General features: G+C 52.5%; 2 protein-coding genes across 2 annotated transcripts; both read right to left on the reverse strand.

Annotated features, from left to right (window-relative positions):
- Positions 1-2,319: 2,319 nt before the first annotated feature.
- On the reverse strand, positions 2,320-53,152 carry Timp2 (TIMP metallopeptidase inhibitor 2). The gene is made up of 5 exons (XM_051181584.1): positions 52,673-53,152; positions 18,904-19,004; positions 16,356-16,464; positions 6,818-6,942; positions 2,320-5,221 (listed from the first exon to the last, which is right to left on the reverse strand). Exons 1-5 carry the CDS (start codon positions 52,800-52,802, stop codon positions 5,024-5,026), a joined length of 663 nt encoding a protein of 220 aa, XP_051037541.1. The 5' UTR covers positions 52,803-53,152; the 3' UTR covers positions 2,320-5,023.
- Cep295nl (CEP295 N-terminal like) lies at positions 30,566-39,337 on the reverse strand. Its single transcript, XM_051181502.1, has 2 exons — positions 39,270-39,337; positions 30,566-32,416 (listed from the first exon to the last, which is right to left on the reverse strand). Exon 2 carries the CDS (start codon positions 32,269-32,271, stop codon positions 30,613-30,615), a length of 1,659 nt encoding a protein of 552 aa, XP_051037459.1. The 5' UTR covers positions 32,272-32,416; positions 39,270-39,337; the 3' UTR covers positions 30,566-30,612.
- Positions 53,153-70,936: the final 17,784 nt, after the last annotated feature.

Consider the following 70,936-nt stretch of genomic DNA (forward strand, 5'->3'; position numbering starts at 1 on the left):
TGATTTGTAGTCTGATTTGGATGCCTTGTGTGTAGTGTATTGCACATGTGTATGTGGGTGCTCAAACCTGTACACATGCAAAGCCAAAGGAGGGCATGAGGTCTCCTCTATTGCTCTCCACTGTCTTCCTTCAAAAAGGATCTTCTTTGTCATTATTTATTTTACTTATGTTTGTGTGTCTGTGGAACTGGAGTTATATGTGGGTGCTGGGAATTGAACCCAGGTCTTCTAGAAGAGCAGCCAGTGCTCTAACCCCTGAACCACCTCCCCAGCCACAGCATACACTGTATTTCTTTGAGGCAGGGTCTCCCCCTAAATCTGGAGCTAGACTTTTTTGGCTAGCTATGCAGTTGGCAAGTCCCTCCCCTGCATAGCCTGGCGGGGGTCACAGGAATGCACAAGACCCCATTAGGTTTGTTAGTGAGTGTTGGGATTTGAACTCATGTCCTTATGGTTACACAGTAAGCATTTTCAACCAGAGCCAAGCTCTGACTCTTCTGCTTTTGAGACAGGATCTCACTATGTAGTCTTGGCTCACCAGGAACTCCCTAACACACATGAGGCTCGCCTCAACGTCAGAAACACACCTGCTTCTGCCTCCTGAGTGCTGAGATTAAAGCATGGGCCACTACCAGCCAGTGGGCTTACTTTCTTAATATAACTTCAAGATGATATTATAAATGAATTTAGAAAATAGGAATTACTTGCTGGGCAGCGGAGAAGCTGTAAAGACTGGGCACCGCATTTCCCGGAAGATTTCTTGCCTGCCAGGGTTTTGCAGGGATGGGGTGGGACTGTATTTAAGAGCTCATTGCTGGGGAATTACGAATATCCCGATGAGTGCACAGCTATTTCCTCTGAGCTGACATGCTCCCTCCTGGAGCTAGGAAGAGGCTGGGCAGACTCAGTCATGAGACTGCTCCCTCGCTCCCTCAGGGTTATGTAAGCAAGAGCTGAGAGAATGGGGTGGCGCTGCCTTCAAGCTGAGCAGTAGTTTCTAGGGGTGCAGCATCAGCTTCGATAGGGCAGCCGTTTCTGGTGATGCAGCTTCCTTTGAGTCATCCCCGCCCCTGGAAATAACCCCAAAGCTCATTAGGTCATCGAGGAAGACTGCTGGGCGTTTGCTGGGTGTTTGTTGTTTGGAGACAGAGTCTTGAGTAGCCCAGTAAATCCTGGAACTCACTATGTAGCTGAGGATGGCTTTGAGCTCCTGGTCTTCATGCCTCTACCTCCTGAACACCAGTGTTACAGTCAGGTACGACCACAGACAGTGCATTCAATGCTGGAGATCCAAATTCACGGGATCATGTAAGCAGGGCAGGGCAAGCCACCCCCCCCCCCCCAGAGTCTATCATCGTGGATTTGGGTAGACTGTTTCTCTGGTTTGTCACTGTTTCCTACCCAGAGTGAATAAACATTTGTTCACATCAACCCAGAAAAATCCCACAACACACTGGCTTGGGACAGCACTTTTGGAACATTCTGTCTGGCTTCCCTGTGACTTCCCTTAAAAGGGGCAAAATGAGACACAGTGTGACTGACCTACAAACAATGTAGCAATCACTTTTATTCCCAGGCAATGCCTGAGGAAGTACTCCTGTACCCACAACCCAGACTCCACCTTTCTGCAGGCTCCGGTTTGAGTTTCCACTTTTGTTTTTGAGACAGTCTGGCTATGTAATCCAATTTACCCTCAAATTCATGATCCTCCTGCCGCTGCCTCTCAAGAGCCAGAATTCTATATGCATCTCACCATGCCTGGCTGCTTCACATATAAAAATTAAAGTCATGTCTATTTATTCGTGTGCATGTATACTCACTCGTGTGTACACGTGGACACGTGGAGGTCAGAGGACAACTTCTAGGCGTAGGTTTTTGTCTTCCACCACGTGGGTTCCAGCCACCTGACTTGGGTCACTGGGCTTGGCAGCAAATGCCTTACCTGCTGAGCCATTTCTTCAGCCCCTTGCTGAACATGTTTTGTCTTTGTTTCTGGTTTTTTTTTTTTTTTTTTTTTCTTTCTTTCTTTTGACCATTTTTTATCAGGCAGGAACGTTCCTCTTGGTTGTTAAAGAATGGACATGTAGAGGTTGGAGAGAAGGCTGGGCAGTTAAGAGCACTGCCTGTTCCTGCAGAGGACATAGGTCTGGTTCCCAGCACTCACATGGTGGCTCACAACTGTCCCTAATTCCAGCTCCAGGGCATTGGATGGCTTCTGTCCTCCATTTCCCTGTGACTCCCATTCCCTCTAGCTGGTAGAGGAGTGGCCCCCATCCTGCAGCTAAACAACAGCAGAAACAGACACACAGGGAGTCAACCTTCTCTTTGATAATATGGTTTATTGTCCATTGACAGAGCAATCACTCAAAAATAAAAATAAAAACCGGTACAAAGCATCAGAGACGCGTGCAGCTGGCTCCTTGCCTTTCAACAACTCTCAGGTGTTGCCAGCATGGCGTGCAGGGGGTTCGTCTCAGACTTCATATTGCATCATGAACACGGTTCTCCCCCCCCCCCAACAACCAAGAGTTTAAACGGAAACAAAATCAACAAAGCTTTAAATTACGCGGCAAGCTCACAGATATGCCTTAATATGCGTCAAGCGGAGATTTGGAAATACATACTGTGTAAACGTCATCTGAAATATTTCGAGTTGCTGGCATGATGGAGATAAGAGGGAGGAAAGCCCAGTGCTTAGAACACAACACTGCCAAATTAAACAATGCCAAGTGGACATACCCCTTAAACTATACATTGCAGTCGACTTGCTGCGAAGGCATTTGAGTGGCTGTTGCTCAGCTGCCATCTGTCTGGCACTTTGTCCCAATCGTTTGCGTGTTTGTCTCTTATCTGCCTGGTGTGGCTAGAAAAATCAAGGTGAGTAGGAAATAATAAAGGCCATCTTTTAGAACCAATCTACTCAGAGATTCCTTCCTTCATGATGATTTGAAGCAGGCACAGGAGTCAGGGGGCTGGGAAAACAGATATTCAAAGAACTCAAGGATATGAAGGGTTCCTCGGCCCCAGACAGCTGTCGTGCTATGTTTTCCACTCTGGGTCAAATGCTTCCTCGATGCCGAAACTTTTGTTTTTAAAAAGTGCAAAGTCTAATGCTACCAAGGGCATAAACACAGCACACGAATGCTCACAGCGAACATCAGGAACAAACCAGAACATGTCAAGAAGTCAGCAGAAATGGGCATTGTTACACATGATACCACTGCACAGGAAGCAAAGAGGCAGGCCAGGATAGACTGCAGGGTCTCGTGGGCTGGTCCATGACGGCATCCTGGGAAGAACATCACTGCAAACATGAAAATGTCCTCAGGCGCACAGGCTGAGTCCCGGGGAACCCCCCCACCCCAAGTCTGTCTGAAATGGGAAGTAATTGAGTTCTGAGCTGCCAGATCCGGGTGTGGGGGTGTGGCTAGTGGGGGGGGGGCAGATCTTAACAGCTGCTTTGGGGTTTCTGATGGTTAGGACATGGTAGGAGGATAGAGATCCTTGGAAGCATCTTACAAAAGGGCCACTCACAGGCTGCCAGACTTCTGAGTCTGTTTTTATGTGAGCATATGCGTGCATGTTTGGATAACTTACCTGTGTGTCCTCAGGACAACTTATTTTTAAGATTTGGGTAGGAGGAAGAGTGACTATCTCTGTTTTGTTAGTGACAAAGTTCTGCCTGTTTTAACCCCTACCCTACTGGCATCAGGAAGTCAATTTTTTAGGGAGCAGGTAGGCACCCCAGTTCCCTATAAGGGCCTTGAACAGGTAAAGTAGCCTCTGTGACATAAAGAGACAGAGGCAGAAGTGAGTGCACTTGGCCCTCAGCCTCATACGGTAGCTTAGGAGAATGAGACCTCTCTAAGAACAAGCCGCTTGGTAAGAGCTGCACTCAGGCTCTCGGTGTGCGGGTTCATGTGCTTGGTTAGTAACACTGCAGAAATCCACATGAAGTAATGATGGCCAGTGTAGCAGGGAGGTTCCACTAGAATTTTTCTGTTGGGGTCTTATAGGACTAGCCTCTTACACCTTCCATTTGTGCAAAAAAAAAAAAAAAGGGGGGGTGGGTGGGTGCTACCAGCATCCCAATGGCAGCAGGGTGTGATGCTGCAGAAAGCAGAGCTGTGCTGCTCAACCCAGACACCCAAAGCCACTCGGAAAGGGGTCAAAAATAGCTCAAGAGGCCCAGGAGCGACAGCAAGGACAGCCAAGCATCCCTCACACAGATTCTTGCCTCCAGCATGAGACCTCACAGACTCCCCAGTAGGGGATGAGTGGAGATGGGGAAGGGTAGGACAGAAATGACTTGGCTGCAGCCAGAAACATGGCTCAGGGAGGGCTCCCATTCCCACCAGCACAAGGGGCGCCACTGGAAGTGTGTGGGTTCACAGGCTCCACTGGGACTCCTGGACAAATGAATCACTGGTTGGAGGGCTACTCTTGGACTCGAGCGAGACCCTGGTGCCCAGAGTCCATATCAGGTGCAGAGGAGATGGGTGGGGGGGGGACTTGCAAGGGGCGAGAGACCTTGGGCCAGAGGGGTGGCCACTGCAGAAAGCGAGGGACATGTCCCTCTCAGGATGAAAAGGACCTGGTAGGCCGGCTACACAGTCTCACAACAACCGTCAAGCGTTTCTGCAAAATGCACATTCCCAGGCTCTGCTCCCAAAGGGCTAGGGGACCCTTAAATGTTGCCTGCCAGCCGTATGGGACAGTGTCAAGGAGACCTGGTAAAAAGTCTGTTTTCCACTCCTGCCGGTACCCAAGGATCAAAGACTGAGACACACAGTGCTCAGCCTGGCAGACAGAGGGAGTGTGGCAGGGACTCTGGCCCACCTGCCCCTCCAGACCCACAACCATGTTTAGGGAAAATTGGGGGGGGTTGCAGAATCACACTAGCGTGAACCCACTTGGATGATTGATGTTTTATTCATGCTGTTTCCAGGAAGGGATGTCAGAGCTGGACCAGTCTAAACCCTCAGAGGCTTTTCAATTGGCCGCAGGGGCTCTGTCAGCCTGTTTACGGGTCCTCAATGTCAAGAAACTCCTGCTTGGGGGGTGCCGCCCCGCGGTACCACGCGCAAGAGCCGTCACTTCTCTTGATGCAGGCAAAGAACTTGGCCTGGTGCCCATTGATGCTCTTTTCTGTGACCCAGTCCATCCAGAGGCACTCATCCGGGGAGGAGATGTAGCATGGGATCATGGGGCAGCGTGTGATCTGGGGAACACATGCAGGCAGATTTAGCTGGGACCAAGAACAGTTGGGGCCAAGGGCACTCGACGCATCTCCAGGACACAACCTGTTGAAGGTGTTCAAGGACAGCAGTCCTACTGTGTTCTGGGTCCCCGTACTGTAGCTGAGGACAGGCCTGGAGGAAACTTGTGCATACACTGACTTACTTCTGCACCCACCTATTTATGTAATCCTGGTATGTCATGTGCACTCTGCTTTGGGCCATCTGGTCTACCTTTTTCGAGGTATGGTTTCAGCTTAGGCCCTTCTGCAGCTACAGCTACTGCACAGGACTTACACTGGAGACAGATTAGAGCCAAATAAGAATTCCCATGCTTTGTTCTAAGTCACCTGCTTTGGCCAATGGGTTAATAACTTTTTAACAAAAGATTATGAAGCTACCGGAGTGTCTACCTCTGGCCACAAAGAGATGAAGAGAGCCCGGGGTTTTTGTTTGTTTGTTCTTGAGACAGAGTTTCATGTATCCCAGGCTGGCCTAGAAATTTCTATGTAGCATAGGACAACCTTGAACTTGTGATCACCTGCTCCCACCTCTTGAGTGCTGAGGTTACAGAAATGTGCCTCCACACCTGGTTTATGTGGTGCTAGAGATTAAACCCAGGGCTTCGTGTGTGCTACTTTCCAGCCTGATTTTCCTTGTTTTCTGAGACAGAATCTCACGCTGTGGCCCAGGCTGGCAAGGATTACACTCTACAGCATAGGTTGATTCCAAACCCAGCAATCCCCCAGTCTCACCCTTCCAAGTGTGGTGTATATGCATGCCCAACTAGAGTTTGCTTTAATGTGTGGAGCCATGCTTGGCCTGTATTTGGCTGGACACCTGGGCATGGGATGGCACCTTTGATAACCAAGTTAAGGCAAGCACCAGCCAGAAGGGGAGGGGCACTACGAAAAAGTGTCAGCTGGCACAGGCCCATAGGACAGGACTCTGCCGGCAACTCTCAGCCTTAGACTCACTCCTGCTAACACGATGGAATGCTGGCTACCCAGTACTGGTAAGGGAAAAATCATCAGGGCCATGGTCATGGTTAAGGTGACACAATCCCCAAACCTGGGGACAGACCTCACCCTTTCCTGTCACATCTAGGCAACGATGCATCTACAACTCTGCCTGGTGCCACCTCTGGACAGACTCACAGAAGTCTAGAATGTTGGGAGCAGTACCTAGGCTCTTGAACACACGATGCTCACATCTATACATGGGTAGGGAAATATTTCAAGGACCGTGTTCTCCCTACAAAATCTCCTTTCCTGGGAGCTTTTCTCCTTAGAGATCTGCCAGTCAGATCGATTGAGTTGTGTGCTTTGCCCCACCCCCAAATCCCCTTCTCTTTCAAATATCCCTTGCCAAGGACACCACTCAAGGTTCTCTGGGGACCTGGGACCAAAGGCTTTGTCTCTAGCTAGACAGAGTCACTCCCTTACTTCCCAGAGCTCATTCCAAAGTCAGGACTCACTGTCCTGAGGGTCTGGGAAGCCGAGGACACGTTCCCAGCTGTCTACCTGAAGACCTTGGGACGGCAAAGCCGGGGAGGGGATGAGGACACAGCTCTTGCTCACCTTGCATTCACAGCCCATCTGGTACCTGTGGTTCAGGCTCTTCTTCTGGGTGGTGCTCAGCGTGTCCCAGGGCACAATGAAGTCACAGAGGGTAATGTGCATCTTGCCATCTCCTTCTGCCTTTCCTGTGGGGAGACTCACCAGGCTCAGTGTGTGGGTCAAGTCTCCTCCTGCATCTGGGTACAGCTCTGGGTGCTGAGGGTCAGTTCTGACAGTACCATGGTTGGACTACTCTGAGTTTTACAATAACTCATGTTGGGGCTAGAGAAATGCCCAGTGGTTAAGAGTGCTTGCTGATCTTCCAGAGGACCAAAGTTCAGTTCCAAGCACCAAGCACCTACATTGGGCAGATTACAACCACCTATAACTCCAGCTCCTGGGGGAGAAGCCCTGTTCTAGCCTCTGTGGGCGCTGTACCCCTACCATAATTCTCCCCGTCATGTAAAATAAAACAAAACACGCTCCCAATAGTTTTGGTTATTTGAGACAGAGTTTCTCTGTGTAATAGCCCTTGATTGTCCTGGAACTTATTTTGTAGACCATACTGGTCTCAAATTCACTGAGATCCATCTGCCTCTGCCTCTCAAGTGGTGGGATTAAAGGTGTGCACCAATTTTTTAAAATGCATGTTTGATCCTGGTATGGTGGGGTACAAAGAGGTAAAGACAGAAGACTCATGAGATGAAGGGCAACCTTGGTTACATAGTGGGTTTGAGGACAGTCTTGGCTATATAAATCTCTATCTGGGGAAAAAAAATACCAAAGGGGAAAAATGCATGTGTATGACGGCTAGCTTCAATTGTAACTTGACATAACCTAGAATCTCTTGAGAAGACATTCTCGAAGAAGGATTGTTTGCCTTGGGTCGGCAGGCATGTAGATATGTCTGTGGGGAACTGTCTTACTTAATCCATGTTGAAAGACACAGGCCACTGTGGGTGGCAGCATTCCCTAGGCAGGGATTCTGACCTATGTAGGAGCGGAGAAGTTGAGCCAAACACAAGCAACCAAGCAGATGAGCATGCGTGCATTTTTGTCCTCTCTGCTCTTGACTAGCTGCTTCACGTTCCTGCCTTGACTTACCCATACTGAAAGACTACAACCTTGAACCATGGGTTCCAGTAAATCCTTTCTTCTCCAAGTTGCTTTTCCTCGGGGTATTTTTATCACAGAAACAGGTATGAAATTAATTCTCAGTGTAGAGAATTTAGGAGTGCAGCAACGAAGGAAAAGGGGTTGCCACACCCCTCCAAGCGTGAGACCATGATGGGAGATGCCATCCTGTAGATATGTTTCTCATACTGGTTAATGAATAAAGCACTGTTGGCCAAATAGGAAAGGAAGATAGGAGGGACTAGGAGATGAGGAGGAAAGAGGAAGTAGTAAGGAGGAGTCAAGATGGAGAGACTGAGGAGAGCAGGATGCCAGCCGGCTCTCTGAGGGTAAGAGGAGATCACGTGGAAATACATAGATTAGCAGAAACGGGTTAATAATTAAGACAGAGCTAGCCGGTAAGAAACAAGTAACTGGCCAACAGCATTATATCAAATACAGAGTCTCAGTGTGTTAATTGGGGCTGGAGCGGCGGCGGAACAAGACCTGCGGCGGGCGGAAAAACCATACTCCTTACAAGACCACGCCTGGCTGTTTACATGAGTGCTGGGATCTGAACTCGGGTCCTCATGGTTCACAGCAATCACTGTTAACCACTGAGCCATCTCTCTGGCCCCAGATCAAAGTACACTATATACATGTATCACAATGTCCCAATAATTCTTATCTAAATATTTATCGCATGTATGATGTTTATGTGTGTGAGAGTACCCTGACATATCACAGCGTGCATGTGGCAGTCAGGGGACAACTTTATATTGTGTTCTCTTTACTTCTACTTTTACGAAAGTTCATGGGTTGAGTAAATGTCAGCAAACTTCTTGAGCAAGTGCCCTTACTGGCTGAGCCATCTTGAAGGCCTGCTATTATTTGTATAGTTAGTGAACACTAATTTTAAAAAAAGAAGCCCCTTTAGTATAATCACACTTGGCTGGGCTCACGTGGCATAATCATCTGATACAGCACTTTAACTGGGAAAAAGCAAAGTATGAGTCTTGGGTACAGAGGAACAGGAATTGAGCAAAATGTGCAGCGAGGGCTTATATGTTTACTTTTCCTTTCAGGAGGGAGAAACTTAGAAAATTAGAGGCAACAGTCTGTACAAGCCCACATGTGACGCTGACTCATCAGCCTGGGAAGAAGAGGTATCCATCGCCAGCTGGCTGGGCAGTTGCTGGGCCATGTGACTTCTGGGGAGCCCCTGGCTAAGGGCCTATCCAGACTCTAAAGAACGGGAAACAGGTTCTGTGCCGTGGGCAGTAAAGGCTCGTCCAATCTGGAGTTACCCGACCAAGCCCCAAAAGAGAAAGGTTGAGGGGTTCTGTGGACAGTGTGCTTCATGCCTGGTTCCTCTTACAAGAGAAGAATAAGGTGTGTGCCCTGATTGACCGAGCAGCTGACTTACAGGCAGGCAAAGAATGTCCTGGTGGAGAGACCAAAAGAGGCATAGAAAAACACCTCTGGCTGTCCCAAGCAACACACAGGCATCGTTGGCATCATGAATATCCTGTGTGTATGTGGTATAATCATGCATACATGTTCTTACGTGTTTGTATATGTGGTATATGTATGTGTGTGTTATAAGCATGTATGCATGTTTTATGTGTTTGCATATGTAGTATATGTATGTGTGTGACATAAACATGTATACCTATTCATATGTGTTTGTGGATGTGTTATATGTCTGTGTGTCGTATAAGCATGTATATATGTTCATATGTGTTTGTACATGTGGTTTATGCATTGTGTGGTATAAACATATGTACATATTCGTGTGTGTGTGTGTGTGTGTGTGTAGGCTAGAGGTCCATGTTAGGTGTGCTCCCCAGCTGCTCACTATCTTATTTTTGAGCCAAGGCCTGTCACTGAACTTAGTTACCAATTCAGAGAGCTCCAGGGACCCCCGTCTCTAAGTCCAGTTAAGTTCAGTGCTGCCATGCCCAGCTTTCACGGGGGGCTTAAACACTTTACCCATCTACACAGTGCCCAGTCCCCTGAGGGTGGCTTTCTATCGGGGTCTCTGCAGACACCATGCTACTCACTGGCTCTCATTCTGTGTGTCACACAGGACCTGCCACCTGGCACTTATGAAACACAGTTATTTGTGAACATGGAGCAGGCCCTGGTAAAGGAGCCAGCGTCTCTCTGCCATCTCTCACTTACATATGACAACAGCTGCCGCACCACAGCATGCGGGAGGCTCTGACACTTCAGGCCACCAGGCCAAACCCAAACAGGTGTGTTTTCAGAGGCAATGCCTGGGCACGACACACATGGACCACTGGCCACCTTTTCACTCCACTAGTTTGTTCTCTTTGTACAAAACAGAGTGACGTCTCCGCATCTTCAATTGTCCTCCACAGAGCCAATGAGATAGCTCAGTGTATAAAGGCACTTGCTGGCCCAAACCTGTCAACCTGAGTTCAATCCCTGGGACCTCATTGTAGGAGAGTGCTGACTCCCTCTCTGACTTCTACTCATATGCCATATGTGTGCATGTGTGCATGTGCATATGTGTGTATAAAAATAGGAAATCACTTGTCAGATTCAATGGCAAAAAATATCACATTAAAAATTTACACATATCTGAACAGGGTGAGTATACAATTCAGTAGTACAGCCCTGACATAGCATTTCTAAGACCTTGGATTTCATCCCTAGCACCACCAAATGTGTGTATGTGTGCATGTGTATATTATGTGTGTGCATGTGTGTGTGTCTATGTATGTATGCATATATTTTATTATGTGTGTACGTGCATGTGTGTGTATGTATGTGTATGTATGCGTATATGCATGTGTATGTGTATGTATGTGATGTGTATGTGTCTATATGTATGCATGTGTATTTGTGTATGTGTATGTATGTGTACGTGCACGTGTATGTGTGTATATGTGTGCATGTATGTATGTACATGCATGTGTGTATGTATATGCATGTATTGTGTATCCATGTATGTGTCTATGTGTATATATGTGTATGTATGCACGTGTGTTATATATGTGTGTATGTATGTAAATGTATATGTGTGTATGTATATATATGTGTGTGCATGTATGAGTATGTGTATATATGTATGTGTGTATGCATGTGTGTGTGTATGTATGTATGTATGTATGTATGTGAGTTTGTGTTCACATACACACAAAAAGGGAGGCAAGTCTTATACCTGCTCTGACATGGATGGACCCTGACAGCATGCTCAGTAAAATCAGCCACCACAAAAGGATATCTACCTTGCTACAACCGTGAGCTCCCTAGAATGGACAAGGTCACAGAAACTAAAAGTAGAAGGTGGGGAACGGAGCCCAGGGCCCAGGGCGAGACAAGGAGTGAGATGCTCTAGGCCAGTGGACAGAGATGTGATGGGAGATGTCATTCTGTATATGTTTCTCATACTGGTTAATAATAAAGCACTGTTGGCCAATAGGAAAGGAAGATAGGAGGGACTAGGAGACAAGGAGGAAATAGGAAGTAGTAAGGAGAGTCAAGATGGAGAGTCTGAAGAAAGCAGTATGCCGCCGGCTCCCCGGTAAGAGAAATACATAGATCAGCAGAAATGGGTTAATAATTAAGATAAAGCTAGCCGATAAGAAACTAGTAACTGGCCAACAGGATAATATCAAATACAGAGTCTCTGTGTGTTATTTGGGGCTGGCGGCGCAGCGGCAGGACAAAACCAAGCGGCAGGCAGAAAAACCGTACACGTTACAAATGGCGCCCACGTGGCTAGTAAGAACTTCCACTTAAAATTTAACAAAAGGTTAAAAAAGGGTTGTAGAAACAAAAGAACAGAAATAAGCAAGGTTTCTTGGTAACAGCATTTTTCTCGGTTGGACTCTGACTTGCTAGAGACAAGCAGATATTCGCGCGGCTCCTTTAAGGGAAGGTTCCTGACTCAGCATAAACGGCAAAAAACCGCACAGCTTTTAAATAACTCTGCTAACAGTTTATTGATGTGTATGAGAGATGGCAATGGCAGTGACCACATCTCCAAGCAGGCAGCATGCTTTCTGGGTGGCAGCGCAGACCAAGGCGGTGAGCACAGCTTTCCGTGCTGGCGGTAAAATACCCGCCACCATCTTTGGTAAACCGCGGCTGACACAGCTATGACTTTCATTTTAGCAATGTTGTTGTTTATCAGATAAAAGACTTGTGGCCAGACGAAGATAAAGATTTACAGTAAAGACAGATTCATATTAAGAAAAACCTCTAAAGGTTTACAGTGTGTTTTAAAATATATGTAGACATGAAAAAAAAATGGTTTTAAAGAGACAAAGAGGAACTGGGTGTTGTAGCACACACCTTTAATCCCAGCACTTGAGAGACAGAGGCAAGCAGATCTCTGTGATTTGCAAAGTAAACCTGGTATGCAAAGTGAATTCCAGGGCAGATAAGAGTTACAAGGAAAAGCTCTGTCTCAAAAAATAAAAAGTAAAAGAAACAGAGTAATAAAGGCACGTAAAGATGAAAAGCTCAGAGAGAATCTGTTTATTGTATGCTATTGTGTTGTCTCTATATTGTTTGACTGCTGAGAAAATAACAACAACTGATAAAGGAAATGCTGCTGGATTAATTCAATTTATATATTTTAAAAATGCTTTGACTCAAAAATGTAAGTTCAAGGACAAGTTACTGGGGAAAAGGATTTCTATTTTTGTTTCCACAGAAAATGAAAAGCTGTGGATTCCTTGCAGACTAATGTGGTTTGAGCAAGCCAGACCCCCTGAAACAGAGTTCCTGATGATCCAACATTCAAAACAGCTTGAACAAGGCAGACTTGCAGACTACAGCCAGGATTTCTGCATCTTCTTAGGATCCCCATGACAACGCCCCCTATCAGCAGGAAGTAGTTTGGAAAGAACGACGCCCAAATTCCCAAATATTGTTTATAAATGTTTGGTTTCATTTAAATGGACCTGGTTATAAATGGGTAATGATCGCAGCCAATTATTTTTAAAGGTAAAAAGGGAATTATGGTATTGATATGATTACTTTGTTTTGGAATGGATTTTCATTTATTGATACAATTTAAGGTCAATTTTGTCATATGTATATTTCTCCTCTTGTTTGTATAGCTCATTTAGAAATGTAATGTATAATGTAGTACAGATTATAGATAATTACCTATGATAGTCAAAGCTTAGAGTTTAGTTAGGGTTTTCAAGACACACAGAGATGTATTTAAGATAGATAGGAATTCTTCAAACCTTTCAAAGACCTACAGAATATGGCATTTAAAATTATTTAGGGTTTTACTTGACAATGAGAAATAAATGCTCCTGGTAACACCACCTGCGTCAAAAAGAAAGATGGACATTAAAGAAACACGTTTTGGAGTTTACTTCCAATATGTCAAGACTAGCCATTTGGACAAGATACTCCTCTGGTCTGGACTGTTTGACTTTGTGATGTATAAACTGGACATGCAGGACCCACAGTAAAGTGACTTCTGATTCAAAATAGACATTGCTACAGAGATCCTGCTTCATGGAAGAGTCTGCAAGACATCATGCAGGACACAGACAAAAGTGACTGACAAACTGCCAATACAAGAATACAGTTTAAAGTTTCTTGCGTTACTGAAGAGTCTGCCAGACACACTATGGCCTATGGGCTGAAGATGGAAGATTACAGAAGAACTTCGGGTGACCAGGCAATGAGTTGTCTCTGTCATTTCTAGAGCTTATATATTATCCTTCTGTGGTCTTTGAAGGAGTTAAAGACAGATAGTTATGGTTATAGTTTTCATTAGTTAGGATTAAAGATAAGTTACTTAGACTTTAGACACACAAAGATAGAATAGATGATGAAATATTTTCTTCAAATCTTGTAAATGTTAATGGACTAAATATTGTTAACTGTGATTCTTATTTGATAACTGTTATGTAATATATTTTGCTATGCTAAGGTTAAAACCCTTCTTTTTATTTAGACAGAAAAGAGGAGATGATGGGAGATGTCATTCTGTATATGTTTCTCATACTGGTTAATAATAAAGCACTGTTGGCCAATAGGAAAGGAAGATAGGAGGGACTAGGAGACAAGGAGGAAATAGGAAGTAGTAAGGAGAGTCAAGATGGAGAGTCTGAAGAAAGCAGTATGCCGCCGGCTCCCCGGTAAGAGAAATACATAGATCAGCAGAAATGGGTTAATAATTAAGATAAAGCTAGCCGATAAGAAACTAGTAACTGGCCAACAGGATAATATCAAATACAGAGTCTCTGTGTGTTATTTGGGGCTGGCGGCGCAGCGGCAGGACAAAACCAAGCGGCAGGCAGAAAAACCGTACTCGTTACAGAGATGTAGTTTAGGAAGATGACATAGTCCTAGAATAGACAGTAACAGTTACATGCTATTGTATCCTATGCTCAGGCACAGATATGAAGGCAATTCTACAATATGTATTTTCTGCAGGTTTTGTTCCAATCATATATTTTGTGTGTGTGTAGGTGAGTGGGTCTATGTATGGGTGTGCATGTGTGGAGGCCAGAGGACAACTTAGTGTCACTTTTGTCTTCTTCTATCATGTAGAATCTGGGGACTGAACTCAGGTTGTCAGGGTTAGTGGCTAGTGCCTTTACCCACTGAGCTCTCCAGCTAGCCTAGAACTGCAGGAGGTTTCTGGGGTTTGTTTTTCAAGACAAGGTCTCACTATGTCGGCTCACAGAGATCCACCTGCCTCTGCCTCCCAACTGCTAGGATTAAAGACGTGTGCCACCGAGCCCAGCTACACTAATGTAGCTTTTAGAACCGCATGCTGCATTTTGAAAGGTGTTACGATGTTGTGATGTTATGCTCTGGGGCCGGTCACGGGATTTAAAAGTGCCCATGTGTCTGGGGCAGTGTGTGTGATGTAGTCTAAGTGACAGGCACACGGCACTTTCAATCTGCATTACTCCTGCAGCCACAGTGGAGGGAGGTCTTAGCAGGCCTAGGAAACTTGTGCAGTACTACTTGTGTGATTTTCTCTTTACTTAGACTGAGGAGGAGTGGCCGCATATGGGTGTGGTAGGGACAGCACAAAACAGATGGTTCATGTGGGAAACCTCTGATGGCCAGTGTGGAAGGCAGGGATCCCACATGACAGAAACCAATGTCCACATACACAGTCACTGAAGTAATGTGGCCTCCCGTGTGGACTGACTCCCCGGGCTTTGGGTGGACATAGAGCTTGTGCAGAAGACGGTCAGAGTCAGAGAGAATGTCCTAACATGCCCCCAAGTATACGAAACACAGCAGCCCCCAGCGATGCTCATCACATTGCTACCCTGTAGGACTCCACCCTCCCCTTTGCTCAGGCCTTCACAGCTTCCTCATGGTATCAGGGCACGAGGCACGGGGCAGGAGTTTGAGCCTGGCTGTAGCAGTCCCTGGGCGTCCGGGCTCCTGATAGCAAGGCATGGCTTACCTATTTGTAAACTGCCTGCCCAGAAGCCCCTTATTGGTCTGGTGGGCTGGCTTCCATCTCATGGAACGGAAAGCAGCGTGCATGCTTGGGATAACCAAGTGGTAAGCAGGGCTGACTGACAGGTCTGGCCCCAGGAGGTCAAAAATAGAGTTCATGTGCATGGCTACGGAGGCATGTCCCTCCCACGGGGCAACTTCTGGCCTTTGTCAGGGAAGGTTCTGGTTAGAAACTGGCCGTCAATCCCAGTCAGATGTGGACTCATCAGGGGACAGATTCCGGCCCTACGTTTTCCTTGACTTGCTGACTTGCACTAGATACGGCCTGGGCATCTGGTGTGTCACAGGCTACAGAGACTCCCAGTGGGTATCGACCTTGTAGAGCCAGCAGGGGTGCCCCAGGGCTCGGCTGGAGAGCCCCTGTCTACTGGCTCTCCGAGGAGGAAAAGCCGGCAGCAGTTGGTGATTTCTGTGCCAGAAATGCCCCCACTCTGGCTGACAATATGACACCAATCAGCTCACAAGAAACAGAACCAGCTCTTGCCAGGTGTTGCAAGCGGACCCCATGTTAATCACTGTGCCTGAGGCAAACCTTCGTCTGTACTGGGGGATCATGGGACGCCTTGATAACACGAAGGCAGAGGGTCTGTGCAATCTCCGTAGAAAGAAATGGGAAATCCCTACCTCCCAGCCAGTGCTCAGGGAAGGAGCCGATGCTGGACTTCCCAGGACTGTGGTCACTGGAGAGACCACTAATACAGACAGTATCTGTCTAGGCAAGGACCTGGGGGGGGGGGGGTCTCTGGAAGTAGGCGCTGGCCAGACAAACAAAGGCCGCTTTAGCTTCACCTTCTCCAGGACATGGGCTATCAGCAGTCCCTGTGCCAGTGCAGATGGGCTGGTTCGCCCCTAGAGGGCAGTGTGGGAAGCTTGTTCCTTAGGGAACAGATGACAGGAAGGCAGAGGAATTCTGCTAGGGTACCATGACCCCAGTACTCAAGGCTGAGCTCCTACATACCTGCAATTAGATACTCCTTCTTTCCTCCAACGTCCAGCGAGACCCCACACACTGCCGAGGAGGGGGCCGTGTAGATAAACTCGATGTCTTTGTCAGGTCCTTTGAACATCTGCAAAACACAGTAGAAGAGGGGTCAGCCGCCCTGGGTTTCCCAGCCAGAGCATGATGGCCCAGGTGTGCCCCACGCCCCGAGGTGCACAGAGGGTAAACAGGCATATCCGGGGACTCAAAAGCCACCACTGCTTTTGTTCAGGGTTACACATCTGCTTAGGGCTGTAGGCAGGTCTCAGTTGGCGGACACAGCCTGCTATCTGAAGGAGGCATTGTCCAAGGACATTTCTGAGCACAAAATCTCCATTTCCAAACCTCGGTATAAATTCTAGAGATTCTCACTTGACACAGAGGTTCGCATCTCTGTCTTCTGGACTCATTTGCTTGCTTTAAAAACAAAACAAACCAGGGATACACAGAGAACCCTGTTTTGAAAAACAAAACAAACCCAAACAAACCAAAGTGTTGGGAGGGGGCGGGGGTGTCTTTAATCCCAGCACTCAGGAAGCAGAGGCAATCAGAACCCTGTAAGTTCCAGGACAACCAAGACTGTCTCCAAAAACCGAAAAGCTAAAAACAGACAAACAAAACACCCCACATAACAACAACAAAAAAGATTTTTTTTCCTCCTTTTCTTTTGATCTTCTCTTTCCCCCTTAACCCTATCCCGGTCTTCTGGGTCAAACCTGGGACCTCCAGCCCAATAATCTACACCCCAGCCCCACTTCCAGAATTTTTCTGAGGCTGACGTCTCACTTTGTAGCCATGCCTGGACTCCGACTCTCCATTCTCTTTGCCTCAGCCAGGATGCTGGCTTTACGGGGTTGTAACACAACGGCGCTGGTTATTTCCAGGGATCTTGGTGAAGCACTGGCTGTCTGATCAGAGCAAGGGGAGAACCTCAGGGTGGGTGGTTCACCTTCAGCATCTGACTCACTTCAGCTCTTCAGGGCTAACCCTGCTGCCCCTCGGAGGGAGGAAGAAGCCTGTAGATGTGTGTGCACTCCAGAAGGGGCTTCTCATTTGTCTTTTTCTCACTTCCTCCTTCCTTGGAGATTTAAATACGTATCTTTATTTCTATTTCTGTTTGAGTCTGCCGTGTCTGCTACCATGTGCACGAGGTGCCCCCCGGAACCCAGGGACCCTCAAGCTGGAGCAGCAGGCGGTTGTGAGCTGCCTGGCGTGGGTGCTGGGACCCAAATCCTGGACGAGCAGCCAGTGCTCTTACCCACTGAGCCCTCAGGCTCCAGCCCCTCTCCAGGTCAAAATAGCTTTGGGGAGCTTAGTGCTCATCCTGTAGGAAGGAAGGTTGCCAGGGCAACAGTCTCCTTATGCATCTCAAATGACACCAAGGGGTCAGAGTCACTTCCTGGCATTCAACCCACCTGCTTCTCTGCCTCATAAAGAGACTTTGGTATTGAGAGGTCATTCATTCATTCATTCATTCATTCATTCATTCATTCAATTGAGGTGACACCTGTGATGAGGAAGTGCTCACTCCTCTGGCCTGTTGATGACATTTATCTTCAATTTTGGTAAGTAAGGGTGGCTACAACCGCTACTGTGAGACAGAGCTGTCCCGAACCCTGGAGGAGAGGGCTGTCTGTCTTTGAACACCAAGTTAGTAAACGGTCAAATGTCAGAGCAGGCATGCACAACCCTACCTAGTTTTGCAATGCCAGGGATCAAACTCAGGATTTCATGAGTGCTAGGCAAGCATGCTATCAATTGGGTCTCACCTCCAGCCTGTCCCTTAACATCTGTCTCTCTCTCTCCTCTCTGTTTCTGTCTCTGTCTCTCTCTCCCTCTCTCCTCTCTGTCTGTCTCTCTCTCCCTCCCTCCCTCCCTCTCTCTCTCCCTCTCTCCTCTCTGTTTCTGTTTCTCTCCCTCCCTCTCTCTCTCTCTTCCTCTCCTCTCTCTCTCTCTCTCTCTCTCTCTCTCTCTCTCTCTCTCTCTCTCTCTCTCTCTCTCTCGCTCTCTCGCTGATTTCCTCCCATTTGTCCCTGACATGGAAAGTACTCTGAAAACGCTAGCAGCCGCCACCAGGGCCACGGCCGCGGCCATGTGCGGTCCTCACACCACACCCTTGTCCCCTAGCGGCTACCTTCTCAGTAAATGGCCCATCACAGCCAGGGAGCTGCCCCTCAGTACAACTGACTGTGAGACTCATCCTCGTACGACATGCCACTCACAGGTTTATCACCCAGTAAAGTCAAGCTAGCCTGTCTGGAATCAGGGTGACTCGGTGGTTTAATTGAGAATGGGTCCGTGGGGTCAGATATGCAAAGGCTTGGTCCCCCAATAGGTGGGACTTCGTGGGAAAGGTTGGAGGTGTGGCTTTGTTAAAAGAGGTCTGTCACTGGGGGTGGCCCGTGCTAGGCCCAATGTGTCTGTCACTCCATCTGTCAGTGGCTGTCAGCCACTGCTCCAGCACCATGCCTGTCCGCTTCCCACCATGACGGCCCACCCCTGCTTCCCCCACCAGGCCAGGGGCTACCTTTATCTGCTTGATCTCATACTGAATCCTCTTGATGGGGTTGCCGTAGATGTCGTTCCCGGAATCCACCTCCTTCTCGCTCACTGCTTTGGCCCTGATCACTGCAAAATACAGAGACACAGATGAGGAGAGCCCTGGAGGGCTCGGCAGCCCAGGGGAGGAAGGCGTCCCTCCCTAGGGGACAGACTAGGGGAGTGGGCCTATTGCCCACCTGCTGTAACCGGAGGGGCCCGGGGAGTTTGATTGGCACAAGGAAGGAGAGGAGGAGGCTCTGAAGCGTCTTGTCCCAGGCTGGCCAGCAACAGGGTTTTGTTGTGGCCTGGATGCGGTTCAATTGGTCCAGTGCTTGACTAATATGCAGAGAGACCTGTGTGTTCAGTCTCACCCAGCACCATGTAAGAGCTGGCACAGGTACACACACCTTTAACCCCAGCCCTTAGAATCAGGAGGGTCGGAACTTCAAGGACAGCCTGGGCTACGGAACCCTGTTTCACCAGCTGGTCTCAGTATGTGTGGTGGGGGACACCACTCAGGTGGATCTCTGAGTTCGAAGCCAGGCTGGTCTAAGAGTGAGTGACTTTCAGGACACCCACAGCCTCACAGAGAAACCCTGTCTCAAAAAACAAAGCAACCACCACAAGCCTGGCTCCAAAGACAAAGTCAAAAGCCAAAAAGCTGGGTGTGATGACGCACATCTGTAACTCCAGCACTGGGAGCAGAGGGAGGCGGGTCCCTGTGAGTTCAAGGCCAGCCTGGTCTACATTGTGAATTCCAGGTCAGCATGGGCTAGAAAGTGAGACCCAAACAAAACAACCCAAACCAACCTATCCCAAATGAATGGTTTGCTGACTAGGGCCCCAGGTGGGCCTGTGCAGCGGCAGCAGGCTACGGCCAGGGGTCAGGTTCTTCCTACCCATTGCTGACTAGAGAAAAGGTAAACAGAATACAGCGTGCAGCCCTGCTCCTGCAGGTAGGACTGGTGGAGAGCCTGTGAGGTGACTCTGACATTCCAGCACCTCCTCCTCAAACAGGCTTTGGGGGCTGGAGCAGATGGGCAGCCATCCACCATAAAGGAGCCTGGTTATTCAGATTTGTGGTCTTCGCTGGGGGTTCCCGTGGACTGCTCAGAGCAGAGCACCGGCCTCGCATCCAAGAGGGCCAGAGTTCCCTCCCTAGAAGTTTCCATGTGAGATGTCCTACGGGACATTCATGTGAAGGTCAGAGTATCATGTGAAGATCGTGTACCATTTCTCAGGCGCCATCTGCCTTGGTAGTTTTTGTTTGTTTGTTTTTCCATTTTTACTTATTGGGGGTGGGCAGGGTTTGCGAGCTACCTGATATAGCCAACAAGTCAAAGTCAGAGGACAACTGTGGGCGTCGAGTTTCTCCACCGCGTGTGTTGCCAGGGATGGAACTCAGGTGGGCAGGCTCATCCTGGCAATGAATCTCCACTTTATTTATTGAAAGAAGGTCTCTCATTGGCCTTGAGCTGACGGGTGGCTTGCCAGCAAGCCTCTTTGTTCAACTGTGTCTTCCTTCCCAGTGCTGGGATTATAAACGCTGGCCACCACCCATGGCTCTGTGGGACATTCTTTACAGTAACATGTATTCTGTGAGGAATGTGACAGACGCTAAGCAGGCTACGGATCTGGTCAGTAAGGCTAGTGCGGCTCTCAAACCTCAGACGCAGACGGTAAGGAAGCAGGCCAATGTAGAAGTGTATCCAGGACAACAAACAAAAGAAGGGATGGGGAGGGATAGACCTGGAAAGTTCCAGAACGTTCTGGAGCCTGGTGGTGCCTAACATGGGTTTTCTATTAGGAACTAAGTCCCTGGAAGCCCTACCGTGAAGCTCAGCAGACCCTTCCACGGGCAGGCCCCTCCTTTCTTCACTTGGAGGTCATTAGATGGGTCAGGGTCTGTTTTGATGGCTTTAAAAGCATTGCCCTTTAAATGGCAGTAGCATAGGGTCACTCTGGGCACGCATTCTGTCACTGTGCACGTGAGCTAGACAGAGACAAGGGAGCAGACAGTGCCGGCTCATAGTCTCCAGCGGTCAGCTTGAGTCTTGGAAACTTCTGGCCAGGACCGTTTCCCACAGAGGCAGGGAGGTCCAGGCACGTGGAAGTGCCATCTGCTCCTCAGACCCCGGCAATGTACTCTGGATCCCTCCCCACGAGTCTCACACCGCAGCCCAGGCCCCACCCAGCTCCGAGGCCCATTTACTGAGTCACCACTGGCCTGGCCACAGGTTCCTGTTTCCCTGGCCTGGAGCAGGCCTCACTTCAAACAGCTACAACCTGGTAAAAGCTACCTGTCAGGCCACTCCAGAACAGAGGGCTCTTCTCCTGGCCTTCCCCATAAACATTTCTTGCAAAATGCTTTCACTTAAAATTTGAGCCAGGAGTGGTGGTGCACATCTTTAATCCAAGCACTGGGGAGGCAGAGGCAGTAGGAGCTCTGAGTTTGAGACCAGCCTGGGCTACAGAGAGAGCCAGGGCTACTCCTGCAAGCCCACCTGTCCCTTATCCTTTCCTAACCCATCCTGCTCCCTGTCCCCCACAAGCTGGGATACATTTCTGCCCGAAATGTCAGCCCCAGGTCCCTGACTGGAGAACTTCATTCAGCCTTGCGAAACAGCCCCCTTCCTGTTTCCTTCCTGTTGCTCATCACTCACACGCTCTGTGGGAAATGTCTGTCCACCTGTCTGCCGAGAGGTCGCGCCAGGTAGAGGCCGTGCTACAGGAGAGCTGGGGCTCAGAAAGCAGCTGCCGGATGGAACTGGGCTGACCGTGAGAACCCTGGGTTGGCAGCGCAGGCATGCCGATCTTGGTCCCTCCCGTGTAGTCTATACGGCTATCATTGCAATGTCTATACAAATGTAAGCATGCCAGGTAAACAGTGCCATGTGTTTGTTCTCTGAATAGCACCGTCACCTGCTCAGAAACAAGAGGGGACAGAGGATCCATCTCCCTCTACCGCCTAGAGAACTTGCTAGCCTTGCTTCTTAGTGGCCCTCCGTACTGCACAATGCTAACACCCCGATGTGTTCGTTAAGGGCTGGGACTACAGCTCAGTTGGTGGTGGGGGGCAGCCACAAAGTCCTTAGCTTAAGTCCCAACACATACAACTGGGCATGGCACACGTTTGGGAACTCAGCATTCCCTTGAACTATTATGGAGTTTGGGGCTAGCCCGAGCTACTTGAGACCATGTCCCTACACAAAACAGCGAAAAGTTCAATAAAATCAGCCGCCCACCCGGCAATCGGAAAATAAGCCCAGCTACTTCCAAATTCCCTCCCATGGCACCGAGGACCCAATACTGTCGTCTTATGGAAGCCCCCAAGTTCCCACACACACATCTATCTATGCCAAAAGGCTGGGAAGCAATTGGGTGAGAATGTGTGTCAAAGGTGTGGTCATCGGCGAGCACTTGAGTGCACATCAGGCAGATGTCACCACACAGTGTCATAAGGTGATGGGGAAGGTTAGCGAGGCCCTGGGAGGGGGCGCCCAGTGCAAGGCACACATCATGGAAGAGCGAACGGGCCAGATTTCTCCGCTCCTGCATGACAAGGATCCCGAGAGCCAGCCCTGGGCTGGTGACCTCAGGGCTGGGGGCCATATGCTTTCTTTTTGGAAATTTTCAGGAGAGAAGAGATAGTGGTTTTCAGGCTAGAAAGTTAACTAGGGGGAAGTATTCCTTACAGGGAAGGTCAGGGATGTTTCTAGGAGTGGGGGAGGGGCAGGGTGGTAGAATCTCCATTGACAACCAGGCTGCTTCTGGCCCTCACAGGGGCCCAGGCTACAGATCCTTTAGAGCAGAAGCCTGGATGGCTTCCTCTCTGCTAGATGGGGCTATCACTGATGGCTGCAGCAGATACCTGTCTTAGCTGTAGTTGTCACCTAGTGATCAGCGGGTGATGGGGAATGGGGAGGGAGGTCTTGCCAGCAAAAGCTTCCACATGAGGGGCAGGCCTTAGAGGGAGTCTAATCTCGGCAAGCAAGCAGACAGATGGACAGGAAATCCCAGGTGGGAGACAGGAAAGGAGAGGAACTAAAGAATTCTCTGGAAGCATAACCCCCACACAGCAATGGTCATCACTGTGACCTCTGGGGTGACCATGAAGGCTACAGAGGAAAATAGGCCGTATCACAGAACGGATAGCCTCCCTTTGCCCCAGACCACCCCAAGGACAGGGAAATCCACACTCAGAGAATTTGGGATGAACTAGAAGCAAGGCATGACTGGACACTTACATGCTAGGCTGGGGGCAGACACCAGGGTAGGGCCCGCCACATTGGGCACTGCCCCCACCCCCACCTATCCACACGGCGGCAGGGTAACACACACACACACTCACGCACATACACACTCACACACTCACACACACTCACACACGCACACTCACACACACTCATGCTCACACTCACACACTCACGCGCGCACACTCACACTCACACACTCACACTCACGCACACACACTCACACTCACACACACTCACACATGCACACACTCACACGTGCGCGCACACACTCACACACTCACATGCACACACTCACACACCCACACACTCACACACGCGTGCACACACTCACACACACGCTCACACACGCACACACACACTCACACACGCACGCACACTCACACACACACTCACATGCGCGCATGCGCACGCGCTGCTCAAAATTTGCGTTTTCCTCCTTTTGCTCACCCAACATCTGGCTTTGCCATCAAGAGTGCTACACTGGCTGATGAATCCACCGCTACTGGAATGCACAAGCCTTGAATTTAATTCAAAGCACACACAACCGCAGGGCCCCTACCCCCACCCCTCCGAGTGAGGACACCACATGATGTCACTTCCCCCTAGAGGAGCCTGCAAAAACAATCCCAGTGAGCCCAGCCACAAAGGGATGGAAGAGAGCTAGGTGGGTGGAAAGTCAAGGGTGCTGAGGATGAGCCAAAGATGACGGGCAGTGTTTGGGCCTTGAGAGGCACAACTGCCCAGGGACGCCAACAGAAGCTAGGCTGTCCTGCTATTACCCTAAGAGGGAACTTTCTAGAAACCCTGATGCCATGGCCACGGGTAAGGGAAGCTGGAGGATCCAACACACTCCACAGATCCCAACCACAGCAAGCACACCCATGGGAGCTCCTGTCTGTCCCCTGGCTCACCAGCACATGACCCACTGAGTCCTAAATACATGCTCATAAATCTAACAATTGTGTGTGTGTGGACAGAGGGAGAGGAGGAGGAGGGAAGGAGGAGAGGGCAGGAGAGGAGAGAGAGGAGAGAGGGGAGAGGGAGGGAGATCCACCCGCTTCTGCCTCCCAAGTGCTGGGATTAAATGTGTGCCTCACCACACCCAGCTCACCAACAAGGTTTTAATTTAATGGTATCCATAGTAACATCGTGGAAGTTTCTTGAGAATGTAAACACGAACCATGCCCATAGTCCACGGGTCATAACCTGAAGGACAGCTGCCTTGTTGTGGGCCAGCTGCTCATAGGACAATGCCACATGCCAAATGAATATTAATATACTACGGATGGATTCCACGTAGTTTCTTCTCTGAGGTGTGAACACAGTTGAGCCTAAAGGTGTCAACGCCTATTTTCTGAGGCTGTAAAATTTTTCTCAGAGGGTCACAACCAGGCCACCATGCCCTTCAGGGTTGTGCTGTGACCTGGGGGTAGCAAGATCCTAGAGAAAACATGGAAAGTTAATTTGGGGTGGTTCCTCCCTCTTGGAGCTTGGAGCTAGGGATTGGAGCCTTTGCCAAGACACTGTCAGCACCAATCGCCAAGGGTTGGGACCACTCTGATGCTGCGGCCTGATTGGGGTCAACCAAAGAGAGTTACACTGCTTTAAGGCTATGAGCATCAAGGCGGGAGCCCCCATAGAAAGACCTCCCCTATCTCTAGACGCACACGCAGTAATTCAGGCCTAGTTGTAAATGCCCTCCTAAGGTTATCTGCTCCATTTCTTTCTCCCATGGCAGAGTTACATGCCAATCACTTTGAGAATTATAAAAGAAGCATCATTCTCTCCCAGAATAACCCTAACCTGCAGGGCTCCGGTGTCTTTTTCCAGTCTGGTGTGTGTGTGTATGGGGGTATAAGCTCTCTTTACTAAGCTCCCCAGAAAACAGCATGCCTTGTCATTTACACCATCAACTCAGCTAGCGAAGTTTCAATTCCATCCATTCCAACTAGACCCTGTGGTTCCAGTGGGGTCAGTTCCTTGTCCCTTTAGAGTGTCAGCTAACACCCACAGCCAGCAAATACGACCTACCTTAGGAGGAGGTGTGCCCCACGCTGCCCCAATCCTACACCCTCAGCTGGGGACATTAAGGCCAGCTACTCAGGACAGCTGCCACCACATGGTTGCATCGTCCAGGATGCTGTCCTTGAAGAGCTGTGAAACCTGAGTGCGGCTGTGGAGGGCAGGGCAAAGACTTGGATGAACCTCCTCGTTCCTTAGAACCGGCTGCAGGCACCGCCGGATGGTGATGGTGATCTAGCCCTGGGGCACTAAGACTTGCTCTGGCTCCCAAGCCTGAGGCCACACCTTAGCATGGGGGGAGGGGGGTACACAGACATGTGTGAGCAGCCAGATGTCCCAAAGAACCAAAGGCAGGTTTGGTGCCCACAAGTGCTCAGGTACCAAGGACACCAGCTCTACCTTCTGCCTCCGGCCTCATGGTGCTCACCCTTCCCTCTGCAGATGGGTGAGGTCATCCACTGAGCTCAGCCCCGCCTGCCTCGTCCCCTCCGTGCCCAGCCACTGTGGGTTAGTGAAAAAGACCCGGCTCCAAATCCCTTTTCCCTTATTTCCCTAAAAGGAAAGGAGGTGGGGTGGGGTGGGGTGGGGGTGTTGCCATTCAGTAAATTAAAAACAGCCCCGTGCTGGTGAGCAGGATTCGGCATGGTCCCCCCCCCATCAGCAGCTGAGACCAGCCCCTGCCACAGGAACTCCCACATCTCATCATCCATCCCCTCACAGGCAGCAAACACGGTCCTGGCCTTGGGTCGGGGCTGAGCCTACTCAGGATGAGGTCAAGACCTGCTCATCTATAACAACTCAGGCCAAGGCGAGCACATGGGTGTGGCTGAGGCAGAGGGGGGGATGGGATTGCAAGGCTATGACAGGGGACTGCAGGGCGGTCAGCTCTAGGCCACACACACCACCCATGGGCCGGTGCCTGGGAATGTGCCAGGCCTGCCTAGCAGCAGGCTCCCTGCCCACCGCTCAGATTCTAGTATGCTAGCAGGCACAGGAGGGCGGCTGTCCGCTAGATGCCCGTCTCCATGGAGACCAGCTTTCCCATCTCCATTTCCTGCCCATTGCTTTGGCTCTTCTTGGGGAGGGTGATGGCATGTCTATGAGTGAGCAGGAGGAGGTTCTTGGTCCAGCCCTCCAGCTGCCTCCTGCTGATGGGACCAAGCCCTCACCCTGCCACCCTTCCTTTCCAGCTGTGGACCAGCAGGATCTCATGCCAGGGCCTTAAGCTCAGCCCGTCCCGTTCACGTGCTGCTGAGTCATTTGAAAAAAATGCTTCCCACTCCTGGGAGGGCTCGCTGAGAACAGGGTGGCCTTGTGGAGGGGCTGCTGATCGGCAATTTCTCCGCCAAGGAGCCAGGGGCCGAGAGAAAGCTCGGCTCAGCTCTGTAAATACCAAACCGGGCTAAGTTGGGCAGCAGCCTGGCAGGGTTGGAGGCAAAGGAAGCCTAGAGAAATCTCTGGAGCACTCTGCCAACCCATTAGCCATCTCCATGCAGACCCGAGGAAGGGGCTGGGGGGGACATGACGGTTGAGGCGAATCAGGATCCTTTCCACTAGGCGGGTACTGCTGCAGAGTGTCAGGAGCGTCTTTCTTCATCCACTGGTCTCCAGGAGCAACCCTAAGGTGACTGGGCCTTTGGCCCGGGGCCTCAGTGTTCAGCCCTGTCCATGAATGGGTCACTAAGGTATGGGGCTGTGAGCAGAGTCACCAACCATGTCTGAAGGGAGACAGCAGGACACGGATTCCTCCCTTCATCCCCTCATTAGTCCAGGCCTCCCCACCCTCACCATGCCATGGAGTATGGAGAACATTCAGGACAGTTCTCAAGTCTCCAGCCAGATGGTTTGAGGCCTGTAGCATGCCCAACCTGGCTCCTCTGGAGACTGACTGGAAGCCAGACCCTGTCTGGTCTCAGAGGTCTGAACTGACCTCGTGTCCTGTTCTGCTTGGTGGAGGGACAAGGCCCTACCCCACCCCCAACTCCACACCCCTTTCCCAAACCCATCTCCTCACAGATATGGCGTTCTGGGCGCTGCCTGTGCACGAGGTTAGGAGGGGAGAGGTGGCTGACCCAGTCGTGGCTCAATGGGATCATCGTGGTCACAGCTGACCGGTTCTGCCAGCGACGTCGAGAGCAGGCGGGCAAGAGGACTCACTACGCCTGCATCTCTCACCTGCTGGACACTCTGGGCATGCCCCAGCCTGTGCACGCAAGCGGTGCCTGTCCGCCACTTGGTCAGCCCCGGATTTGAGTCCATGTCGTTTAGAGAAGATGCATGGGGTAGACACACAGGAAGTAACCTGATGACCAGGACTGATAAATTCAGTCCACGGCGGGAATAAAGATCCAGCACACCCCTCCCCACCCCCCACGTGTGAGTACAGAGACACAAAGCTAGGGAGAAGCTCTAGGGGTTCAGTGCTCTGGGGAGGTTTATGGCAAGAGCCTGGGTTCTCCCGTTTCCAGGCTGAAGCTGCATACACCTTTCAGCGGTGCTGTGCCCCACCCCATCTCAGCCAATGGAGGCCAGGCCAGGCAGCTTATAGGACTGGAGTGTGAATTTGGACCACGCCCCCACCCCAGCCAGTATGGCTGTCTATGTGAACTAATGCTTCAGGAAGGATTTGAGGGTACCACAGGAGCCCAAAGTGTCCCCCTCTGAATACTCGTGTCAAGAACGAGGGAGCTGGTGACAGAGATGGCTGGAAGTTGGGCATGAGTGGAGGAGACAGTGTCAAGGTTGGTCCCCTTGCCTGGTACCTAGAGTGGCAGAGCCTTCCTACGGTGCGCTGGCCTCCCTGTGGAGGCTGATGGGTGAGAAGGGCGGAGGGCCTGGGGAGGCTCCAGCTTGCACCCAAGGAGTTTTGCGTCACCACTCAGATGTCTCAACGCGATGGAAACAGTGAAAACGTGGTCTACCCAGACTCCGCAACCTCTGAGGATGAGGTGGGAGGCAGCCATGGCACTTCCTTAGGGAATCATTGGGAAATTGTATTTTTAAGGGGCAAGGAGATCCTAGTGGCTGGAGTTACCGCCCCCATCCCTGGTCTGGGTCAAGGCTAGCCCATCCCCCTTTAGCCTTCTATAAGATGGGCAGAGGGCAGGGCATCTTCTCATGCTTGCTGCCAAGGGACAGTGTAGTGTTGCTGCCCGGGCAGAGATGAGTCACCTTCCACCATGTCTCAACACCCATCGCTACACCTACTTTTAGCTCAGTGTAGCCAGGAAGGAGCGACTCCTAACTCAGAGCACGGGCCACAAATACCATCTTTGTAAATGGAAACAAAAACAATTTGCTCCGGGAAGATGTGTCTGCTCATTGGGCCGCAGCTTCCAACGAAGTTGGGAGGCTCAGTCGTGCAATGCAAAGTCCGGTTGTGACCGCAGATTTAAGCCAATGGGATGCCACAACAGCTGCTCTACTCTTCGGGACAGGGGTGATGCTGCAAGGTGTCCGTGCAACACTGGGCATCAACTGATAAATCAGGCCCCGGGTGAGAACAAGGTGTGATGACTCGGAAGCAAAGGGCAAATCTCAACCCCCTGTGGGAAGCTATTAGAGTCCAGGCAAACGAGCAGTGTGGTAGAAGGCAGGTTCAGCTTCCTCGGAACCCCACACAGGGCCAGTGTCTCACATCTTGGAGGCCTAGCCCCTGGCCAACACTTATCACACAAGCTACCCTTGCTTGTGTTTCCTACTAGCCAAAAGTTGCATGGCCCTCATGTGCCGTTCACTGCTTAGCTCCCGGGACAGAGCTGGGTCAGGGTCAGGGTCAGGGTCAGGATCAGGATCAGGGTCAGGGACAGAGTTTGGTACTCCGTATAAATGAAAAAGTACCAGGAGATCAGATGGATCTCTTCCAGGAGAGATGGTGCAAACGGGAAGCAAAGGGGAGGCAAACTGAGCCCTCCTACCTACGCCCCAGCTGCACGTTTTCGTTCGCAGCTTCCAAAAGCGTTTTAAACAGGAGCTGGTGCCAGAGCTGGGGTTGGACTATGAAAGCACTGCTCAGCATCAGACCTGATCCAAAGGCACTGGCTGCACAGCTCTCCTTTCCAAAAGGGGCACAAACGCAGCCGGGACCCTGGAAGGCAGGCTCTGAAAGCCCACAAAGATATACCACGGTGAGCAGAGGCTCTGTACTAGTGGCTGAGCATCAGGAGCCAGGCTAAGACCACAGCAGACACGAGGAACTTCTACCCCACGGAAAACCACCCGCGACTGACCGTGTTCAACACACGTGTTGAAGGGTTCAGCAGGTGCATGTCTGAGGACGACACACGAGCTTTTTAAGAAACCCAACACATGGCAGAGGGTCTGCTTTTAGCTCCTCTCCTTGCACCCAGGTCATGGATTTGGCTGATACACTCAGGGCTGTTGTTCATATTACCTACAAAACACATAGGAGATAAATGCGGCCATTTGCGGACCAACATTCCCAATGTGTCACCATCAAATATGATCACTCAAGGTATCTGGAAGAAGGCCATGAAAGGAAGATGGGAGGAGGAAGGGAAGAAATGAGAAGATCCCCAGAAACTAACAAGGAGCCACAGACGGCAGCCACCACCTTAGTCTCCTAGTACTTGGCCACGCCCACTCATGACTACAAGTTCTGTGGCAGACACCACCCCCACTCCCACTCCATCAATGCCCCAGCTGTAGTGTTGGGGACTGAACCTAAGGCCCTTATGCATCCTCCTCAACCCTGTTCTAAGCTGAGCCCCTCCACAGCTTGGTTTGGGGTTGAAAAAGCAGAGCTGAGCAGTGGCCAGGGGCTGCCTGGCAACATTCGCCTTCTAGGCTCTGCAGAGAAAAGTATGTTGGTCACTGCCTACCCGGCCTGTGCTCCCCACAGCCAGGTGGCTGCTGGCTCCTAAGGAGCAAGAAACTGAACACCCAGGTGTCCTCCTCCCACCTCCACCCACAAGCACTGGCCCCATCATCCCTGGGAGGTGGAAGGACCCAGCTGGGCTGGACTAGCTTGCCTCCCAGTCATAAAGGTTCTAAGAATGCGTATATTGTGAAACAATGTTGGCTTTGTCATTGTGTGTGCCCTGCCTTCTAAAGGAGAGAGGTTTTAGCTAACGGCTCTGACATTGTCTCAGCCAAAGGCCAAGCAAGCAATGATGTATCTCTTGAAACTGTGCCCGGCTGACCCTGAATGCCTCTGCAAGCCCAGGGTTTGGGTAAACCATCTGAAGTGCAGATTTTACCTGGGGTTTCCATTAAGTGCCCACAGCCCATAAAAGCAGACTCCGGCTGCAGAACATGAGCTGGACCCCCCTCTCTGGACCCCACCAAGGCTTCTGCTTCTGCAGGAAGGAGTTTGCCAAGATGGCAAACAAAAGAGATGCAGACACGGCGCAGGCAAAGCAGCCATCAGGGATGTATTGATCTCGGGTAGTCTGCCTTTAAAACGTTTTCTGAAACTCTTGCAAGCGTTTCCTGGCTTTTTCCAAAAACTGCTTGTGTAACTTGTTTTGCTCTAAAATCTGCTGCTGAAGGTCACGGATCATCTGGCTCTGTTTGTCCTCGTCGAGGAGGCTGTTATCCAGGGAGGTGTTTTTGTCAGGGGTTGGGGCCCGGACCCCAGTGGAATAAGATTTGAGGATGGCCAAACGCATCCTCCTGCGTTCCCTGCGTTCTTCCTCTAGCTCGGCCTTGTAATGGATTTCCAAGCTCATGTTGGGGTGTTCTGTCAGCTCCAACAACGTCTTTTGCCTTCTCTGCTCCAACTCTGCCTTTTGCTTTTGCCTCAAAGCCATCCAGCTTGCGACAGAGCCTGCCTGATTCTCCAGGTAAGGCCTAAGGCTTTCTTCCTGCACCGTGGCTGACTTGGGTGGCTCCTGTACTGACTCTGGGCTTTCTGAGAATGAATTGTCTTGTTCGCTAGATGTTCCTGCCTCAGGAACAGGCGCCAGGCTCTCACTCTTTAGATGCTTTGCCATCTGTTGGTACCTGGGGTACTCAGCCTCACTTAGCAGCAACTGTTTCAGATTGGTTTTGGACCACATTTCAGGGGCCTCCCTGTCTGATGGGCTCCCAGGCTCCTCAGCAGTCGCTTCTGCCTCCTCCTCTCTCAGGATGTTGCTGCCCTCACCCTGAGTCTCTGAGCAGCTCTGCAGATCATCTGGATCGTGGTCCACCTTGAGCCGCTGTTCCAGGTGCAAATTCAGATGTTTCTTCAGCTTTCTGTTTGTGTTAAACAGTTCTTCGAAGGCGGACTCAATCTCTTTGTGCCACTGATTCTTATCGCTGTACTTGCAGGGCGCCCCCTGGGATGTGGCCTCCTGTATGAGGGTGGAGCTGAGGGGCGATGATGGCTTTTCTAAGTCAGCTGTTTTGCCCTGCAGACTCTGGTCCCTGGAGCTCTGATTTACGCTCTGAGCAAACCCTGAAGCCCCCCTTCTCATTGGTCGCCGCCCTTCCCGGGATATTCCCTTCGGGACTTCCTCCACCCACTCAGTTTCGCCAGCACCTGCTAAGAGTGGGTTGAGCTTTGCCGTCAGGTCTGGCCCTTTGCTCATCCGAGAGCCCAAGGGTTGGTAACCCCCGTTGCTCTTGCTCGAAGGTATCCGTTTCCCTTTACCCTTCTCGCTGGAGTTTGGGCCCCGGGCTTTGGTAGAACCCCGTCTTTCTGAGCACGTTGCTTTTTTCCGGGACCTGGGCTGTTGCCTGGGGTACTCTTCCCGGCGGCCCCTCTCCTCTCTAAAGGCTCTGTTTCTCTCCTTAGTCCTCAAGTGTTTTGCTGTGCCTCTCTGGTTGTGTTTGCCCAAGTTGATGTCGTTTCCCACGGCCCGCCCTGTTGCCTCATCCAACAGATGGGCTAAGTAGATGCGTTCCATGTCTCTGACCTGCTGCAGCCGGGCCTCCTGCCACTCTGCCTTCAACTCCTCAGCCAGGCGCTGCAGCTGCCGGGCTTTCCACTGCTGTAGAGAGACGTCGTCCTTGTCTCGGACTTGCATCAGTTCAGGCTTCTGCCTCAACACTAAGGCTTCCTCATCAAAAGTGGGGCTCAGCTCGCCCAACCGCTCCCCGTCTCTCTGCATTTCTGTGAGTTTTGCAGACATGCTTGAAAGCAAAAGTAGCTGTAGGCAAGGAGCGGAGGCTGCAGGAGTTGGAGCACCCGCAGAGACGACGAGAGAGTCACAGTAAACCTACAAGGCCAAGAGGGCACAGGCCACTCCGGACAGCTGGAGAAAAGCGTGCAAGGCCCTAGAGACAAGTGTACATGGGATTCTCAATGCAGGATACACACACACACAACCCACGCCCACCAAGTCTCCCCTCTGCCCTTGCCCTCCAGCTCCCATTCCCTGACTCTTGGCTTCTGGGCCGAACACCTTGGATAAGAGGCTGTGGGTACATCATAGAATATAGCTGCAGAGGACATCTGCAGTGTCTGGAGATGATTTTTATCATCACACCTGGAGGGAGGAGGTGCTACCAATCGGGCTGGGGCCAAGCCAGGGAGAGATGTCGTTACATCCTGAAAGGCACAGGATAGCCTCGTGACAAGAAAGGACAGCAGTCCTGTGAGTGAGGACCCTCTGCCCCAAGGGGAGGTTGGCAAAGGGGGCATTTGAGAACAAACCTGGGGAAGGAGGTGGGGGCTATGGCTGTGTGGACTAGCCTGGAATGAGAGAGCTGCTCATTTGCGAAGAGATGAAGGGGCAGGAAAGGGAGGAGCCTCAGGCAGGGTGTGTGCAGGGGCCTGTGTATAAGGATCCGTGCTCATACATCTGTGTTACACACCTGTATGCACAGGAGCAGGCGTGTGCATGAAGGGATATGTCGAGATATGCATGTTTGTTACTTGGGTCCAATGCAAGCCGAATGGAGGTGCAGGCTCATATATCTACATGCATGTCTTTGAGAAGAGGGGTATGTAGTGCAGGCATGTGTGTGTGGGGGTGATGCATGCTTGCTACATGGCTCAAATACAAACCAGAGAGGAGAAATGTATGTTATGTTGCATCACAATGCCCAGCTTGTCATCGTGAGGTTATCAGAGGACTGTTGAGTGTTCTGTGGCATCAGAAGCCCGTGCTTTGCCAGACCTTTCTAAGAAGTTGTGCTTCCCAAGGGGAAGAGTCCTGTGGCCTCTAGAACACTATGGTCTGCATGAACAGCCCCCGGCTTCCCTTCCTTTCAGTCCCCACAAAAGCAGGCTGACCAACTTAAGCCGATGTCTGTTACAGCAACCAGAAAACAGCCCCACATGTCCATTACAGATAATGGTTCAGGCCCATCTGAGCACTGGGCAGCCATCATGAAATGCTCCTTGTTTGAGGCAGGGATCTCCCTATATAGTCCAGGTTGGCCTGGAACTTATCTTCCTGTCCTCTCCACCCCCAACACCCTATCAAGTGCTAAGCTTACAGGCATGTACCACCACACACGACATAGACTACTTTTTTTTTTTTTTTTTTTTTTTTTTTTTGGTCTAGTAACCTTGGGAGGTAAAGAGCTGTTACCATCCATGGTTCACAGATGGTGAAACTGAGGCAGGGAGCAAGGAGAACCCTGAAGCCAGAGAGGCGAACAGGCCCTCTCTGACTGGGTAGATCACAAGGCCCTTGACCAGCCACCAGCCAGTTACACAATCAGTGCCATGGACTCATATGTCTTTGTGAGAGCTCCTTGCTCCAGACCAGGCAATTAAAAATGCTTTCTTAAGACAGCTGCTAATATCACACCCACCAGCCAGCCAAACACCATGGTGGCCAAAAGGAGAGAATGAGAGGAAGCCAGGGCTCTCAACTCAGGGACCAGTGTGGGGGGGGGGAAGAGTTTTCTCCTTTTTAACAAATGGCTAACAAATGGTACCCACACTCAAGGGAGAGGGACCCACACCTTTTCCTCGAATCGTATACAAAAACCAAGACCCAGTCGAGCCTGCATAGGCCTAATGTCTGGTCTAAAACTACAAATGTTTAGAAGAAAAACAAATGTGTGCATATATGTGTATGTGTGTGTGTGTATACACATACACATGTATATACACACACACATACATACATATATACGTGTATATATTCATATATATATTTATCCATGGCCCTAGCTGAGGTCAAGATGTCTTAGATGTAGCAGGAAAAACCAAGCAGTTAAAGAGACAGCTGACAGATGATACCACGAGGAGGAGAGCAGTGTGTCTTGAGGCATCTTCTGCCGATGCCAAGGTTTTCAAGATCACAGAGCCAGGAAGAGACTCTCGTCCACCACACTTAAATAGCACCGTAAGAAGGGCAACCTAACTGTAAAAGAGGCTGCAGCAAGACGGCTCTGCAGGTAAAAGAGCTGGATATGTAACCCTGGCAACGTGAGTTCAATCCCCGGGGTCCCGTGAAGAAGAAAGCGCCACGTGCTGGAAGTTGCCCCCTCACGTCTGCACGCGCACACGCTCCTTCATAGACACACAAAAATAACACTGTTAAACATTGCTAAAAGATACAAACAGAACTGGAGGACCTGGGTTCGGTTCCCGGCACTCAGGTTGGGGTTGCTCACAACAGTCTGTAACTTCAGCTCCAAGGATCTGACACCTCTGGCCTCCATGGGTCACGTTCACATCTCACCACATCACCCCTACTCTCCCCCAACCACCCTCTCCTGTCCCCCCACCACCCCCCACCCAACCCCCTTCCCACACTGCCCCATCCTGCTCCTGCCACAACATAATTAAAAATAACGTTATGAAAAAATGGCCAAGAGCCATCTGCACCAGAGAAAAGCAGGCTGTTACTGCTTCATGCCCTCGAGGGTGGCTACAATCAGGAATAGCCAGGGAAACTGGAACCCTGCACCCTGGTGTGTCAAATGGGGGCAAGGGACGTCACCCACGGTCTAGCAACTTCTCTAAGTCTGTCTCTCTAGGTCTGTTGAGTGACCTGGGATTACCACCCTTCAGCCAGGAGAAACGGAAGCTCAGAGGGGCTGAATAACAGATCCCAGAGCAGCTGGGTGTCAAAGTGCATGGCACACACACAGGGAATAGCCACAGGGGTGTCGCAATGGGTGGGGAGGGTCTGTGTAGCTGTGACTGTCTCTCAGATGGCACCAACCCCACCTAACATGTGAAGTCTGTTTCTGAGCCTGCAGCTGCTGGCTTCCATACTTCCTGACAGGTGACAACCACGGACACATGCCATGTCCCTGCCAATCAGAGGCATCACCAAGTCTCAGTCAGCATCCCTCATCCTCATGGAGAAATCTTTGGGATAAGCTAGCTCCACAGTTGAGGAATCCATGTCCCCACGACAACTGCCTTTCTGCTCCTTCCCGAGCCCCTCTCCCAGCCTATCTTGTGACCACAGGGCAGGGCTCCCCTTGGATTCATGGCTCCCCTTGCTGAGCCTGAGACCCGTTGCCCTCACCAACAAGTCCCCAGGTGTCATCCACAGCCACCAGCAGCACACTCCTGAGCCAAATGGGGCCAGCAGCAGGCTGCGTAGAAGAGAACCCAATGCCTTTGGGCAGTTGGGTAGAGGAATGCCCCAGGCCTGCCTCAATGAAATCAGGAACCAAAGTAATATAATGGGAAGCCACACGAGGGGCCGTAAGATGGGCTCACACCAGCCAGCCTGGTCCCCGTAGCAGGATACAGAATCCTGCAGCTGCCCTGTGTTCTCACTATGCAGAACTATGTTGCCCACACCATGTGGATGCCCGGGTCTGCCTACTCCACATCTACAAGAACAGCCACACGGTTAAATAGTGGCCACCAGGCCTTCTACTTGCTGGGGTTGTAACAATCCTGCCACACTTTCTACTTATAGCTACACAGCGGCCACAGAGCTAACCCCCACCCCCCACCCCCCCCCCACACACATTGTAGTTGACCATTAATATGACATGAACACTCACTAAATAGTGAACACAGCATATACCACTGCCTTCCTCAGACAGCGAGAGCTACTACCTCTCTAGGGGTGCCGGGGGACCCTGGAAGCATGTGCCCTTTTAGAGATGCTTACCCAGGCCAGGGGATACTTGTGAAGTCAGGGCCAAGTGGAAGGAGGTGGCTGGACTCAGCATCGATGATCACAAAGCCAGCTGGTCATAGAGTGGGATGACTTCACACATATCCCCTCATCTGTCTGGAGAGGCACCTTGGGGTAGCTGAGACTCAGAGAGGTTAAGTAACTTGCCAAAGGCCATCCAGCCCCGACCCAGCATGCATCAAGGTCTAAGCAGACAGACCCTGGCCCAGGTCCCTAACCGTCAGGAGCAGGAGTCAGAACTGGGAGCTACCTCTAAGATGCACATCAGCTCTGATGTGGGCTTTATTTGTTTCCCCGTTGCTGCTAAGGCCTGAGGCGAGCTTGTGCGTTTTCTGGGTGATTCTATGAGACACAACAGGGCCTCTGAGTTCATCAGATGTTCCGCCTGCTGTCTTTCAACAGGCTGCCTTGGCTCTCTCCCTCCCCCAAAGCAGGTAAGCCCTAGGGTTTCTTACAAGCGTTTCTGTGTCCCACCCACCTCTCTGCCTGCACCCTCCCCAACGATAGTACCCCTAGCCAGCCTACCCTGGCCCCTTCGTCCTGACCAGCAAGTTTCCAAATACCATCCGCAGCCAACAGGCTCTACCCTAGGGAGATGCTACCCCTGCTCACAGGGCACCCTAGGGAGATGCTACCCCTGCGTGCAGGGCAGTCGCAGGGTCAGGCCATGCTGCCCTGCCAGCTCCAGCCCCAGTGCCCACTGCTGCCCAGCACCTTAACTGTGCTCACGTGGGTTCTTCATGGGCTAGTCATGCCCTCACATTCTCCATCTGTATCAAACTCCCGCAACTCCCCTCCCTGGAACACCCTGCTCTCCAACAGCCTGCACACTCAGGACTCAGACACCAGCATTTTTGGGAAACGTACAGAGGCAGTTACAGATTAGTGACATCGGCTACAGGGGACATTTCTGTGTAGCTCAGTCTTGCAGTCTCATGCATGGAGTCTGGCACTTCTGTATCGCACGAGTGACTGGCACACAAAGCAACGCTGTGTCCTCTTCAGTCGTGGGACAACACAGAGGACCCTCAAGGGCTAAGACACACAGAACAGGACAGGGTTTTCTTAAACTAAGTGACCCCGGTGTAATGTGGGCTTAGTAATCAACTGTGTGTAGCTGCAGCATACCCTCAATGCTGGCTGAAACTTTCCCCTTACCTCTTGTTTTTTTTTTAATTTTTATTTTATGTGTGCTGCTATTCTGCATGTGTGTATGAAGATGGCAGATCCCGTGGAACTGGAGTTACAGATAGCCGTGAGCTAGGAGTTGGACCTGGGTCCTCTAGAAGATCAGCCAATGCTCCCAACTGCCAAGCCGTCTCTCCATGTGCCCATCCCTCCGCCTCTGTTACAGAAGCCCGGTGCCACAGGATCAAACATCCAGCAGTTGAATCTGACATTAAAGCAAACGATATAGGGGACCAGTGGTGTCGGCGACTCAAGCCTTTGACTCTAAGCGCACACACCCCAAAACACATCACCCATGGGGTGAAGACAGAGAATCAGCCGCCAGGCCCTTGTGTGGCTTTGTTGAGACTGGGTCTCACAACAGGCTAGTCTGTAACTTGTGATCCCCCTGCCTCCACATCTGCGGGGCTAGGTCTGTGATCTGGTGCCACCAGGCCCAGATCACAACATTTTTCAACGGATTGTATCCTAGTCAAACCTGACAGGACAAGATGCAACAGGGGTGCATCCAAATCTCACCAGAGTCAGCAATCAGAGTGTAGAGGCTTGGGATACCGAAGCATTGCCCATGGCTGGGAGCCACCAGCCACCCAAAGCACTGACTGGCATGATGTCTATCTGCAGTCAGAAGAAGAATCTAACTCTGTGCTGGGCAGCCTAGACAGACTGCAGCCCTGGACAGCCTAGACAGACTGCAGCCCTGGACAGCCTAGACAGACTGCAGCCCTGGACAGCCTAGACAGACTGACAGCCCTGGACAGCCTAGACAGACTGACAGCCCTGGACAGCCTAGACAGACGGCAGCCCTGGACGGCCTTAGACACAGAGGGAGAGGGAGACAACGTGGTGGCGGGGCCGCCGCGCCCTGTGCCTGCAGTAAGGATGCCCCAGCAGCAGCAGAGATGGCCTGTGTCACTGAGAACGGCACTTGGACCAAAGAGAGCTCAGCCAACGTCTAAGATAGAAAGCAATGGTCAAGGTATAGGAAGCCGAGGGGCAGATGTGAGTCAGTGACTTTGAAGGGATGAGAACCATCTGTGAATGGCCGCGTCACAAGGTCATAAGACAGTACCTAAAGGCACAAGGGGACTAGGGAGGTGGCTCGGTCAGTAACACTTCTGCTGTCTAAGCATGAGACCGGAGTGTGAGTCTCTGGACCCAAGTAAGGTAGCTGGGCAGAGCAGCCCATGCCTGCGACCAGTGCAGAGGAGACAGAGACCAGTATGTGGACTCCTTGGAACTCACAGGCCAGCCAGTGTATTCAAACCGGCGAGCTCCAGGTTCAGAGAGAGATCCTGTCTCAAAATAAATGGCGGAAAGCAAACTAGGAAGACGCCTGATGTGAACCTCTGGCACCTACAAAACCCAACAAACAAACCAAAGGCCCAATGACAGCCGGGCATGGTGGCACAAACAAACCAAATGCCGGGCATGGTGGCACACGCTTTTAATCCCAGCACTCTGGGAGGCAGAGACAGGAAGGATCGCCAGCCTGGTCTACACAGCGAGTGAGTTCCAGGACAGCCAAGGCTATGCAGAGAAACAGGAGCTGGGGATGGACAGCTGGACGAAATGTTGGAAGAGCAAGGGAGAACCAGGACGGAAAGACGGCCCTGGAAGGATCTGGAATGTTAGGAAAGCAGGGTAGAAGCAGGGGACACCAACAAAGATCTCAGAAGGACGATGACAACAGCCAGGGGCCTCGGCAGGCTGAAGGGTCTGTAGGAGCACAGGTGGAGTGCTATGTGCCTGAGGAAGGTCCCGATGCTACTGCCTCAGTCCCTATCTGTGAAGTGTGCGGTGGCAGCCTCTCCCAGCACCGCGAGGACCACCCAGACGCTCGGCCAGCCGTGTGCGGACAGGGTGCTACTTACTGTGTGTGTCTCCAGATGACTGAGCCAGACCACTGAGGACACATTACAGGGAGGCAGGAGTTGGTGGGTGAAAGGAAACAAATCTCCACAGGGCTGTCTTGAAATCATTGGGTAGGCAGTGAGACACCCATCACTGGAGGCATCCAAGCCAAGCCCAGGTGAAATAAACATCAGAAGTGTTTTTAACCCCATTTCTTTGAGTTCTAGCTTCTAGGATACAGACTGTTGCCTCATACCCCATTTCTGGCCCTTCCTCTGGTAGCTTAGGTCGGGAGGGGCCGTCCCTAAAGCTGCTGGCTCGGGTCAGAGTAGCGGTGCCCGCATTTCCCCTAGGGGAGGGCACGGTAGAACATTAAGTCCTGCCCGAGTTCATAGAGGGGGTGGCGTTACATACTGACATTTTACCACCTCCTCATCCTCCACCAGGACCCACGGGCTCTACCAGACTAAGACAGCGGGGCAGCCAGCTAAGGGGATGAAGGACAAGCTCGTATTTCCAAAGACAGATCTTGTAGTGAGCTGACCTCTGACCTCAGGGTCCAGACATCCACAAGCCAAGGAGGTTACTTCCAGCTGATGCAGCTGATGTCTTACAAAGTTATAGGGGTGGTACTCGCCACAGCCAGGTCAGGGTACCGACCCCAGCCGCCACTCTTGCTCAGTCATGGCATCCCTCTCCTCAGGGCAGCTAAAGTCTCCCCAAGCCCCAGCCCCCACTCTCAGCCGCTAGGCTTCCTTATAAGACAGGGACTTCTAAATCTGCATCAGAACTCGGGCTGGGCATATGTCCTCCCCAAACAGCTGGGTACAAAATGAACCTCCCCCCACCTGGAGGAGAAGGGGCAGACAGGACAATCTTACAATCTTGTCTTAAGGTGGTCCACGTGGGGTCTCAGGGGTCACTGACCCAGGTTAGCTGGAATCACCACTCCCCACCTCTGCCAGCAGCCCAGTCTCTGCCTTAGCTGGTTAACTATGAGAGGCTGTTGCTATGGGAACAGCAGAGCTGTTGTGCTGTGACATCACCGCAGGCGTGAGGCCAGGGACAGCGGCAGGCCAGTCAGAGGACAAAGTTCCAGGTGAGAAAAGCAATCAGATTTGTCTGAAGTGGCTGGGCCGAGAGCCTTTTGAAGATGCTTGTTTGAAGAGGCTTTGACAGACAGAGGCCACGCCATCTGACACTCCCAGGTCGCGTCCCAGGACGTCCTCCCCCCACAGCCTGACAACATCATGGGCTCCTCAGGTGGTGCTCCCCCACCCACGCTGTCAGGACATTAAGACACACACACACACACACACACACACACACACACACACACACACACACACGCGGCAAATGCTTCCATACCTTGTCCCGCAGAGACAGCAGCTGGCGGCACTTGGGCAGATGGAATATGGGCTACTTCCCGACAGCTCTGGGACTCTGACTGAGGCAGGCAAAGAAGGGCGCCTAGCCCCACCCCCATCACTCGTAACCCTACAGAATGCTGAGTCAGACATTCTTGGCTGTGTTTCTAGGGCTGGAGCATCCTCTGAAAATGACACCGCTGAGAGAGGTTGAGTTTGCGGAATGTGTCACTGATAGGAAAAGTGAGCTGCAGGGCAGGCTGGGGCGCGGGGCTCTCGGAGAACACGGGATCCGGAGAGCGAGCTAATCCGGAACCCGAGAGCTAATCCGGAACCCGAGAGCTAATCCGGAACCCGAGAGCTAATCCGGAACCCGAGAGCTAATCTGGAACCCAGGGCTTTGACTGGGTTGGATGAGCTCTGGGAGGGGCTACTGACCACTGACTTGGGCCAATATATGAGTTATCCCCAGAGGAGGACTTTCTCCACCAAATCTCCATTTTTCTGGTTTTTCACACCCCTGTGATGGTTTATTTTCTGTGTCGACTGGACTGAACTAAGGGACACCCGGCTGGTTAGTGAGCAGAGGGACACCCGGCAAACTGGTTAATCTAGAGCTATTTCTGGACACGATCAGCTCTGAATCAGGCCTTCCTGGGCCACACTGAGCAAGCTTGAGAGGACCCAGAAGAAGTGAGCTGCTTTCTCTGCTTGAGCATGGCATACACCTGTTGTCTCCAGCCACTAGGGCGGCTGGGGGCTGTCCTCTGCACTATAGACTCATTCCATCCACCCCACTCTCCAGTCCTTGAACACAGACAGAACCACGTGGCTGCTTTCTGCTCTGCAGTGGTAACTTGCAGTCTATCACGGTGGAAGCCCATTCCCATATCAAACCCGGGCCCTCTCTCCCTGTTGATTCTGTGTCTCTGGGGGAACTCCCAGATATAGCCCTGGGATTAGCTAGCGTCTCTGTCTCTTTCTCCTTCCCCGTCTCCCATCAACTCTTCAGCAAGAGGAAAGTTCCTGGGTACAGAATATGCCGCTGCTTTAATAGGTGGCTCCCGATAGGAGGCCCTTTCGACCTGCCCCAAACTGCTCACTGCTGCCAGTTTCCATTACTACCCTCTGTAGGTCTGTTCTGGAACAAAAGCGATGTTGCCACACCCATCCCCGCCACACCTGGGCTCTCCTGGTTGTTCCCAGAGCCCCCAAGCTCTGCCTTAACTCAGCCGGCAGGCTGGGTCAATGGTGGCTCGGTTCGACAAAGTGCTTGCTGGATCAGCATGAGGATGGGTGTTTCATCTCCAGCAGAGTGTAAGAAGCTCGGGGTGGAGTGCGGGCACATGTTGGTAACCCCTAGGCTGAAGATGTCCCAACAACAGGTGAACCCCAAGAGGGTCACTGGCCAGCACCAACAAACAACACCACCACCACCAACAGAAACAATTGCCACCAACAAAAAAGCCCCCAAATATCCATTCTGCTAAACAACACGGGCCACACTGGTCAGCACAGGGTGCCAGTTTGATGGCTGCCTGTTATTAGACAATCCTAGCAAGTACTAACTTTAAAAAAAAAATGTATAATCCAAGTCCATTTTAGAAAAATGAAAAAAAGTTGCACTTGCAAACAGGAGTCCGATTCCCTCATATGTCCTTGCGTTTAAAATATCCATGCCAGCCTGCGGGAGGGACGCTCCGCTCCGATCGTGCTCACGTAGGAGGTCCCGGGTTCACCCTGCGCCACACGGCAAGCAAACGGCAGGCAGCACCTGTTACCTGCAGGTCACATGACCCTGTACTCATGACCCCGGGTACTGTAAGATCTGGGGGCTTCTAGCCTTTCCCCCAGACAAGCAAGGCTGAATAAACTTGTGACCAAATGCTTACTGGTGTCTGTTACCAATTCTCTCAGAAAAAAAAAAAAAAAAAAAAAAAAAAACTCCTGGATACAGGCCTATTTTTATAATCTTGATTGCTCTGCCAGCACGCCCATGGGAGACTCCAGAAGGCGTACACTGAGACACAACATCTTTGTCACCAAGTCCACAAGGACACCCAGTCTACTGCTCTCCCCAAGGAATAGCATCCTTGTATCCAAAGCGGGGACCCTGCTCCTGTTGAGTCTCAGGGACTCCGAGCTCTGCCACTGTTCGGATGGCCTTGGACAAGTCACAGACCCTCCTGCTCCATCTTCTGAGGGTGGACTTGAGAGAAGCCAAGCTGGGGTCCAAATGTCCCTGAAGGGAAAGGGGTCACCGCGCGCTTCCGTCCGCGGCGTGACGGGGGAGATGGTCTCTTCTGCCACCTTTGTCCTATAGCCCCTGGGCAGAGCTTTCTCCGGAGCTGAGACTCCTGGAGGGAGACGGAGGGACTGGTAGCTGTGGAATCTATCAAGACATCTTGTCATCACCTTTCGGAACTTGACTCATCAACACCTTCTTTGCTATATACTCCCAGGGTTTGTTAGCCAAGCACCAGCCTGTTGCTATAGAAGAAGAGACAGTAGGGACTCAGCCATGGGGCTCTGAAGCCGGAGGCCTCTCCGGATACCTCCCTGGTTCTTGGTTAAGAACCTGCTGGCTGGTGTCCTGACCTGGCCTCTGTTATAACCAGAGGTGCCTGGCAAAGGCTGCTTCTGCCACGGTCAGTTCTGCTATGTCTACAGAAGGGTGGTTAAACTCCAACAGCGTGCGAGGAAAGACAGAGCCACCTGCAGCCACAGATTGGAAAGGGGACAAATAATGACTCAAGCCCATGCTGACCCCCAAGACTCAAGGACAAGACCTCTGGGGCCCTATACCCACAGGGAACCCCGCACAGAGAACCAGGCTTTTGCCATGAAGCCTCCCTCCCCCTTCCTGTCCCCTCCACTTCTCTAGGAGCCCAGGCCAGGTGGGGACCTTACTGCAGCCTCAGGGTCAGTTTGGAGAACACCTCCCCCATAGCCATCCTTTCTCAAAGTCATGCTGGTTGCTTCTGGAAATTACAGATCAGGTAACCAGATGAAAACTACCATAGCACACAAACCAGAAACCTGTACCACTGTCACTGAGGCCAAAGACAGAAATTTCTACAAAGGACAGACTTGAGGACTCAGGCTATAAGGGTCTAAACAACTTCTGCCATACCCATAAACCCCCACTATTGTCCTACAATACAGCCACAGACAATGCTCAATCTCTATAAAACTTTATTTACAATGGGCGGTCTGTCCGGCCATGGGAGTAATTTTATCAGCCACAGAAAGAGGCCAGGAAAGCATCAGGATGTAGCTTCTGTGGGGCTGAGTCACACCAATGAGATGACAACGTGTCCTGGTGTAGGGTGCCCGACACATGCAGGGAAGGAGCAGCTCCTCTGGAAAAAGGCACAACCCAAGGCTACCCTGGGAACTTCAGATGAGGCCACCTGTGCTCTGGGTGCTGTGAACCAGACAGAGGTCATCTTGGAAGGGTCTTGGGATCCACTAAAAATACTAAATCACATACTTTAAACACTCTGTGTGTGTGTGTGTGAGTGTGTGTGTGTATGAGTGTGTGCGAGTGTGTGTGTATGAGTGCGTGTGTATGAGTGTGTGCGTGTGTGCGCGAGTGTGTGTGTGAGTGCGTGTGTGAGTGTGTGTATGAGTGTGTGTGAGTGTGTGTGTATGAGTGCGTGTGTATGAATGTGTGTGTGTGAGTGCGTGTGTGAGTGTGTGTATGAGTGTGTGTGTATGAGTGCGTGTGTATGAGTGTGTGTATGTGTGTGTGTGTATGAGTGCGTGTGTATGAGTGTGTGCATGTGTGCGCGAGTGTGTGTGTGAGTGCGTGTGTGAGTGTGTGTATGAGTGTGTGCGAGTGTGTGTGTATGAGTGCGTGTGTATGAGTGTGTGTGTGTGCGTGTTTGTGCGAGTGTGTGTGTATGAGTGCATGTGTGAGTGTGTGTGTGTGTCAGAAGAGGGCATAGGATCCCCTGGAGCTAGAGTTACAGGCAGTTGTGAGTTGCCTGGCATGGTTACTGGGAACTGAACTCAGGTCCTCTGGAAGAGTAGTGAGCACTCTTACCCCACCCCTGCCCCCACCCCTGCCCAGCCGTCTCTCCAGCTCCCATGAATTGCACACTTTAATGGGGTGATCTGTAATGTACATGAATCATACCTCAATAATGAATAATGCTTGTCAGAGACAGAGAAATATAATCGTCTCATAGCCCAATCTGTGGTGGGCTGAGGAGGGCTCAACCTCATAAAAGTTGTCCTCTGTAGGCATGTACATGCATACATGTGTACATACATGCATACACACACTTAAGGAAAAAAGCCAATGGACTGTCAGCAAGTTTAACAACTCAGTAGCTGCCTCTGAAAACCAGGGTAGAAGCTGGCTGCCCACTTGTCTGATGGTGGCGGCCCATCCTCAGGCTGGGCTGATCCAAGGCGCTCCTTGAGGCCCCGCAGTATGGAGAAGGAATGTAGTTCGTTCCCTGTCTAAAACCAGGAATACACTTGTCAGAGCCAGTGAGGGCTCGGGGCCAGGGCCCTGGGGATCTCCACTTCAGATCCTGAGAAAAAAACCAATTCTTCTCATCCTGAGATTGGACTTTTCATTCCCAAGGCCGCTGTGTACTATCACGTCATGTGTGTCCCTTGTGCAACACTGTTTGATTAGCTTCTGGCTAAGTATCATTGCTCCATAGCTTTCCCCTGACTCTGTCCCATCCCCCCCCCACACTCACACAATAGTATCTAAGATGCTACACTTCACAATAAACTCGCTTGGCACTAAGATGCAGCTTGTGCAAGACCTCCCAGCCCCAGCTTCCTGCATTCTTTATCCTTTCCCTCCCACTTAGGACCCCCATCACCGGTCCAGGCCGGGTGGCAGAACTCTTGGGCTCTTTGACCTGGGTGTCCACTCTGTACTATTACTAAAATGTATGGCTTGTAGAACTGATCCACTCCAGATCTGTTTCTGGATCAGAGAGATGAATCTTCCCCGCAGCAAACAACTGAGCTCACACTCAACTCCCTGCCAACAAGCAGGCAGGCAAGCCTCGCAGAGGCGTCTGCCACTCGGCACTCCACCCTCCTTCACGGCAGCGCGTGTCATTCATGGGACCCCAGCCTGCTCCCTGCCTGGGACCACTCCAAGGCAGTGTGGGTACGGACTGGCACCAAACTAGGAACACTCCTCTTGAACTCGCTTTTTAAAAAGTTTTTCGAGACAGGGTTTCTCTATGTAGCTCTGACTGTGCTGGGACTCGTTCTGTAGACCAGGCTGGCCTCGAACTCACAGAGATCCTCCTGCCTCTGCCTCCCAAGCACTGGGACTAAAGGCGTGCACCACCACGGCCTAGATTTGATCTTCCTGTCCAGCCGTCTCCTACCCACAGGGCTGCGAGTCCCCTCCGTTATCAGCCTGGGTCGTAGGGGTTTTGCTTTCCTTTCTCTTTTAATCTTTATTGTTACTGTGTGTGCACGACTACCCGTGGGGGCACATGTGGAGGTCAGGGGACAACACTGTCCAGTTAGTCCACTCCCTCTGCCTTTACATGGGTCCCGGGCCTTGAACTCAGGTTGCCAAGTTTGTGTGGCAAGGGTCCTTAATCGCTGAGCCCTTTTGCTGGGCTCATATGCAAAACGGTTCTGCCAGCCAGCGGCATGCAGCTTCCCCAACAGCTGCCATCATTGCTGTCAATGTCACCTGACTTCCCTTCAGTGGGAGCCTGGCTTTCCTCTCAGGACCCTGGCGGCCCTCTGGAGGCAGCAGGACATCAGGTCCCTCCCCCTGCTGTGTGATGCCCGCATCTCAGCCCTCAGTGCTGGCAAATTCAGCTAAATGTGGGGCACAGACGTTAACGGCCTGGCTGCCACCACCGGTAGGCTCCGCTCCGCAGCCATTAGCCTCTGTCTGCCTTCCTTCACCCACACCTAAGAGAGACCTGAGTGAGTTGCTGTCTCCATTTCAGAGACGGACTGGAGGCAGGGGCTCAAGTCCAAGGTCGCAGCGCTGGTCTCCGGCCATCGCTCTGGGCAGAGCCAGCCTCTGGCCACATTTTGCTGTAAACGCAGGCGCCCCGCCCTTACTGGCTCCTCCCCCATTTCCTGTTCTCTCCACAGCCCCCTTCCCCCTACATTTTCCACAGTCTGCTAAAGAGCTGACTGGGCACTTCCTTACCCAGGCCCACAGCCCAACAGAACCCACAAAGTCCTGTCCGCCTGACCGTCTGGCCAGGCTAGGAAACACCTGCCTGCCCACGCTAGGCTGTGGATGTCAGTTGCAAAGCCATCCCCTGGTTCACCAGACTGTCCCCACGGGGCTCCTGCCTACCCACAGTGTCTTAACAAAGGCTCCTAGGTCCCACGGACTGGACCCCAGGCCCTGCAGCTCCACACCAGGCTCAGCATCCTTAAACCGCGTCGCCCACTTTCTCAACCAGCTCAGCCACACTAGCTTTCTGTTCCCTTAACCACCCCAGGCCGTTCTGTCTCTGTTGCAGGTCCCTTGACCTACAGGGTTAGCTGGCCCTGATAAGATCCACAGCACAGGATGGCCCAGGGCTCTATTATAATCCCTCCATCCAACAGCTTCCTGTCAGGGCCACCATGCAATGAGCGAGGTCACTCAGGTGCTATCTTCCAGCCTTCACCTCCCTCAAGACAGGTGTGTGCCTGACTCACTCTTTAAAAACTCCCCCGGAGCACCTGTCACAGACCTTTGTGTATTGTCGGCAACTCAAATGCAGCTATTCAACCGTACCTATGTGCTTAGAAGAAGAAACCACAGGAGAAGCAGGTGTCTAAGTCATAGCCACGCTGGGCCCACAGGCAGCTAAGCCACACAGCCACATCATGCCCTCCATACACAGGACTGAGTTCATCCTTCCAACCCAGGAGTGTTGGCCAGTTCTCTGCCCTGACCAAGCAGCTGCGATTGACCAAGGAAGGGCTCCTCCTCCAAGACATCCACATACACAGACCCCTCTTCATAAAGGCAACCCTCACAGGGTGGCGGCGGCATCGGCGGCACACACCTTTGGTCCCAGCACTAGGGAGGCAGAGGCAGGAGGATCTCTGCCTTGGGGACCAGCCTGGTCTGCAGAGTTGAGTTCCAGGACAGCCAGGGCTACACAGAGAAACCCTGTCTTGAAAAAAGCCACCTCTCGATTTGCACGGTAGAATATGCTCCCAAACTGCCTTATTGGGGACCCCAACCCTTTAACACACCAGGGGCAGCTCACTGTGTGGGAGGTCCCCTTCCACTCCTGCACATCCGAGCAATGATAGAGACCCCCCACCCCACCCCCACCCCACCCCCACCCCCACCCTCCGGCTGGGACAGCAGCCGGCTCCGACTGGGAGGCGGGAGGCGTGTTCAGCTGAATGTGTTCCAAGGGGTTTAGGACTGCAGGTGCTGGCTCTTACACCGAAGCCTCCTGTGGCACACCGAGCATGTTGGTCATGCTTGGTCTAGAAATCTACCTTCCCCCCTGTGCTTTGACCTCCTGGTGTCACAGCCTCTCATCTGCCTGACTCCCCTCGACCAAACCTGGGGACGCTCACAGGCTCCACTGTTTTTACTCATCCCCTGCAGGCAACCAAACCAAGACCCTAGCCAGGCACTCTCATCCGACAGGTCGCCATTAAACACTGCGTCTGAGTAAACACGACGCTCGCTCGTCACTCCATCTCTAACCTCTGCTGCTGTCACACTACTGTCTTGGGGACCCCACTGCTGGGCACCGGCGTGGGCAGAACATGAGTGGAATTGCCTGGGCAGTCTTAAAAATCCCAGTGACCACACTCAGGTCTCAAGGTTCCAGGTGTTGATGACTCCAGCCACCAATCCACAGCCCTTGTGAACTCGGGGATGTGTGGGTCCACTGTGGGATAGGATGTGCCATGTGACCATGGGACCAGTCAGAGGGACACACTTGGCCCCAATCTGCACCAGCAGCCGCTTCCTGCCTCTTCCTCAACCACTGTGCACCTACAATTCTCTTACCTCAATCCAGCCCATCCACCAATGGTGATCACCTTTGACACCATCAACGGTGCACTTAGCCACGCCTGGAGCATTCTTTTCCAGTCTGTGTCCTCCATGTCTCCCTTCCTCTAGAGAAATACCGTCCTAGCCATGGGCTGCCTGGTCCCAGGCGTGTGCATGCAGCAGGGGCAGAGGAGCATGCATTGCAAGTGTTTGAGTCTTTCTCCGGGGCTTGGGAAGGGCTCCTGCATGGCCCGCCTCCATCTGCCAGACGGCTGTACCTTCCTCCTTCCCTTCTTCCTTTTGTTTCTTTCCTTGGTGTCCCCCCCCCCCCCTTGAGATTCCTGGAGCCCTGAAACACAGCTCTCAAATGTATTCCAGTGCAAGCAGCCCACAGTGTTCGTCATTAGGCTAAGATCCCAACCAGATTCAGGCAGCTGCCCCTCCTACGTACAGACCCATGTAAAGTTCTTACTCAGAGCCACCTGGAGGCCACATGGAGGTGAGGCCTGAGAAGGCCAGCGCTTCCCCAGCACACCAGTAGATCTGAGTTTCAGAGACCTGAGCGGGGTCCCAGGCTGGCACTGAGCTCAACTATGTGGTGTGGGAGGGGCCGCCCCTCCCTGCTTGACTGACACTTCATCTCTCTATAGCTCCAACCCTGGGAGAGCTGCCAGGGACTCGGAGTGCACACCCGCCCCAGCAGAAGATACCCAGCCGGGACATCTTCTAGTCAAAGTGGGCCACCACCCACCACCCCTCCTCAGTGGCCATCGGAGCTCTTACCTTTGTAACTTGCAAATCCATTTCACGCTGCTATGTGCTTACCCCTGAATTTGGCAAGTTTATCACCTGAGTTAATCATTTTCAGGAACCGCACAAAGTCTGACTTTCTTTACGCCTTCCACTGGCCATCTACTGGCAATTGGCAAGGGTCTGTGTGTGCCTCCTACCCTTCAAACCCACCTCTACTGTTCCCTGACCTGGTGTTTGGTGTTTCTCTTCCTAGTGGCTCATGCCTCTCTTACATCCCTGGACGGCAGAACTCCGGACTTGTTCATTGATACAGACAAGCCCGACATGAAAACTACATGTCTGGGGACCCAGGAAGAGCCCGCAGTTGCTGCCACCAGTTTCTTCAGAGAGCCACCACCCGCAAGGCTCACAGGGAGGGCCTGGCGGTGCCTTGCTTTGCTTTTTATAGGCGTCAACAGAGACAAAGTTATTACTAAGTGTGCTGCAGGCTTTCTGGGGTGGCCACTCCTTCCTCTCTGTCTCCATCACCACGTCCACAAATACAAACAGGTCCCACAGCAAGCCAGCACGTCTTCACCCTGATCTCCCGGAGACCCATACCTGGCCCTCTGGGTCTTCACTATGGCTTCAAGCCTCACTACCTGGGCAGAGGGGGCGGATCCACCTTCCCCAATTCCTCAATACCCTTGATTCCAGAAAGCAGACAAAGTAGTTGCAGTCTGCCAAGTAGCTCAGCCACAGATTCGGCCACTCCAGGTTCCACTGCTTGCAGGAGGTGGTGAAAGATTCCATTAGGCAAGAGAATCAGACCAGCAGCGTGTCTGAGCAGCGCTAGGACACAGACACGTTTCCTCTGTGTCCTGACCTGAAAGCGCAGAGTGGGCTGGGCCATCTTCTATCCCTTCCATAAGAAGTGTCACACGGTGCTCTTTGCCCACCATAACTCCAGACCTGCCACTGGCAGAGAGATCCCTCCCAGGAATCCATTCCCAGACAGATGCTGAGCCAGTCGGCAGCCACAGGAAAGGCTAGCCTTTATTAACCCCCGATGTGCACCCTTTCCAGGCTCCCGGGTCATGGTTCAAGGTGTACAAAATCTGAGATGCTTTGATAACTACAGCAGCTCAAGTCTGGGCCAGGCCTTCAGTATCAGTGTGGGAACTCAAGAGAGTTAATGGCAGTTCTGACCCTGGCCAGACCAGGACGACCCCCTGAGCAAGTCACGAATCTGTACCGCTTCCCGGAGAACAGAATTCTGCGGCAGTCCAATAGTGACATGGTGGGTTTGGTGCAATCCCCTACCCAGAGTGGCAGCCACTTTTCAGACAAGCCTGGCCAGTCCTCGAGAGGGCGGGCAGGGCTAACAGAACACCTGGCTGTACTCAGTGGACCGCTCCTCCAAGCTCCTCCAAGCTCAGACCCTTGACTATAACCCTGTTGGGATGTCTCTGTGGATGTAATCTTATCAAAATGGGTTCAAGCAGACACTGACTCCAATGGCTTGAGTCCTTCTAAGAGGGGCTTAGCCATATGTAGACCATAAGTGGGTTCATCCACTATGCCCCCAAGACCACCAAGGAGTATCAGGAGTGCTCCCCTCCAAACTGGGAGGGGAGGCCTGGGCCAGGCCTCCCCTCAGACCCCAAAAAGAAGCCAGCCCTGCCAGCACCTGGATTTCAGGCTTCGGAACTCCTGGACCATGAGACAGTCAGCTCCATTGCTTTGGGGCACCTATTTGTGGTCATCTGTCATCTGTCACAGCAGCCCCAGGAGACTCAGGTCTGCTACAGGACGGGCTCTCTGCTGGGATGAGTACAAAGCCTTGGCTTCGTGGTGACTCAGAGGGAATGCTTTGGGTGGGAATGCTGGGAAATCTGGGCAGAGGAGAGCAGTGTGCAAGCAGGAAGGGGCTGCTAGGCTCTGACAAGAGCCTTGGACCTCTGGTCCAGACCAGACCAGTGCAGCGCCCAGCCTGGTGCTGCCTTGTACGGGCACAGACGGAAGAGTCTAAGTGTCTCCCAGCTTGCAGCTAACAGTGTGGGCATCTCAAGCCAGCTCGTCCCCACCCAGCCCCTGTGAACCAGGCCCCTGAGTCCTGCATGCTACTTTTCACTGAGTTCCCCACAACTTGCTGGTCAGAAGGGAGGTCTCTACAAACGGGCCTTGGGAGCCTGTACTCCCAAAGGAGTCCCTCGTTGGAAGGGGCTACTTCCTCAACCCCAAATTTTGCTGACTGTCCGAGCTAAACTGGACAAAAGATCTCGTTATCCTCAAATCTGACTGTATTTGCAAATCACTACACACACACACACACACACACACACACACACACACGTCATACCTTATGCCCAGGTAGGCTGAGTTAGGGAGCCCCGTGTTTGGGATCCGCTAAACACACCTCCAAAGAGCTAACCAGGGTGGGGCAAGGAGCCACGGGAAAGGCGGCAAGAGGGGCACAGGGTACGCAGGTAGATCGGGCATAAAAGCCAAGGCCACAGGGAAGGTGGGGTGGGAGCCAGTGCCTCACCTGCTGGATACCCCAGTTAGTCGGTGCGGGAGGGGCCTCCAGGAGGTCATCTCCAGGCTGAGCCTCCACTTTTATCAGCTTTTCCAGGACAACACACAACTATCCATGCCCCTCCTACCTGGCTCACCAGTACCCACCCTCTGCCTTAAGGAGTCCTGAGGGTAACATATGTGCCAGTCATACAATCCCGTGACCCCCATATTCACCAGGTCAGCCCCCCAGCCCGTGTGTGTGTGTGTGTGTGTGTGTGTGTGTGTGTGTTTCTACATTGTGAAAAAAAAGTCCACAGCAGCAAATACTCAGGCTCTGGACCCTGCCTGGCCCTGTTGGTGGGGCCTTCCAGGGGACACGCAGCAGGGAAGTGGACTCTAGCTGCTTCCCTCGGTCCCTCTGAGCTCACGGGATCTGCGCAAGGGGCTTCCATTCTGCCCTGCTAAACGCAAAAACTCCCAAATGGCTGCAGAGAAGCCCTCCTCGCACAGCCACCCCCGCACCTGTGGAAGTTTCTTCCCGGGGTTTCCAGTCCTTTAGCCACCGCACCCCCGCATGTCCCCTACTCCCCGCCCCCAGCACTGGCATCCCAGGGAGGCCGCCTGCCAACACCCAAGCGTTCCCTGGCTCCCCTTCCTGGGGCCGGAGCTGCTGCGGAATTTCGGTGGAATTTTGAGGTCGTCAAGCATCTCCCAGCTCAGAGAGGGAAAGAAAGAGGAACGGGGGAGGGAGAAAGTGCGCTTGGGGCGCTCAGTTGCAGGATGGCAGAGGGAGCCCCAGCCAGCTGCACCGGCAGGGTGGTGGGCCGCTTACCTACGTCTGCATTGCAAAACGCCTGTTGCGGGTGCACCGGGGAGCAGCTGCAGGCGTCGGCGGGGCGCAGCAGCGTGGCCAGCAGCAGGAGGCCGAGCGCCAGGCGAAGGCTGCGGGCCGCGGCGCCCATGGCGCGCTGGGGGCCTGTGTCCGGCTGCTGTGGCGCGGGCTGGGGGGCCGGGCACGCCCCTCCTCACCTGGCCCGCTCCCCCGCGCAAACTTTCTGTCCTCTTTGTGTCGGGGGGAAGCGGCGAGGGGAGAGTGCGGGGCAGTGCACCCGGCGGAGAAGAAAGAGGCTGGGGGGCGGCGAGCGAGCGCAGCCCGGCTGGGCTCCTCCGCTGCCTTCTATGGCTGTGTTTGCTGCGGGCTCGGGCCGAGCCGCCGTTTTATTGCGCTCCGAGGATCCTCTGCTCCTCCTCTCGGTGGCTGGCGGCCAGTGCAGGCCGGGCGCTCCCAGCAGCCCTCCTCCCGCGCCGCCCAGCCCTCCCCAGAACCCCGGCTTTTGTTGTGCCCAGCCTGGCACGGCGTGGGCTTCCCGCACCACCTGGCACGCTGCGCCGCAGGGCCACGCGCGCTGCGTACCTGACTGCCCACTGGGGCCGCACCCACGCAGCCCCGGTTCCCCAAAAGGCGGCTGTGCGGTGTTTGGCCTGATGGGCCCTGACTCTGGGTGGAACTCAGGCCTTGTCCCTGAAGGCCACCAGGCCGCCCCCCACCCCCACGACCTCCAACCCAATCTTCTCCTGCAGCCTGGCTCCAAGTTCTTCACTTCTCTTTGCACAGGGGTAAAGGGACTGTAGCTGGGTCCAGTGTCACACCCCTTGACCCCGGTCCATGGGGGAGAGTGGAGTGCCCGGAGGCCTTAGAATTTCAAGCGTCCTTGGCTAGTTGTTAAAGGCAGTCTGGGGTGTGGTTATGGGGGACGAAAGAGTCTAAAACTAGCCAGGCTGTAGGACAGCAAAGGGGCTGCAAGTAGGCCCAGGGGCCAGTAAGTGTGGCAGAGCCATCTTTGCCCAGAGATGCCGTCTGAAAGGACTCAGGTCAAAGCATGCCTGTGTTCTAGGAACCCACCAAGGAGCCGAAAGGTGATAGGTGGCCCATCCCTGCCTGCTGGCCAGAGAACCTGCCTTACACAGGGGCTGTCATCGCCCTTGCCCCCGGATGTTGGCCATCAAGATAGAGAGACAAAAACTGAGGGAATGACACAATTAATGACCAATGGCAGCCAGGCGTAGTGGCACACAACCTGTCATGACAACACGGGACTGAGGAAGGAGAATTGGCATGGGTCAAAGGTCAGCTTGGTCTGTACTGAACTTCAGGCCAGCCTAGAGTATATAAGGAGGCCCTGTCTCAAACCTAGTTTCTGGGGTGGGGCGTGGGGGGGGCAGGGATAAAGGAGGCTGGAGACAGGGCTCAGCACTCGAGTGCTTGCTGTTCTCACAAAGAACTGGAGTTCCATTCCCAGCACCCAGGGTGGGTGGCCCACAACTGCCTGTAACTTCAGCTTCACCAGTTTTGGATGCCTCCGGCCGCCAAGGACACCTGAACCTGAATCGTTAAAAGTGAAAAAATAAGAAAAAGTAGAATTTCCCACTATAATGTGTGGTGTGGAGCTGAGCCAGGGGATGGATGGGAAACAGGAAAAGAATGGAAAAGTGGAAAAGCCGTTTTTTGCCTCAGAGACAGACAGTTCAGACGGATGGTAGACAGGGTGGTTATTTTTAGCACCTTGACAAATCCAAAGTCATTTTCTGACTGTTGCTAACCTAAAATAGAGTTGTGTCATCCATCAAGTGATGCCTGAGGCTGACTTTTGAAAAGTAGGATTGAGGGACCAGGGTGATGGATCAGTTAGTAAAATGCTTGCTGTGTAATCGCGAGGACCTGAGTTCAATCCCCAGAGCCCACATAAAAGCCGGCCTTTGGCTGGGCAGTGGTGGCGCACACCTTTACTCCCAGCACTCTGGAGGCAGAGGCAGGTGGATCTCTGTGAGTTCCAGACCAGCCTGGTCTACAGAGCGAGTTCCAGGACAGGCATGTGATTATAACCACAGCACCGGGAAGTAGAAGCGGTAAAGTCTTGCCACTCTTGGAAGCCGCCTAACCTGCTCAGGCTGGGGTCTCTGTGGTCTCCATGAGAGACCCTATCTCCAAAAGAATGAAAAATGGAATACATATGGCCAATGGGGACTTGAACAGATGGCTCAGGAGTGAAGCACACTCGATGCTCTTCCAGATGACCCTGGTTCAGTTCCCAGCACCCACGTCAGGTGACTCACAACTGCCTGTGTAACTCAGCTCCGGAAACTCCAACACCCTCTTCTGACCTCATCTTCCACCCACGGCATATGACATTTGCTTACATACACTCACACACACATGCACACATGCACACATACACACGTGCAAGCGCAAATTAAGCAACAGGGCAGATGGCCCCACAGTAAGAGCACATGAAGTTGGCTTCTGCTATCTGTGCACATCTGTGAGTATGCCAGAGTGTATACACACACACCGAAACTCACACATATGCATGCACACACCCACACACCCACTCTCTCTCACACACACACACTCTCACACACACGCGTGCACACACACATGCAGCACACACATGCACACATGCATGCACATGCCCACACACTTGCCCACACATGTGCCCACACACTCACACGCACGCACACATGCAGCACACTTACACATGCACACTCGCATGCGCACACACATGCGCACACACTCACACACGCATGTACACACACACTCACACACATGCGCACACATGCACGCACGCATATGCACACACATGCATACACGTATGCACACACACATGCACACATACATACATACACATGCACACACACACGGACACACACGCACATGCCACACACGTGCGCGCGCACGCGCGCACACACACAGAGGGCAGGTGGGTGGGGGGAGATGACTACGATGGAGTACAGTTGATTCAGAAAGCTACTGCATGTCAGCTGCCTGTAGCTTCTTTCATTCTTGTTGTTGTTGTTACAAATGAGGAAAAATGCTATTGGATTTTATAAGTCTGCGACAGTTTATAAGAGAAACGTAGGGGCCTCTCTCTTCCAGTTTCAGGCATGACATAAGCAGTGATCAGGTGTGGAAATTCCTCACATGTACCGATTAAAGGTGTCATGAGAAAGGACCATGGCCACTGCTCGGTGAGCAGGGGAGGGGACAGGGGCCTGAGCTACAGCTGGGGACTATCTAGTGGCTTCTTCACCTGCAGCCTCTGCCCAAGCCACCATTTTCATCCCCATGAGCTGTCTCCAGCCATGGACAACGGTGCTGACTTTTACACTCTATGGGACTGGAGAGACGGCTCAGTAGTTAAGAGCACTGGCTGCTCTTACAGAGGACCGGGGTCAGTTCTCAGCCTCTACAGGGTGGTTCACAATCACCTGTAACTCCAGTCCCAAGGGATTGGATGCCCTCTTCTGGCCTCTGAGGCATCAGGCATGCACATGGTACTCAGACATACATGCAGATAAAACCACCTATACACACAGAATGACTAAATAAACACTTGGAAATATTCTTGGTTTTATTTACTTTGTTTGAGGCAGGGTCTCTCTATATAGCCCTGGGTGTCCTGAAATTCGCTATGTACACCATGCTAGTCTTAAACTCAGAGATCTACTTGCCTCTGCCTCAAGTGCTGGGATTAAAGGGGTGTACCACCATATCCAGACCTGTTTTTTTTTTTTTTTTTCTTTCATTTTTGGCTACGCTAGGCATAGAACCCAGGGCCTCATGCAAGGTAGGCAAATGCTCTACCAGTTGAGCCCCGCCGCTGCCGCTGCCGCCCCCTCCTCCCCCCCCCCCCGCTTTCTCGGTCACAAGTGGACCTATGGGTACAGCATATACTTATCTATGCATTTCTAGTGCAAGAAAATACCCCATGTCCATGCTCCCCTCTGTAGCTGTCTTCTCCAGGCAGGATCCTATGAGGCAAGCCTTTCCCTATCCCCAGGTCTAGCTTCTCTCTTGGCCCCCTCCCCCACCGTTTCTTCATTTGTCTGTGCACCGAACCTAGAGGTAACAGAAGTCCCACACATCCTACAGCCCAGTTCTGGGTCTTGGTGAATGCTAGGTGAACTTATGGAATGAGCCCAGCCCTGGTCCTTCACCTCTCCTTTTGATGTGGGTGGGTGGACTAACAGAGATCCCAGTCCTACTTTGGCTTGCTAGATAGTCCCTCAGGCCCCGAGGCTGGACTGAGCTGGCCTCCCTGGGGGCCAGTGACATGCCCAGAAGGACAGTGGGAGCTGGAGCCAGGTCAGAGGGCCTCGAGAGGAGCATGTTCTGGGTGACTTGGGAGGGTTCGGAAAGGGACAGAGAGAAACAGGACAAGGCAGGCCGCTTTTCGGGAAGGACAGACAGGCGGACAGGCACGTAGGGCAGGAGCCTGTGAGCTGATAACAAAACCTGAACTACGTGCCTTCCAGGCTGATTTCCCAGGCTTATCTGCAAACTGATGATAAAAAAAAAAAAAAAAAAAAAAAAAAAACTTCCTAAAATGGTGCGGGGTGTGTGTGTGTGTGTGTGTGTGTGTGTGTGTGTGTGTGTGTGTGTACAAGCGTGATCTCAGCTGGGCAGGCTGAGACAGGGAAGATCAAGGCCATCTCCATTACACAGTGAGTTTGAGGGTACTAACCCCCCCCCCTGCCCTCCTAAATGGATGTGGCAGCATGTCAGTGTAATCTCAGAGTTCGGGAGGCAGTCTCAACTCCAGCGAAGCCCCATCTCTGGAAAATAATAACACAACCCTGACAAGCAGCGGCTACAGAGATAGCCTAAGGGCTTCTGTAGCTCTTGCAAAGGACTTGGATTCAATTTCCAGCAACCAGACGGTGAGGCTCAGAACTATCTGTAATTTAAGTCCCCGAGCTTCTGATCTCCCTCTTCTGACCTCTGCAGACACCGGGCATGAGATGATGTACATATACATACATACATACATACATACATACATACATACATAGGCAGGCAAAAACACTCACACACTTAATCAATCATAAAAAGATAAGACAAAACAAACGAGCACATAAGACCATTCCTGATGCATTGTATGAGTGACCATCCAAGGCTATAAAAGTGGGCGTGGCTGACTCCAGGTGGCCACAGCACCAGGGGCATCTGAGACCCTACACCAAAAGGAGATGCCCTGATGTCCGGGTCTTCATTCCAGCTGACCTCCAGCCTGGTGCCTGGTACCCACAGGGTCCTGGCTGCCTAGCCTCAGACCCTGCCCCCCCTCCTGCAATGGGAACCTGACTATTCCCAATCAAGAGGCCTAGACCTTAGATCAGGAGCCTTCTGGGGGCAGGATTAGGCTTCTGGTGTGCCCATGCTCCCTGGCTGGGGGGCTTAACAACACAAAGCAACCCTGGGGACTGTGGGGACCAGCCCATCCCAAGTCTCCTCTGTGAGATGGAAGAGTCTGAGTGAGGTAAGAGCATTGGGCCTGGGCACTCTACTGTCACCATCAACCCCAGCCTCCTCCACCTCTCTGTTTTGGGGGGTAGGTAGGGCAAAGGGAGAAGGTCTGGGTTCTCTGGTATTCCAGGCTGTTCTCAAACTTGCTACACAGCTGAGGATGGCCCTGAACTCTTGATCCTTTGCTGAGCATCAGGATTCAGGTGTGTGCCACCGTACCCCATTAATGCGGTTCTGGAACAAGGTGAGTGCCAGGCAGGCGCTTTTCAGGTGAGCCACACCCCTAGGGTTTCAGGTGTTTTCCTGACAGATGGGAGGGGGCGGTGCCTGCCAGGCCCAAAGCAGGAAATCTGTAGAGAGATCTTTCAGGAGAGTCTTGGGACTATCACACTTGCAAGAGACTCCCAGCCCAGAGCCCGGGTCTGGAGCCATGCCAAACTGTCTGCTCATCCCTCCCACATCTGAATACACCCAGAAAACATGTGTTGGGTGAGTCCAGCAAACACTGTCCAGGCCGGGAGGAAGCGCCAAGCGCCAAGGGTAAACAGAGTCAGAGAGACCCTGGATGGAATAGGCATCATCCTGGAACTCAGGATGAGTCTGCCCAGGGTGGGAAGCTTGGGACCCACCCTGCCTGCCCCATCTACCACCACCCCCCCCCCCCCCGCACGTGGTGTTCTCTCCTCAGTGACAGCTTGAGCAGAGGAGAGGAGGCCCCTCCCCCCCCTTTCCGGCAGGTTCCTGGAGAGCCAGACGCTCTTCTTAGATGCGGGCATCAAAACTGGCCAGGCATGCCAAGGAAGTTGTTCTCCAGCCAACAACAGGGAGCTCTGGAAGCAACTGTGGGGGGAGGGGTCTCGGGCAGAGCTTAAGTGAGCTGGAAGAGGGAGGCTGTTGGGGAGGTGGGCGCGGGTTAAAGCACCTGGCTGTCTGGGTGGAGACTGGACTAGTGTGGCCTGGGATCCCAGCAGCTCCGTGATGGTCTTCCTCAGCCTTGGCTGCCTCCAGCAGGTGGGGTCCGTCCTTCTGGTGGGGCTGTTTACTCAGGACATTCCAAGGCTGACAAGATGGTGAGTTAATACTGCTGGGACCTGCAGACAGGGTGCAGTCCTGCCTCAGGCGGACAGTCCAGTGCTGGATGCGGGAAAGGGCATCCACACTCTTCATCCTGCTAAATATTGGCATGCTGATGTCGCTCCAGGGGCACTGTAGGAAGTGAAATGGACACTTCCTCCATAGGACAGAAGCGGAGAACCTTCAGCCTTCATATACACCCTGCCCTGTGCACGTGCTGGAACACACACAGCTCGCTCTCTCTCACACACACATGCACACACACACACACACACACACACACACAGTGTATCGACTGATGGATTGACTGATGGATGATTGGTTGAAAGGAAGAAATGGCTACCAATTTTGGCCCCAAGTAAAGCAGGAACAGAATGCTGAAGAGCAGGCCCCTGCCCGGAGGGACAAATAACACTCCACTTAGGACCGATCCAGAGAGGGACTCCGAGCCCCAGGTGGGGGTCCCGTTCCACACTCCCCACACCAGTCGGGGACAGAGGGGAGGTAGGAGATAATAATTAACTCACAAAGCCAGGCACGATAAGGTAGTGTCCCTAACATTTCACCTGCGTGGACACTGAATGTCTCTAATCCGAAGAGATGCTCACCGAGGCATCCAGGTTATCAGGAGCTGGGTGTGGGAGGGGCTTTCTGTCCAGCCCTGGGAATCAGGCTGGCAGTGACATAGAACTCTTCTCTCTAGGGCAGTGTGAAAGGCCTCGGGCACAGCTCATCAAGTACCCACTTTTAGCTGACGTTTGCTCTTGGCCCACAGCTCTCTTCGGCCCTCCTCCTGCCCAGTCCCGCACATCTTTCGAGTGAGGGATGGCATCTCCCACAACCTGGCTGCCTGTCTCTCTACCCTTCTCCCTTTCCCAGGCAGACAGACATCTCACTAGCCCATGAGCCCAGCGTCCCGTGTCCACGGCAGCCAATCTGTGCAGGTCGCCCTGTGTGGGGCACAACTGCACAGCCCAGCAGCAATCCTGCCCACCCATGTTGGTATGAGGACTCCAGACAGGGAGGGAGGGATAGAGAGACGGAGGGAGGGTGTCCTGGAGGGGAACAGGAAGCCCTGTGATGCCTGGCCCCAAAGAATTGCCACATAGTTCTGTGATGGCTGAGCCAGCATCCCAGACAGAGGAAGGCTGGTGTGACAGCCTCAGCCTGTGCCGGCTGGATTCACAGGGACCCTTCGGGGGCCAGGTCTTCCTCTCAGTTCTTCAGGGTCTCCATCCTAAAGCGAAGGCAAAGCCAGGGATCCCTGCCCTCTTCCCAGAAAAGAGAGCGGGCTCCTGCAGCTTTGGATTCCTGAGAGTGTCTGGCTTCCCTCCCCTCTCTTCTGCCTCCCCTCTGCCCCCAGTGGGCTCTCTCTGGGGGACCCTCTAGACCAGTTCGGAATGCAGATGATGCTAGGAGTGGACGCCCCCCAGGGACTCGCTCTCATTTCCTCTTGGCCCGGGCATGTGATGAAAGCCCTGTGCCCCTCTAGGCTGCCTTTCTCCAGGAAGCAGCCTCAGCTAGCAGGGAGGGGTCAGCAACCCAGAGCTTGCCGCCCTGCTCAGCAGGGGTTGCTCGGGGATGGATGGTGGCTTCAGGTTCCCTGGCCTGCTGGTCAGGGATGGGAGGCTCAGGGGTTCATGTTTCCCCGCCACCATCCTCTGCTTCCTTTGGTGTTGGGGAGTGACAGCCTTTGGCCATGATGTCATTGCCCAATCCAAACAGAAGGGAGGCTGGGCTCTGTGGCAGGCTGTAGGCCAGTGCTGAGTGCTGCCAGGCGGTGGTTAGGTCCGTGTGGAGAACCCACCCCCCCTCCCGGGCCCCCTTTTCCTCTCTGTACTCCTGCCTGGCCTCCCTGTCCCCTCCCCCTCCCCCTCCCTCCCTCCTCTTCTCTTGCTTCTCTGGAGATACTTTAGACTCCCCGTGACATCATTCCTCAGCCAGGAGTGCACTGGGCTGTCTCCTCTAGATTCAAAGCCCCTGGGAGAGCAGGCTCAGGGTGGGTCTCCTCCTGATGGGGATGGGGAAGGGGAGGGGAAGCGAGGTTTCTTGGAAAAGGAGACATGACGACGTCCTTACCCTATTCCCTCTGCTGTCTGACGTCTGGCTCCTGGCTCCTTGGCTTTGCTTTGGCCTGCTCAACTCTTCCTCAGCTACAAAGGGCTGTTCAGCACCAAAGGCAAGAGGGATGGAGTTCAGGACAGCGGCTGTCCATTGGAGCCTGGAGCTTCCTGCATCGAAATGGGCCCAGGATGGACCTGAATGGCCCTGCCATCTGGTTCTGTCCTGGCGTCCTGGGAACAAAGGTGATAGCTAGTCACCTGAGTAGTGAACACACCCCCCTCGCCGAGGGATCGTGTGTTTCCCTTCTCTGCGTCTCCTGGTTATACAGCCATGTCACTGAGCATGTTCACGGGAACACCATGGAAGCCAGGGTAGACCGTGTCTCCTGACACAAATCCCAGTTGCTTCCCTGTGGAGGTAGGAGGGTGCTGTGAGCTCTCCCTTGGCACCTGGTCTTTTGTGCTGTGGGGAGGCAGGGACTGTCTAGGACATGACCTCCTAGTCACTCGTGGCGCCTAGTCCCTGTCCCATTAACTATCCCTTCCCTGAGGGCCCTGCACTGGCTTCACACCTCTGGCCCCAGAACCCTGACTAGCTGAACATGGTATAGGCTGATCAGTTGCAGAGAGCGCCCAGCTGGGACTGCCTGGTGACAGATGGTGGTCTCGATGAGGAAAAAGGACACCGTGTTCAGTGGCCCACCATCTCCCGACCTGTCTTCCCTACTGACCGAACATTTATTTTGTTTTGTTTTTCCTGGCTAACTGGGAACTCACTCTGCAAACCAGGCTGACCTTGAATTCACAGAGATCCATCTGTCTCTAGAGTTGCAGGGATTACAGATATGTGCCACCATGCCCATACTGACTGAGTATCGTTTGTAGATCAGAGAGTCTTCATCCGTTTGCTCAAAAGTATTGCTTGGGCACAAGCCATGTGCCCAGGCTATTCGGAAGCCGGAGCGATGGATGGAATAAAAGGGTTCTCTCCTCTCTTGCAGTACAAACCACTGCTGAGTAGGAAATAAAAAGTCTGGCTAGTGGGCAATGTGTGTGGTGTGAATCTGGATCCCATCTGAAAGCAGAATCTGGTGGCTGTGCCTGCGAGCCCTGCATTGGGGTGGCAGGCACAAGTGTATCGGGTTTTCTGGCCTGCCAGTCTACCTGAATCAATAGCTCCAGTCGGTGAGACCCTGCCTCAAAGGATAAGGTGGAGAGCATTGAGAAAGGTATCCCAATGTTGACCTCTGGCCTACACACGCTTGTGTATGAACACACACACACACACACACACACACACACTGGAAATAGAGTATGATGGGCGCCATGCACTGGTGGTGAGCCTCTTAGGGGCCCAAGTGAGGGGATAGGGCTGTTGCCTGGGAGAGATAATGGATCGGGAGAAGAAATCCAGGGTTAGAGTCAGAGTCCTTCAGATAGCAGGGCGGGCACATTTGGAGGGCTAGTGAGCTGGTGGTGGAAAACCAGGGCCCAGGAGCCAGGCTGGCTGTGAGGAGGGGACAGAGGGGTGGAGCCAGCGGTCAGCAGGGTCTGACATGAGCGGTGGTGGCGGGAGTCGACAGTGACTCACGGCTGAGCAGAAAGATTGGAAACACATGGTTCCCTCAGAGAGGGGGGGTTACTCAGAGCCGAGGGTTCCTGTTGAACCTGGGAGTCATCAGCAGGGGGTGAGGGGTGCAGTGGCAGAAATCCAGCTCACTGTCTCCACCCGAGGGGCTAGAGCATAGCCATTTCTAAGGTGGCCACCACAGAGGATCACACCAGCCAGTCTGGTCTCCTTGTGACCCACCCAAAGGAGGTTCTTTTGTGGCAAATACCAGATATCATAGTTCCGTTTTTAAAAAAATATGTGTGTGTGTGTGTGAGTATGCACGCTCCCCTTAATGCCTACCTAGCATGGCCCCTCCCACTACCTGGAGTAGCTCCTCCCATTTCCCAGCATGGCTGTTCCCCACCCGCATTCTTTCTAAATGCACCCCTCCCAGCCACTTCCATGGTCCTGTACCACCCTCTTCCCGCCCAAGCTGCACCAGCGGAGGATCTGGTAGAGCCAGCTGACCGCCGCACACCTGGCTCCACGGCTGTGGCCATATCTCTGCCAGGTGTACAGAGCCCTGTGGTCTGTGGGAGAGGCCTGCATGGGTGGGAATCCCTAGAGGGCACATGCCCCTCAGGAGGCTCCCGGGTGGAAAGGAAGACAGTTGGCCGTGACAGCCTGCCTAGGAGCCCGAGCCCCCTTGGACTGGGTCACACTACACTCTTTAACCTGACAGCCCCGTGTCTGAAGTGTGAGAGAGGTCTGTCCCTGGAAGGTCTTACAGCCCCTCTCCCCAAAGCCTCTGATCTCCTCCATCCCTGGCAGAGAGGGCAAAGATCTCTGTAAAGAGTCCAAGTCTAGCCAGCAGCTGCCCCAGGATGGAGTGTCATCCTGGAAGGCCTGACCCGGCTGTTGCTCTCACAGTGGCTGCCAGAGAAAATACCACCTTCAGGTTCTTGGTGAGCTGAGAAGCAAAAGAATACCCTGTAGGAGGGGAAGGGAGGCTTGGCTTCCCCAAGAGCCCAGAGACTCAGGATACACTGTGACCCTTGGCCTCCTTGGCAGAGGGAGAGACACAACCGTTCTGCAATGTGAGACAGGCTCAGCTTCCATGGCCATGTGGCAACGCCAAGCCTCCGCTCTCCTCAGGTGGCAGGAGGTAAGTCTGCCGTTCTGAGGAGCTTGGACATGGCAGCCACTACCTTGAGCATAGCTCTGTCAATAGGGGGGGCATGAATGGGGGAGTCACCACTATCCCAAATTTCCCTGTCAAAAATGTCCATCATGGCCACACCTTTAGTCCCAGCACTCGGGAGGCAGAGGCAGGCAGATCTCTTTGAGTTCGACGCCAGCCTGGTCTATATAATGATACTTAATCTAAAAACAAACAAACCACAACAAAACCAGACAACAAGAATATCATCTCAGGGTTGGAGAGATGAGTCACTGGCTGCTCTTGCGGAGGACCTGGTTTCAGTTCCCAGCACCACAGAGTGGCTCACAATGAAACAGAACTCAGGTCCAAGTACGCACTCTCTTCTGGCACCGTCTGCACACGGTACACAGACACAAATGGATCTTGTAAAAGTGTCCTTCAAACGGTGAATGGGCACATTTATCAATACAATGGGCTATCGATTACTCAGCCAGGAAAGAACGGAGTACTGACGCGTGTCCCATGAACAAACCTCAAAAATAGTACGCCAAGCCAGGTGTGGTGGCTCACATCCATCTCCCCAGCACCCTGTCTCGAAATAAGCAAGGACTGGAGACCTAGCTCATGCATATGCATGACTCTGGGTTCCGCCCCCAACACTGCACACAGAGACGAGAAGAACACGATGCCGACCAAGACTCCCCCACAAGGAAGGCTCACTGTGTGCGTCCACACCCGTGACAGTGGTCGCTAAGAGCTGGGGGGGTGGGAGGGTGGGGACACAGAGCTGAGACTAAAGAATGGACAGGTTCTTTAGGAGTAATACAATCATTCTCAAGTTGCTTGGCAGTGTGTGACTCAGTGAAAGGGGCTGGAGCGGCGGCTCAGTGGTTAGCACTGGTGTTTTCCCAGAGGGCTAGGGTTCTGCTGCTGGCACCAGCATGGCGTGCCTCAAACCCATCCATAAAAGCAGGGACTCCAGGGTCCTCTTCTGGCCTTTGTAGGCCCTGCACACATGTGGTGCACACACATACAGGCAGGGGAAACATGCATACATGTAAACATGTATGTATTTAATCTTCTCAGTAACACAACCCCCCCCACACACACAGAATCATATACTTCACATGGGTGAACTATGCATATGTGAACTGTATCTCAGCATCACTATTAAAATAGAAGAGGTCTGGGGTGTCACCTTGGCAGAGCGCTTGTCTTGTGTGCCGGTCCTGGATCCCATCCTAGCACTGCGTAAACAGGGTGTGGTGGTGCAAGTTCTTAATCCCAGCACTAGGGAGGTGGAGGAAGCAGGAAGATCAGACATTCAAGGTCATCCTTAGCTACAGAGCGAGTCCAAGGCAAATAAGGAGGAAAGAAATAAATGTGGGTTGGGGACTTGAAAGCTGAGTTGTTTAAAAGTCAGACAGGAAGCTGCCCCTGGAAGAATGCTAGACAGCTCGCCTAAAGCAGGGAGGATTGGAACACTGGTGTATGGGCATGTCAGAGGGGCATGGTGGATGGGCATGGCAGAGGGGCATGGTGTATGGGCATGGATGGGCATGGTGTATGGACATGGATGGGCATGGTGTATGGGCATGGTGTATAGGCATGATGGATGGGCACGGCAGAGGGGCATGGTGTATGGGCATGGATGGGCATGGTGTATGGGCATGGATGGGCATGGTGTATGGGCATGGATGGGCATGGTGGATGGGCATGGCAGAGGGGCATGGTGTATGGGCATGGATGGGCATGGTGTATGGGCATGGATGGGCATGGTGTATGGGCATGGATGGGCATGGTGGGTGGGCCTGGTGTATGGGCCTGGCGTATGGGCAGGCTGATGGGAAGAGGCGTCTTAGGAGAAGCAGGGCCATGAGAGCTGGCTCACAGGGTAGACACCCACTTCTCCCGGTTATGCCCAGCCAGAGGATTCCAGGACACTCGGGCGCTTGTCGGTCAGGTGTTGAGGTGGGGCGGGAGAGGACAACACAGACAGGATGAACAGGATGTGGAGCAAGACAAAGGGTCGAGGAAAGGCATTTCGGGGAAACCGCCTAGGAAGAACGGCGTGCTCAGCTCTGCCCTCTCCTGGGCACCTGGACGTTTGTACCCTAAACCAGTTAGTCCCCGAGAATGCGGAGTCCTGTGGAATGAAAGAGCAAGTGAAATGTGACAACAAGCTTCCCAGTCAACACCATCACTACCTACTCCCCTGACAAGAGAACTCGGGAGCCTTTCTTGTGGCTAGCACTAGCCCCGCCCCCAGCACAGTGGGCTATGGGCTTGGGGGCCATTCTCTGACTGAACCACTGAGACGGTTCACTCTGAGGTGTCGCGGGAGAAGGTTAGAGCAGTGTCTGGGGTCATGTGGTGCCTCACCCTTATGATTCCAGCATGTGGGAGGCAGAGGCAGGAGGATCACCTTCAGCTACGTAGCCAGCCTGGGCTACATGACACCCACTCTTAAATACACACACAAAACGCCCCAGCTTCTCACAGCCAGGCAGGGCTCTCCTGGGAGACTGAGACTGGAAACTTATGCTATCTGGAAGGGAGAAGGAGAATGTCAAAAGACAGAGAGAGAGAATTTGGGAGAGCCTGGGGCAGGAGGGGAAGGCTGGGGACAAGCAGTGACTGTGGATTCCAAGGAGAGACTAGAGGAGGAAGGAGGAGGCACAGTTCTAGAGTTCTGAAGGCAATGGTGTCAGTCGATGCTCACATCATCTTTCTGTCTGTCTGTGTCTCAGGGAGCACAGCAGCCTGGCTTGGAACTCCTCATCCTCCGCCTCGACCTCCAGAATGCTAGGATTACAGTGTCTGTGCTACCACCACACCCAGCTGAGAAATTTTACTTTATGTGTATGCAGGGATTTTTGTTTTGTTTTGTTTTTTTTCTTTGTCTGCACGTATGTATATGTACCACATTTGTGACTGGTGTTCACAGAGGTCAAAAGGGGACACTGGATTCCCTGGAACTGGAGTTACAGACAGTTGTGAGCCACCGTGTGGGTGCTGGGAACTGAACCCAGGACCTCTGCAAGAGCAGCAAATGTTCTTAGTACTGAGACATCTTGATGGGCAGTGGTGGCGCACGCCTTTAATCCCAGACCTCGGGAGGCAGAGGCAGGCGGATCTCTGTGAGTTCGAGGCCAGTCTGGTGTACAGAGCAAGTTCCAGGACATGCTCCAAAGGAATACAGAGAAACCCTGTCTCATAAAACATAATAATAATAATAATAATAATAATAATATTGAGCCATCTCGCTAGCCCCACTCGGAGAATTTATCTTCTCCACTTTATCTGCTTTGAGACAGGGTCTCACCTAACCCAGTCTGGCTTCTCACTGTATAGCCCATGGTGTCTTTGGGATCTTGATCTTCCTACCTCAGCCTCCCAAAGGCTAGATTGAAGTACATTTTAACTTATTCATTTTCTGACAAGCGGACTGATCTTTAAAAGCAGTTTACAGAGAGTTGAGCTGGCAGTACACAGTTCCCGACTGTCCCCTGCCCTATGGGTCCCTCGTACGGTTTGCCTCCCTATATAGAGTAATATATTAAGCGCAACAGACCCCATATGGACATGTTAGAGTCTCTCAACCTTTCCAGGACGTTCTGTGGGCTCTGCCAGGTTGTGAGGACCTGGGGTCACATTGTCAGTGTCACTCAGAGGATGACACTGTGCTGAGCGTCATCTGTGAGCACCTTTGGCGTTCCTGCAGAGTGAATGATGTCACTGAGATGCAGCTGGAGCATCCCAGCGTGCATCAGCGGCCCCTGCCAGGTGCTCTCTTGCCCAGTGGAATGCCAGGAGTCCCTTATGGAGCTCCTCAGGGTTCCTGTGGGCTGTGAGCTAGCAGGCTAGCTCTTCCCTCCCTCCTCAGCACTGACAGAATGGAGAATCATGAAGTAAGACAGGCAGCCCTCAAGGCCAAGGCAGGGCCTCCTCTCTTCCTGCTAATGCTGCCCACCACCTCTGTCCATCCTGGTCTAAGTCCAGTGGCTGTGCAGAGGATGGCATCAGGACAGCAGCTGGCTGCCATCTGCATCAGCTTTAGGAAACTACTCCTTGCTGCCCGGCACCTGGCTGTTAATAAGGGTTTGCTGCAAGCCCCAAGCAGAGGCAATGTCCTCCAATGGCAAGTGAACACCAGAGCGAATCCTGGAAGGAGCCCAGGGCAGAGCTGCTCTCATTGTGCGAGACTGGACAGCTGTGTCATTGGACAGATGGTCTTCCCAGGACATGTCGGAAGTATCACTAGCAGGGCCAGGGACCTCAAGCTGCTCACCTGTCTTGACAGATGTGGTGTCTGTGACCCATTATCCCTCCAGGAAGATGACCCCCCTCAACAGAGCTTCTGCCATTCCTTAGTGCTAGCTTCAGCCGCTTGGGGGAAGTGTCTGACCTCCAAGGTGAGCATCCAGGACCCCTGGTCCTTCCCAGAGCCGAAGGGCTGCTTTCCATTCACGCCCAGTTTCCACACAGAGAAGGGCCAAGTCCCAGGCTAGGAAAGCGAGCCAGTGTGTAAACACCAGCTGTACAAGCATGATTCCTAGAACTCATATGAAAAAGCTGGTGTGTCCTGTGACCCCAGGCTGGGTGAGTGGAGAAAGGTGGTCCCTAGGGCTCCCTGGCTTGGCCAGCCAGCCTAGCCAAATTCCAGGCCTGTGAGAAATCATACCTCAAAGAATAATGTGGACCTCAGGCCTCCACATACCATGTGAACATATGTGCACATACCATGTGAACATATGTGCACCCACAGACATACGTGTATTTGTAAGTCTATATAACTATGCACACTCACACACACACACACACGCACACACGCACACACGCACACATGCACACAGGACCGGGTTCTAAGAACAGAGCATCGAGCATCTTGACAATGGCTGTGCCAGGGACAGCAAGGAGAGCATCGTAGGTCTGCACATTACGTCTCTTAGGTTCATCCCAAACACTGACCCTGCATAGAGGGGACGTCCTTCTTGCGTCTTGCACTGTGTACTAATTTGGCCTTATGTGTCACAGCAGACTCTCACAAACACACAGCCTGATTGGCTAGAAACTTGTCCAGTCACTGTTACAAAAGTAATTTTCTGTTGTTGTTTGTTTTTGAAACAGGGTCACCTACATAGCCCTGGCTGTTCTGGAACTACGTAAACCAGGCTGGCTTCGAACTCACAGAGATCTTCTGCCTCTGCCTCCAGAGTGCTGGGATTAATAAGGCTTGAGGCACCAGGCCCAACCTTTACTCAGGAAGGAAATAGTCACTGCTAGGCAGGGTGAAACTTTGTTTCTTACCAGGAGTCTCCAGCTCTGTGTGTGTCTAGACCATGGACATGGGCTAGGGAGAAGCTGACTTTGCATCTGACTAAACCACTCACCCACTCACATCTGGAGCAATTTCCAGAACCAGATTTGGACTCCCCTGCCCCCCCCCCCACTGCCCATTCTGAGGAGCCAGCTCTGAATGGAACCAGCGGACAGAAGAAACCTGGCCTAAGTGAGGCTGGACCGAGGCAGGAGGATCCGGGATTCAGGGGATCCGGGATTCCACACCCACAGGGGAGATGCTGAAGCAGCAGAGTGTGAGAGCTGCTTCTGCGCTGTTGTTCTGGACCCCAGGCTGCATGCCCTGTGACCAGGGTAGCCTTCTGTCTCAGAGCAGGCTGGCATGTTTCTAGAACATTTTGGCGTTTTCTGAGGCTTTCTTTAGTCCTGCTCAGCAACTGCTCTGTGCCAGCCAACACTCCATGGAGGGGTGGGGAGTGGATTTTCGAAAGTTAACTTTGACAGATAAAGTGAGGATAGCTGTGTGTGTCAGGCGACGACTTTTATGGTGACGAAGCTGTTTCACTGGGTCTGCCTCCCTCTGGCCACCTCCACATCACAGCTCTCCAGCAGCCAGGCCTCACTTGCGCCAGGCCCCAGGGGAAGCAGTCTGCGCTGCCCAGGACAGCCTTGAACCAGGGTGGCCTCAAACTCTTGGGTTCAAGCCACCCTCCTACCTTCGTCTTCCATTTGCTGGGGCCACAGAGACAACACCACTATATCTGGCTCCTGTTCTCATCTGGAATCTAGCAACTCGGAGCCTGTTGTGTGAGCTGAGTCACGCCTGGCTCCAGCAGTGACCCTGGCCCCTCTGCTGACCTTGATTTTAGGGTTTGCATTGGGACCAGAGCAGCACACTGGTTCTTAGGGCAATGGTGGCCATGCTCCTCCCGCAGGCTTTCCCAACAATGAGACCTGGGCCCTCCACCTACCGTGGGATCTGCAGCCCCTTCCATTGAATCAGGCTGGCTTTTGTAACCACCTTGCCCAAACTGGGCTGTGACATTCAGTATCAGGTAAAACGGCTGCCATTCTTGCTTGTTCTCTGGGAAGGGAGCTAGGCCCCTCCCCCTCCCCTCCCCTCTCCCTTTCCATCTCCTCTTCTTCCTTTGTCATGGGCTTGGGGACTCTCTCCCGCTGTCCCCACTGCCTGGCAGGAAAAGTCCCTGACTACTGTAAGTGTCCACACTTGGTGGTTTAATAGACGCACTATTACGAGTAGTAGTTTCCCGCCAGCCTGGTCCCACAGCTGCACCAGCCCCAAATAATGCATAGAGACGCTGTATTAGATATAAAGCTGTTGGCCAGTTACCAGCATTTCTTATCGGCTAGCTCTGTCTTAAATATCAACCCATATCTATTAATCTAAGTGTTTCCACGTGGTCTTATCTTACTGGAGGGTCGGGACCTCTCTTCTCTCGGTCCTACATGTTGAATCTCCTCCAACTCTCCCCGAATCCTCCTTGTCTCCTAGTCCCACCTATCTTGCTTTCCTATTGACCAACAGTGCTTTATTCATTAATCAATAAGAGAAACATTTACAGAATGACATCTCCCATCAATCCACGGTCCATCCACTTCCTGGAAAACACAGTACCTGG

This window comes from Phodopus roborovskii, unplaced genomic scaffold (assembly GCF_943737965.1).
Source record: "Phodopus roborovskii unplaced genomic scaffold, PHOROB, whole genome shotgun sequence".
NCBI lineage: Eukaryota > Metazoa > Chordata > Mammalia > Rodentia > Cricetidae > Phodopus > Phodopus roborovskii.

What these genes read in the sequence shown, in the direction of transcription:
- Cep295nl (XM_051181502.1), bottom strand. Translation starts at nt 32,271, where the DNA reads ATGTCTGCAAAACTCACAGAAATGCAGAGAGACGGGGAGCGGTTGGGC.
- Timp2 (XM_051181584.1), bottom strand. Translation starts at nt 52,802, where the DNA reads ATGGGCGCCGCGGCCCGCAGCCTTCGCCTGGCGCTCGGCCTCCTGCTG. An exon ending in ATGAGATCAAGCAGATAAAG is followed by an intron (nt 16,465 to 18,903) that starts GTAGCCCCTGGC and finishes TGTGTTTTGCAG; the next exon opens with ATGTTCAAAGGACCTGACAA. An exon ending in AGATGGGCTGTGAATGCAAG is followed by an intron (nt 5,222 to 6,817) that starts GTGAGCAAGAGC and finishes TGTGTTCCCCAG; the next exon opens with ATCACACGCTGCCCCATGAT.